The sequence below is a fragment of the Malaclemys terrapin genome, chromosome 1, assembly GCF_027887155.1.
Source record: "Malaclemys terrapin pileata isolate rMalTer1 chromosome 1, rMalTer1.hap1, whole genome shotgun sequence".
Classification (NCBI taxonomy): domain Eukaryota; kingdom Metazoa; phylum Chordata; order Testudines; family Emydidae; genus Malaclemys; species Malaclemys terrapin.
The window spans coordinates 354,373,474-354,445,016 of record NC_071505.1 but is presented as its reverse complement, the minus strand read 5'-3'; the positions used below and the strand labels follow the sequence as shown (position 1 = coordinate 354,445,016).

General features: G+C 48.3%; 3 protein-coding genes across 3 annotated transcripts; all 3 read left to right on the top strand.

Moving 5' to 3' along the window:
- The first annotated feature begins 13,591 nt into the window (after nt 1-13,591).
- LOC128848792 (olfactory receptor 52M1-like) lies at nt 13,592-14,671 on the top strand. Its single transcript, XM_054048995.1, has one exon. It carries the CDS (start codon nt 13,592-13,594, stop codon nt 14,669-14,671), a length of 1,080 nt encoding a protein of 359 aa, XP_053904970.1.
- A 14,427-nt stretch (nt 14,672-29,098) lies between these two features.
- Nucleotides 29,099-30,097, top strand: LOC128834118 (olfactory receptor 52M1-like). The gene has a single exon (XM_054022635.1). It carries the CDS (start codon nt 29,099-29,101, stop codon nt 30,095-30,097), a length of 999 nt encoding a protein of 332 aa, XP_053878610.1.
- Nucleotides 30,098-52,634: 22,537 nt separating this feature from the next.
- LOC128830278 (olfactory receptor 52R1-like) lies at nt 52,635-58,399 on the top strand. The gene is made up of 2 exons (XM_054016073.1): nt 52,635-52,660; nt 57,481-58,399. Exons 1-2 carry the CDS (start codon nt 52,635-52,637, stop codon nt 58,397-58,399), a joined length of 945 nt encoding a protein of 314 aa, XP_053872048.1.
- The last annotated feature ends 13,144 nt before the right edge of the window (nt 58,400-71,543 follow it).

The following is a 71,543-nucleotide window of genomic DNA, read 5'->3' as shown; positions in this document are numbered from 1 at the left end:
CTGGCTCTGTGGATGAGGGGAAAGCAGTGGATGTGTTATTCCTTGACTTTAGCAAAGCTTTTGATACGCTCGCCCACAGTATTCTTGCAAGCAAGTTAAAGAAGTATGGGCTGGATGAATGGACTGTAAGGTGGATAGAAAGCTGGCTAGATCGTCAGGCTCAATGGGTAGTGATCAACGGCTCCATGTCTAGTTGGCAGCCAGTTTCAAGCGGAGTACCCCAAGGGTCGGTCTTGGGGCCGGTTTTGTTTAATATCTTTATTAATGATCTGGAAGATGGTGTGGACTGCACTCTCAGCAAGTTTGCAGATGACACTAAACTAGGAGGCATGGTAGATACACTAGAGGGTAGGGATCGGATACAGATGGACCTAGACAAATTAGAGGATTGGGCCAAAAAAAACCTGATGGGGTTCAACAAGGACAAGTGCAGAGTCCTGCACTTAGGATTGAAGAATCCCATGCACTGCTACAGACTAGGGACCGAATGGCTAGGCAGCAGTTCTGCAGAAAAGGACCTAGGGGTCACAGTGGACGAGAAGCTGGATATGAGTCAACAGTGTGCTCTTGTTGCCAAGAAGGCTAACGACATTTTGTGTTGTATAAGTAGGGGCATTGCCAGGCGATCAAGGAACGTGATCGTTCCCCTTTATTCGACATTGGTGAGGCCTCATCTGGAGTACTGTGTCCAGTTTTGGGCCCAACACTAGACGAAGGATGTGGAAAAATTGAAAGAGTCCAGCGGAGGGCAACAAAAATGATTAGGTGTCTGGAGCACATGACTTATGAGGAGAGTCTGAGGGAACTGGGATTGTTTAGTTTCCAGAAGAGAAGAATGAGGGGGGATTTGATAGCAGCCTTCAACTACCTGAAGGGGGGTTCCAAAGAGGATGGATCTCGGCTGTTCTCAGTGGTGGCAGATGACAGAGCAAGGAGCATTGGTCTCAAGTTGCAGTGGGGGAGGTTTAGGTTGGATATTAAGAAACACTATTTCACTAGGAGGGTGGTGAAGCACTGGAATGTGTTACCTAGGGAGGTGGTGGAATCTCCTTCCTTCGAGGTTTTTAAGGCCCGGCTTGACAAAGCCCTGGCTGGGATGATTTAGTTAGGAATTGGTCCTGCTTTGAGCAGGGGGTTGGACTAGATGACCTCTTGAGGTCCCTTCCAACCCTGATATTCTATGATACTATGATTCTATGATGTCACCCAGAAGCATAGCATAAGTTTGCCATACAGACAGTATAGAGCCAATATTCATAACTTCAACTACAAAACTGATACACACATATAAACAGCATGATCATAATCAGTAAACCATAACCTTGTCCTAGACACCCTATTTGACCCCCTTTATAGAAGATTTGGGTGCCACTACAGGACCTGGGTTGCAACAATGATCTATATGGTCCCAGTTTATGTCAATAACGTCACAGCATCCAATTCGCGGTGATGGGAAACTGCACCTCCAGCACTAGAGCCATACCTGGTGGAGTCCCAAAAAGATCAGTTCTCCCTGTGGGGCTCTTCTACATCTCCATGCAGCCACTATGGGAACTGGTTACACAACATGGACTCAAACACCAGCAATATGCATGTAACATCGAGCTCCTCCTATCCTTTCCGTATGACCACACCACAAGTTGACCCAGTTCTTGGAAGGAACAGCTGGCTGAAGCTGAACCCAAGCAAGACAGAGGTGATGCTGGTCAGCAGAGCAAAGCATTTTGAAGAGTTATCAGCCATGGTGCAGTGTCCTTTGACTGAAGGGTCACACCCACAATAGGGCAATTTTCTCCATAGTCTAAAAGGCCTCTTGGATGCCTTGCTGACGCTGAGCTCTCTCTCATAGCAGTGTCTGTGAGTAGTGCTTTCTACTATGTTCGGTTGATTAGGAGACTCCATTGCATACTGGTGGATGATGGCCTGGCCTCAGTTATATAGACCTTAGCCACTCCTGTCTGGACTGTAGCAATGCAGTATACCTGGGCATGACGCCTTCACTGCTTACGAAGCTCCAACTAGTACTGAAGGCTGCAGAGAGTCTCCTTAGCAACACAGGCTACTGCGAGCACATTAGACCTGTCCTCCACGCTCTTAACGAGGACAAGGTTAGGGAGTAACACAATGACATTCTATCAAGAAGAAGAACATAATAGAAGAACATAAATTGTTGGGAAAAAGTCAACATGGTTTCTGTAAAGGGAAATTATGTCTTACTAATCTATTAGAGTTCTTTGAAGGAGTCAACAAACATGTGGACAAGGGGGATCCAGTGGACATAGTGTACTTAGATTTCCAGAAAGCCTTTGACAAGGTCCCTCACCAAAGGCTCTTACGTAAATTAAATTGTCATGGGATAAGAAGGAAGATCCTTTCATGGATTGAGAACTGGTTAAAAGCCAGGGAACAAAGGGTAGGAATAAATGGTAAATTTTCAGAATGGAGAGGGGTGACTAGTGGTGTTCCCCAAGTTCAGTCCTAGGATCAATCCTATTCAACTTATTAATAAATGATCTGGAGAAAGGGGTAAACAGTGAGGTTGCAAAGTGTGCAGATGATACTAAACTGCTCAAGATAGTTAAGACCAAAGCAGACTGTGAAGAACTTCAAAAATATCTCACAAAACTAAGTGATTGAGCAACAAAATGGCAAATTAAATGTAATGTGGATAATTGTAAAGTAATGCACATTGGGACAAATAACCCCAACTATACATGCAATATGATGGGGGCTAATTTAGCTACAACTAATCAGGAAAAAGATCTTGGAGTCATCGTGGATAGTTCTCTGAAGACGTCCACGCAGTGTGCAGCGGGAGTCAAAAAAGCAAACAGGATGTTAGGAATCATTGAAAAGGGGATAGACAATAAGATGGAGAATATCTTATTGCCCTTATATAAATCCATGGTATGCCCCCATTTTGAATACGGCATACAGATATGGTCTCCTCATCTCAAAAAGATATACTGGCATTAGAAAAGGTTCAGAGAAGGGCAACTAAAATGATTAGGGGTTTGGATTGGATCCCATATGATGAGAGATTAAAGAGGCTAGGACTTTTCAGCTTGGAAAAGAGGAGACTAAGGGGGGATATGCTAGAGGTATATAAAATCATGAGTGATGTGGAGAAAGTGAATAAGAAAAAGTTATTTACTTGTTCCCATAATATAAGACCTAGGGGCACCAAATGAAATTAATAGGCAGCAGGTTTAAAACAAATAAAAGGAAATTCTTCTTCACATAGCACACAGTCAACTTGTGAAACTCCTTGCCTGAGGAGGTTGTGAAGGCTAGGACTATAACAGCATTTATAAGAGAACTGGATAAATTAATGGAGGTTAAGTCCGTTAATGGCTATTAGCCAGGATGGAAAAGGAATGCTGTCCCTAGCCTCTGTTTATCAGGGGGTGGTGATGGACGGCAGGAGAAAGTTCACTTGATCATTACCTGTTAGGTTCACTGCCTCTAGGGCACATGGCATTGGCCACTGTCAGTAGACAGGATACTGGGCTGGATGGACCTTTGGTCTGATCCAGTATGGCCGTTCTTATGTTCTTATGTTATGTTCAACATTTATAATGGGGAACAGAAACTTGACAATAGAGGGCTCGTAAAGCTATCATGCAAAGGTTTAACAAGAGTTGCTGGCTAGACACTGAAGGTAGACAAATTGAGACTAGAGAGAAAGTGGAATTTTTAGCACTGAGTGTAATTGACCATTGGAACAATTTAGCAAGGATCATGTTGTGTCTCCATCACCGGCCATGTTTTAATCAAGATGGGATGTTTTTCTCAAACATCTGCTCTAGTTCAAACAGGAATTGATCCAGGGCAGTTCCAGGGCCTGTGGAATGCAGGAGGTCAGAGCAGATGATCACAATGGTCCCTCCTGGCCATATAATCTATAAATCTCTCTAGAGTCCCCTGCAAGGATAATATTTGTGTGGGCCTCATTCTGTGTCCTTGTCACACCTTGGGTGTCACATTTTGGTTCTGGGCAGGTTGAAAGGAACACAGTAAATTCAAAGCTCAATGATGCTTGTTATTCAATGCCGCTGATAGGAAATGAACCAGACTGCCTGTGATTCTTTGTGCACCCCTACGTCTCTCTATATAACACTCCCAGCATCCTTCAGTGCACAAACCAAACCATTGTGTGTATGGTCTTTTGTATCTATCATTCCAGGTGCACTGAATTTGGGCTGAACTCCAGTGTGTGACTGAAGAATGGGATGGGCCATCTCTTGCTCCGACCCCACCGTCCTGAGCTCTGAAGTCTTCTGTTAACTGTCAACAGCTGCAGGTTGGGCGCATTAGCTTCAGCTCTGTGTATGGGACCTGGAACAGGGCCTGGAGCTGAAGCTGGAGCAGTCCGGAGCCAGGTACAGTGAACAGCTGGGGCCAGGAAGTGCAGGGAGACGCCCCAGGTGAAGAGGCCTGATGGGTAGTGGCAATGCTGGGAAGAAGGGCCCTGCCATTCAGAGCATGAGGGCATGTGGCCACCACCAAAGCGAGTGTCCGACCTGCAGGATCCCTGCAGCAGAGCGAGGACCTGGGCAGGGCCTGGGCTGTGTGATGAACAGACTGTGAACTGCCCTGACATTTCAGCCACTGTTTGGGGTTCCCCCATGCCACAGAGCAGGGTGATGGGTTTTCCTTCCACCTTTCCCAGTTTCTCCTTATTTTTAATTGGTCTCCCGCTGACAAAACGCTGTCAACACCGGCGCTTTTCTCAGTTAGGAGGGGGTGGTTTTGTCACACCCCTAACCGGCAAAAGTTTTACTGACAAAAGTGCCAGTGTAGACAAAGCCTGAGTTGCATTATAATAAAGACTCAAGTGCTGCACTGTTTAAGAAGATTGCAGTTTTCTGCTGGTCTCTCTCACCAAACCCAGCTGCTAAGAATCATAGAATCATAGATATATCTCAAAACTCTTTCTGAATCGCTTCCCGGAATCTGCTGCATTGCCCGTGAGTTTCAACTCCTTGGAGGCTTTCAGGTGTTCCATCTCCAGGATGGCTTCTTTATTCCTTCACCACAGCTCTGTTACCTCTGCCCTCTCCTCTGGAATCCCCACTGGTACCAGGGGTTGTCCTGGGAATTCATGAGAAGGAGTCTCAGTCTGTACTAGAAGGAGAGACGCGTGATTAGAACTAAAGCAGAGTTACAAAAGCTAATGGAGAGCCACACGCTCCCAGCTGTGTGTCTGGTGCAGCCACCACTCAATGGCCCGTTCTCGCTAGCCCCAATCTATTTCCCAACCTGTGCTCTGGTCTTAACGGCCCAGGACACACTTCCGACAGCCAGGGCATGGCTGTGCATTTCCGCTGTCGCACACTGACCTAGCAGCCGATGTAACCCCCCATTCTTAGTGCTGTTACTCCCCCATCTCCCCATCTGCACCCTTGCTGGTTTGTTACACACAGTAGCTGTGTCTTGTCAGAATTTGATTTCTAAGCTCCTTGGGGCAGGAGCTGTTTCTCTTCTGTGTTTGCGAAGGATTCAGCACAGGACCCTGAACTGGAGTGGGATCTCTGGAGGTTTCTACAATTCAGATAATAAATTACAAACACAACAATCCAGCCAAATCAGGCCTTAGAACCCCCTTGCTTTTAGTGACAGAGGAAGGTCAAACCATGCTTGCCAGCTACAGAGTGTTAGTAACTTGAATACAGGTGGACATGGTGTCCCTGTTCAGTTTGGAGAGGAGAATTTGTTCAGCATCATTTCAGCGCTGAAAAACCCAGGTGCTCCGCACCAGAGAAATCCCCAATTAGCCAGAGGAGCATGCAGAGAGTTCAGCTGTGGGAATCCAAGTGCCCTCCAGCCAGGGCAGTGCTGGAAAGTCTGACTCACCCTGGAACATTCAATTTTAATTCCACCTGGGAGAGACTGGGAGTAAATGAATCGAGATTCATAGATTCTAGGACTGGAAGGGACCTCGAGAGGCCATCGTGTCCAGTCCCCTGCCCTCATGGCAGGACCAAATACTGTCTAGACCATCCCTGATAGACATTTATCTAACCTACCCTTAAATATCTCCAGAGATGGAGATTCCACAACCTCCTTAGCTAATTTATTCCAGTGTTTAACCACCCTGACAGTTAGGAACTTTTTCCTAATGTCCAACCTAAACCTCCCTTCTGCAGTTTAAGCCCATTGCTTCTTGTTCTATCCTTAGAGACTAAGGTGAACAAGTTTTCTCCCTCCTCCTTATGACACCCTTTTAGATACCTGAGTACTGCTATCATGTCCCCTCTCAGTCTTCTCTTTTCCAAACTAAACAAACCCAATTCTTTCAGCCTTCCTTCATAGGTCATGTTGTCAAGACCTTTAATCATTCTTGTTGCTCTTCTCTGGACCCTTTCCAATTTCTCCATTACTTTCTTGAAATGCGGTGCCCAGAACTGGACACAATACTCCAGTTGAGGCCTAACCAGCGCAGAGTAGAGCAGAAGAATGACTTCTGATGTCTTGCTCACAACACACCTGTTAATGCATTCCAGAATCACGTTTGCTTTTTTTGTAACAGCATCACACTGTTGACTCATATTTAGCTTGTGGTCCACTATAACCCCTAGATCCCTTTATGCCGTACTCCTTCCTAGACAGTCTCTTCCCATTCTGTATGTGTGAAACTGATTTTTCCTTCCTAAGTGGAGCACTTTGCATTTGTCTTTGTTAAACTTCATCCTGTTTACCTTAGACCATTTCTCCAATTTCTCCAGATCATTTTGAATTATGACCCTGTCCTCCAAAGCAGTTGCAATCCCTCCCAGTTTGGTATCATCCGCAAACTTAATAAGCGTACTTTCTATGCCAATATCTAAGTCGTTGATGAAGATATTGAACAGAGCTGGTCCCAAAACAGACCCCTGCGGTACCCCACTTGTTATGCCTTTCCAGCAGGATTGAGAACCATTAATAACAACTCTCTGAGTATGGTTATCCAGCCAGTTATGCACCCACCTTATAGTAGCCCCATCTAAGTTGTATTTGCCTAGTTTATCGATAAGAATATCATGCGAGACCGTATCAAATGTCTTACTAAATTCTAGGTATACCACATCCACAGCTTCTCCCTTATCCACAAGGCTCGTTATCCTATCAAAGAAAGCTATCAGATTGGTTTGACATGATTTGTTCTTTACAAATCCATGCTGGCTGTTCCCTATCACCTTACCACCTTAAAAGTGCTTGCAGATGATTTCCTTAATTCCTTGCTCCATTATCTTCCCTGGCACAGAAGTTAAACTAACTGGTCTGTAGTTTCCTGGGTTGTTTTTATTTCCCTTTTTATAGATGGGCACTATATTTGCCCTTTTCCAGTCTTCTGGAATCTCTCCCATCTCCTATGATTTTCCAAAGATAATAGCTAGAGGCTCAGATACCTCCTCTATTAGCTCCTTGAGAGGGAGAAAATAAATCCAATGCAAACACTAATTCAACCTCTATCCTGCCTATAGGGCCCACCTTGTTCCATAGCAGCTTTGGGGAACATTCTGTTGGTGTTGGTTTTATTAACTCTGTTCCCCTGAAGCGACCCCAGTGACTGTGATGTGTTGGCAGGTTTCTGAGTGGGAGCGGAAGTGGAGTCCAAGAGTTCACACCTCACAGGAGCGGGGAGCTCACAACTTCCAGCTAGGTCTGAAAATCTCAGATTCACCTTCAGAGGATGGTGAAGGCTCAGGCTCCCTCTACCAGATTTTCCTCTGCATTCCACCCAATGAACAGCCCCTGTCAGAGCTGGAGTCTATTTCCCTGTTGGTGTGATGGAGAGACTGTGCTCATGTCAGGGAAGTCAGGACTCCTGGGTTCTGTCTGTCATCCTGCCACACAATCTCTGTGAGACCTTGGCCACTTCACCTCTCCCCATGCCTTAGTTTACCTATCTCTATTGTGGGGATATGTTCATAGTGACTTTCCTTTGCTAGGTGTTTTGAACATCCTTCAGTGAAAGGTGCTGCCCAGTATGGTCATAGTTACAGATGAGAATTACTGATCTCTGACCCCTTAGCAGCAGCCCCATGTGCCTGCAGAGAGTGCTTGTGTCTCCCATCAGTCGTCAATATCCAGATCTCTCTGTCTACAATGTAGCCAGCTGTCCTGGGTATTTGCAGGGTATCAGACCCTTGGGCAATCTAGGCATTATCCCTGGTTTTCTTACTAATCAACTATAATTTTTAAAAATACACAAAAGCACAGAGCAGCCAATTCCTCTCTGACTCTGCGGAGAGCACAAGATTTCTCATGTCCCTTTGGGAAGGTGTCTTAATTGCTGTTTACTCCTAAAGCTGGATAAACAGCACAGAATTGCAGGCATGGAAAGAGAGACATTGGCTAGAGTGTCTCCGGGCTCCAGCCTGTTTATATCCAGATGCTGCTTCTCCCCTAGAGGCTGAGCAAACCCCACTGGGATTGCACAGAACTATATTATAAACAGCACGAACCCCTGTATCAGCTCTCGGCATGGGATGTTGCTGCAGATGCTGGGGTGAGAGAGGTGTGGGACACGGCTACCTGAGGGGGATTCCCAGGGAAGACGCTTCCATCTCAGAATTTACAGGTACCCATCTATTGCTGAGGAGCTCACCTGCTTGATGTGATAGGACAGAGAATAGGTCTGGGGTCCTTTCCATTTTGTGCAGCCATTAAACATCCCAGGACCCTTGCACAGGGGATGAGTTTGCTGCAGTATCATGGGCCAAAACATCCCTCTTTTCTGTGCCTCCCGGGCTGATGGCCTCCAGCCCCAAGGTGGCATTTTACTGGCATAGTGGATCCTTCAGGATGAAAGGTGTCAGTAGATGTACAGTACAAGGCCCGTACATTGCTCAGGCCCCACAGAGACAAAACCCCTTTGGAGTAAGAACTGAGTAAAGATCTCAGGAACCAGCTGTGTGTTAATACACAGACACTGTCAACTCCTCCTCTTGCATCTCAGGGTTCTGGCTGTTAACGGGTGGGACTGTACCTGACTTTTAATTTCCGGAAGCATGGAGGTGCTAGGGCGCCTCACTGGAACAACCATAACAATTTTTCAACACGGGCAAGACATCTTCTCTCGTAGCTTCATTCGAGAAGTCGGCTGAACTGTTATGTCTGAAACTTTCAAAAAGCAATTCAGCTGGAAGCAGACACCCAGTGTGAGAAATTTGAGTCCAGCACCACCTACAATGGCTAATCCATTTGTAAATCCCCTTCTACTAAACTCTTTGCTCCAGTAACATCAGTGGTAAGGAGTTCCAGAGGCCAACTATGAATTATGTAAACAACTTTCTTTCATCAGTGTTATACTTTAAGATTTTTGATGTAATTGAATGTTCCCTTGTTCGTATGTTGTGAGACAGAGTAAATATAAATGCCTGATCTACTTTTTTTATTCATAGATTCATAGGGTTTGTGGTCAGAAGGGACCATTAGATTATCCAGTCTGACCTTCTGTATAACAGAGGCCACTAAATTTCACCCTGTTACCCCTGAATTGAGCCCAATGACTTGTGTGTGACTAAGGCCTGGTCTACACTAGGATTTTACATCATAGAATCATAGAGCCACAGGGTGAGAAGGCACCACAAGGGTCAGCTAATCTAACCCCTGCTGAGATGCAGGATTTGTTATATCTAAACCATCCCAGGCACATGACTATCCAGCATCCTTTGGGAAACCTCCAGCAAAGGAATCTCCACAGCCTGTCTAGGTGACTGTTCCATTGTTCGCCTGATCTTACAGTTAGGGAGTTTTTCCTGAGATTTCATCTGAATCTACTATGCTGCAGTTTGAACCCATTGACTCTTGTCCTGCCTCTGTGGCAAGAGAGAACAACTTTTCCCCATCTTTTCTATGGCAGCCTTGCAAGGATCTGAAGATCGCTGGCATGTCCCCTCAATCTCCTCTTTTCCGAACTAAACATACCTGGTTCTTTCAGCTTGCTCATATGGCTTGAATTCCATCCCTTGGATCACCTTTATCACTTGCCTTTAGATCCTTTCCAGTATCTCTACATCCTTCCTAAACCTTAGTGACCTAAACTGGACACAGTACTTCAACTGAGGCCTAACCAGCACTGAGTAGAGCGGTGGTATCACCTACCATGACTTTCATGCTATGTCTCTGTTAATGCAACCCCAAAATTGCATTTGCTTTGTTTGCAACAGCAAAATAGTACATATGCCTGGAGGATGTCGTTATATCAACCTTACCCCGGTGTAGACAGCATCAACCTAGTTACCACCATCGGTGTAAGTCGTGTCTACACTGAAATGCTAAGGAAGCACTGCTGTAGCATTTTAAGTGTAGAAAAGCCCTCAAGCAGATCTTCCACGTAAGCATCCAGTCTGGATCTGCAGACATGCGGAGTTCGAAAATCCACCACTTCCCTTCGCAGTTTGTTCCAATGGTTAATCACCCTCAGTGCTAAACATTTGGCCCTTATTTCCAACTGGAATTTGTCTGGCTTCAGCTTCCAGCCATTGGGTCTTGCTCTGCCTTTCTCCGCTTCACCAATGCTTCTAACCCCAAGAAAGTCTCCGCTTGATCATTTTTTTGTAAGTTAAATATCTGATGCCCTTTAAGTCTCTCACTGTCCGGCATTTTCTCCATCCTCCAATCATTTCTGAGGCTTTTTTCTGCACCCTCTCCAATTTCTCAACAGCCTTTTAGAAATGTAGAGCCCGGCACTGGATGCGGTCCGTTTCACCAATGCCATGTGGAGATGTTTTTCCTTTTTAAATCAAATGCCTCAGAGAAATTGAAGGTTATTGCATCTGCCCAGTACCCTTGATCAACCAAATGTATCCTCTCATTAAAGGATGAAATCAGTTTTATTTGACAAGATCTGTTTTCCATAAACAACATTGTTGACTGGCATTAATAATATTCCTAGACTTTTTCTGAACTAATCCCATACCAGCTTTTTCATTGTTTCCTAAACTTGTCACATCTTTTTTCTTAAACTTTCCCTTCATTTTTTAAGAGTTTACGTTTAACCCAGAACGGTCCTTTATTTGTTTTTTTTTTTTGGCTCTACTCCTGACAAATGAGATGTGTGGTGGATAGGTCAGTTTGTAGCTCTGGTGTTCGTAACTCTACAGTTCTATTGTAGATGCTGCTTAACATTCTCCTTGGCAGCTAATGGACTGGAGACTATTTCATCACCTCATGATACGAGCACCTCATACTGCTTCTTTCCAAATGCAGAACAAAACTATTTCTGCAACACATCTACGTTTTCTGCAACATTAACAAGATTCCTTTCTCCCTCTAGGAATTGGCCTAAACCTTTTTTGTTTTTTGTTTTTTTTATTTTTTTTGTTCTTAATGTACTTAATAACCTCCTTTTTATTAATCTTAGCCCCGCGAAGCATGGAGTTTTCCCTGTTGTCTTTAACATCCCTTTTCAATTTTCATAACTTCCCATTTATATTGCTTGCTATCTATTTTCCCTTCTTTCCCATTTGTATATATTGTTTTTTTGACACATAATTCCTGCCTTCACTTTGCCACTGAACCAGGTTTTTAGCCAAAGTTCTCCACTTCCTTGACTGTGGAATCATGACTTTTTAGCTATCCAACAAACTCTTCTTAACGAATTCCCAATTTTCATTCCCGTTTTCCTGTCTAATATTTTCCTCCTAATCAGTTTTGCTATTAACGGTTGGGAACTGTTCTCTGTTTGTCTATTTGAATGTAATCAGTTCCATTCTTTCATTTTGTTCTCCTCTGTCATATGCCCCCTTCTTTGTCTCTTCTCTAAACTAAACAGTCCCAGACTTTTCAGTCCGCATATAGTAACCTCCTCAATTCTCAGAGCCTGTCTCAGAAATCCCCTTTCTATCTGCTCTATCTGTTAGAGACTGGGTGACAAAAAACTGAGTGCACATCCTGAGCAGGTTATTCTCCATCCCTTTCCTTAGGAAACTGAGCATTGTCTTTGTTTTGGCCACTACAGCAAATAAGCAGGTGTTTCCATGGAGCTGTGTTCTAGTTGGGATGTTTTCCCCTGGCACATGTCTTGGCAAAGGTTTCAGTTTTTTTCCACTCTCAGATTTTCAGTAACTAGGTGAATGGGAAACTCCCTACAGCATGGATTCTCTAGCCTGGTTTTCATTGCATCAAGGATAGCATCCGACTCCTTATAAAACCGGCAGGTCTGGGGCAACAGAGGAACCATTTGCCTCCCTTGCCTTCTGGTACACATGCCTCAGTGCCTTCACCTTTGCTCTGCAATGCAGTGAGTTCCAATCATAGCCCTTTTCCCACAAGCAGCGTGAAATCTTCCCGTACGTATCGAAATTCCAACAACTGGAGCACAGCTGGGACTGCACCGCCTCCTCTCCCCAAATAGTGAGTAGATCCAGCAGCTCTGAAGTGGTCCAAGTGGGAAGGCAATTGCTGCGTGGATTCACCGTGGTTACCTGGGAACATGTGATGTGAGCTCTCTACGCCAAGCAAACACAAAGAGGAATTTCAATATTCCGGGGACTTTACAGGGGGGTGTGGGTGGAAGGTGTTTGCCTGGATGCAGGGTAGCAGAGTTGAAACTACTAACCAGAATGGTCAGGATGGGCATTGTGAGATGCCTTCCAGAGACCTATTACTGGGATAAAATCAAGTGCAAGTGTCTACACTGGCACTTTGGCAACAAAACTTTTGATTAAAAAGCCTTACAACTTTTGTCAAGGTGGTTTTATAATCTCACTGAAACTGGGGAGTTCCGTCATTGAAAATGGCTTTGCAGAGTATACACCTCCACTGTTTCTTCACCAAAAGCTGCCTTTTGGTGAAAAAACAAAGCAGTGTAGACAAGCCCTAAGGAACAATGTATCCACACTCACGTTTCCTGCTGGTTCCTGTTAAGGTTTTACACACCGTGATGTGTAGGAATTATTGAGGCAAGGAGCACAATAAAATATGGAATAGACATTAGTAGGGACAGTTGTTCATAATTCATTTATCTGAGTAGTGAAAATGTCATTTTCCATTGTGTGAAGAGCTACCAATTTGCTTCACCTATGAGAACAGCCTCCAGTACTGCATGTAGTGTCTCATAGACTCATAGACTTTAAGGTCATCTAGGCTGACCTCCTGCACACCACAGGCCACAGAATCTCACCCACCCACTCCTGTAACAAACCCCTAACCTATGCCTGAGTTATTGAAGTCCTCAAATCGTGGTTTAAAGACCTCAAGGTGCAGAGAATCCTCCAGCAAGTGACCTGTGACCCACGCTGCAGAGGAAGGTGAAAAACCTCCAGGGCCTCTGCCAATCTGCCCTGGAGGAAAATTCCTTCCCGACCCCAAATATGGCAATCAGTTAAACCCTGAGCATGTGGGCAAGACTCACCAGCCAGCACCCAGGAAACAATTCTCTGTAGTAACTCAGATCCCACCCCATCTAACAGCCCATCACAGACCATTGGGCATATTTACCTGCTAATAATCAAAGATCAATTAATTGCCAAAATTAGGCTATCCCATCATACCATCCCCTCTACAAACTTATCTTATATTAATATTGTCTCTCCATCAGGCATTTGTACTGCTACCATCACCCTAGACACATACAGGAAGCCATGTGAAAATTCGGTACATGCAGGATTCACCGTTGTGCCTCAGCGTTGGACACCTTCTCCCCTACTCCATGTCAGAATCCAACACAACCGACTTCACCAACCCCTCCACCTTCATCCTGCTGGGCATTCCTGGCTTGGAGGTGGCCCATGTCTGGATCTCCATCCCCTTTTCTGCCATGTATGCTGTAGCTGTCCTGGGAAACTTCACCATCCTGTTCATCGTGAGTATGGAGCTGAGCCTCCATGTTCCCATGTACTATTTCCTCTGCATGCTTGCCGTCACTGACCTGGTCCTGTCTATGTCCATCCTGCCCAAAATGCTGATCATCTTCTGGTTCAATTCCAGGGAGATCGATTTCAGTGCCTGCCTCACCCAGATGTACTTCATTCACTGTGTTGCAGTGATGGAGTCTGGGATCTTCGCGGCCATGGCTTTTGATCGCTACGTGGCCATCTGCAATCCCCTGAGGCATTCCACCATCCTGACAAACCCTGTGGTGGCCAAGATCGGCCTGGCCGTGGTGTTGCGTGGCGGCATGCTTGCACTGCCCCATCCCTTCCTGGCAAGGCAGTGGCCATATTGCAGAACCAACATCATCTCCCACTCATACTGTGAGCACATGGCCGTGGTGAAACTGGCCTGCGCAGACATCCGTGTCAGTAGTTACTACAGCCTCTCTATGGCATTGTTGGTAACTGGTATGGATGTGTCTTTTATCGCCATGTCCTATACCCAGATCCTCAGGACCATCTTCAGCCTCCCCACAAAGGACGCCCGGCTCAAGACTTTTGGAACCTGCAGCTCCCACCTCTGCGCCATCTTAGCATTTTACATCCCAGCTCTCTTCTCCTTCCTCACACACCGGTTTGGCCACAATGTGCCCCTGCATTTCCACGTTCTCATGGCCAACATGTATCTCCTGGTGCCCCCTATGCTAAACCCTATCATTTACGGGGTGAGAACCAAACAGATCCGAGACAGGCTGCTCCGGCTCTTTACTTATAAAGGAACTAACATTTTCTCCTGGTGCTCTGGCTCTCAGACCGAGCTCCGTGCAGAGATGACTGGTGACATGGTGCTGGGCCCTCGTCCCTGAATCACTGACTGAGCAGTCAAAGAGACATTAGACCCTTTCCTGGCCTTACTGTGCTGTGTAATAGTGATAAACTGCCGATCGGTTTGTGTACAACTCAGTAATTCATAGAGTTGCCACATTTCTATTTGCTGATAACTGGACACTAGACACCCCCTTGCCCAGCCTCTTTTCTCAAGACCTTTCCCCCTTCTGTGCCTATTCCCCAAACATCTCACCCCTGCTGCTCACTCGTCCCCTCCCACCATCACTCACTGGATCATTTCCATCTCCCTCCCCCACCAGCTGGGTTCCCTCGGCTCTGGGGCTAAGCAACCTGCAGTGAGTGCAGTGAGGACACAGTGTTGGGGCAGACAGGCAAATCAGGAGTGGACAGGGAAGCCATATAAAAGCAGCTGAGGGTTGGGAGCAGGGTTGTGCTGCAGGCGGGTGTGGGCCCTAAAGCTCAGCTACAAAGTCTTGAGGGCAAAGATCCATTGTGTGGTTTATTTCTTTAGCTTTCAGCTCCCTTTTGTTTCTCCCGGCTGGGAGTCTGTAGCAGGCCGGGTCCCTGCAATGGTGATGGGCTGGGAGCTCTTTGCCCTAAGCCAGGCCTCGGGGGCAGGATAAGGGATCAGCTTTGAAGCTGGGTGGACAACAGCTGAGAGAGGTGGAAGGACAAGCTCCTGTGTTAGCTGGGAAGGCAGGATGCTCGGCAGAGGCAGGGGTGGCTGCGATAGCTCACAGGGAGGAATATAAATGGCACAGCTACCATTAGCCGGCTATTTACACACCTACAGGGCACCGTATCTGGAACTACAGGGCCCCTGTTGCCCAGGGGCTGAAGCTGAACAGTGAAGCTGAGTCCGACATACGCGCTGCATGACGCTTTTGATCACTACATAGAGGAGCACCCATGGGAAAAATGAGCCGTTGCTTAGCCCCTTTGGCAGCCAAGCTCCCCTCCCTCCCTTCAGCACCTCTCTCTCACCGGTGGCCCCGGGTGTGATGTTGTGCAGTCTATATGATTTTATGAAAATATGCTAATGAGTGAATATAATGTCACTGGAATATGCTTCATGCAAAAGGTGTCTTGTAAGATATCATTAAAAAGTTTATAATCTACTGAGTGTGTTAATCCTATTTGTATGCATGTATCATTTTTGTATTCAAAAGTATGAATATTGGCTGTGTACTTGTTTGATTTTAAGTATCCTCAGTAAGGCGTTTGGGCAGCTTTTTAAGAAAGGAATTTGCAAGTTAAGTGCCCAGTCAAGAAACACTGAATGGACAATGGAACCCTGGAATGCTCCGATCCACATACGAAGTCTCCCTGGGGACGTTCAAGGTAGCATGTGAGCCATGGCTGCCACCTGTAAAGTTCTGAGTCATGCATGAACATGTGACTTGCCCATGTGTTTCCAAAATTCCAGCTTGCAGCTGGAATCTGCATAGGAGAGAGGAGGGGGGGTCTCCACCTACAAGAGAAAGTCTATTTAAGCCCCTGGGAGACTCCTTCATTTTGTCTTCAGCTGGTTTAAGAGAGAGCCTCTCCATCCCAAAGGATACCTGAAAGAAACTGGATCAAAGGGCAGTAACTACAGGGGTGTGAGTGATTGCTGGACCCAGCCTAGAGGGAGGTTAGTCTGTAAAAGGGGCTTATTGGAAAACATATTTGCGGGTGAGATTTTATCTGTATTCAGTTTTCTTACTGTATTAGGCTTGGACTTGTGTGTTTTATTTTATTTTGCTTGGCAATTCACTTTGTTCTGTCTGTTACTACTTGGAACCACTTAAATTCTACTTTCTGTATTTAATAAAATCACTTTTTACTTATTAATTAACCCAGACTATATATTAATACCTGGGGCGGAGGGGCAAACAGCTGTGCATATCTCTCTATCAGTGTTATAGAGGGCGAACGATTTATGAGTTTACCCTGTATAAGTTTTACACAGGGTAAAACTGATTTACTTGGGGTTTGGACCCCATTGGGAGCTGGGTACCTGAGTGTTGGAGACTGAAGCACTTCTTAAGCTGTTTTCAGTTAAGCCTGCAGTGTGTGGGATGTAGTTCAGACCTGGGTCTGTGCTTGTAGCAGGCTAGCGTGTCTGGCTCAAACCAGGCGCGGCACTGAAGTCCCAAGCTGCCAGGGAAAATGGGCTCAGAGGTAGTCTCAGCACGTCACTTGACAGTTCCCAAAGGGGTTACTGTGATCCAACCCTTTCCACTCTCTCCCTGTGCCTCCCAACCACCACAGATCAGCTGTTCTGCAGCATGCAGGAGGTGCTGGGAGGGAGGGGGAGGAGCGGAGATGGGGCATCCTCAAGGGAGGGGACAGAAGGATGCAGGGAAGAGGTGGGATGGGGGTAGGGCCTGGGGGAAACACTTACCCGGTGTTGTCAGAACCCCCAACCGGGCAACTTAATTATTTCACTCCAGGAGGTATAAGGAATAAATCAACAGGAACTCATCAATTCTCTTTGATCAAGGAGTAGTGCAAGTAAGCGTGCTCTTGTCTCACACTGCAGTTTATTTGATATTAGCACACACAAGCATAAGCAATAGGTTGAGAACATCCCAGGTATTGCCCTAACATCCCAGGTGTTGCCCTAACATCTGGAACGGTATTGAGTAACTAACAGCAGGTTCACAGTGGCCAGTTGCTCACTGCGAGGAGGCGATGGCAGAGCGGTGATGGGAGTGATGAGGACATGGACACAGACTTTTCTCAAAGCACAGGCCCTGGCGATTTGGACATCATGGTGATAATGGGGCAGATTCCTGCCGTGGAACGCCAATTCTGGGCCCGGGAAACAAGAACAGACTGGTGGGACCACATAGTGTTGCAGGTCTGGGATGATTCCCAGTGGCTGCAAAACTTTCCCATGCGTAAGGGCACTTTCATGGAACTTTGTGACTTGCTTTCCCCTGCTCTGAAGCACAAGAATACCAACATGAAAGCAGCCCTCACAGTTCACAAGCCAGTGGCGATAGCCCTATGGAAGCTTGCAATGCCAGGCAGCTACCGGTCAGTCGGGCATCAATTTGGAGTGGGCAAATCTACTGTGGGGGCTGCTGTGATCCAGGTAGCCAAAGCAATCACTGAGCTGCTGATATCAAGGGTAATGACTCTGGGAAATGTGCAGGTCATAGTGGATGGCTTTGCTGAAATGGGATTCCCTAAATGTGGTGGGGCCATAGACCAAACGCATATCCCTATCTTGGGACCGGACCACCAAGGCAGCCAATACATAAACCGCAAGGGGTACTTTTCAATGGTGCTGCAAGCACTGGTTGATCACAAGGGATGTTTCACCAATGTGGCATGGCCAGGAAAGGTACATGACGCTCGCATTTTTAGGAACTCTGGTCTGTGTGAATGGCTGCAGCAAGGGACTTACTTTCCAGACCAGAAAATAACCATTGGGGACGTTGAAATGCCTATCGTGATCCTTGGGGACCCAGCCTACCCCTTAATGCCATGGCTCATGAAGCCGTACACAGGCAGCCTGGACAGGAGTCAGGACCTGTTCAACTATAGGCTGAGCAAGTGCCGAATGGTGGTAGAATGTGCATTTGGACGTTTAAAAGCGTGCTAGCGCAGTTTATTGACTTGGATAGACCCCAGTGAAACCAATATTCCAATTGTTATTCCTGCTTGCTGTGAGCTCCACAATCTCTGTGAGAGTAAGGGGGAGACGTTTATGGCAGGGTGGGAAGTTGAGGCAAATCACCTGGCTGATGATTACGCACAGCCAGACACCAGGGTGGTTAGAAGAGCACAGCAGGGCGCACTGCATATCAGAGAAGTTTTGAAAAGCAGGTTCATGACTGGCCAAGCTACTGTTTGTTTCTCCTTGATGAAAACCCGCCCCCATAAGCCAACCTTCCCTCCCCACTTTGATCACTGCTTGCAGACGCAATAAAGTCATTGCTGTTTCAAATTCATGCATTCTTTATTAATTTGTCACACAAATGGGGGGATAACTGCCAAGGTAGCCTGGGAGGGGTGGGGGAGGAGGGAAGCACCGGGTGGGATGGTGGAGGAGGGAAGGACACTGCACTTCAAAACTTACTGAATGCCAGCTTTCTGTTGCTTGGGCAGTCCTCTGGGGTGGAGTGGTTGGGTGCCTGGAGGGACATGGTTCAGACCTGAGGCTGTGTTTGTAGCAGGCTAGCATGTCTGGCTCAACAAGGCAAGGTACGAAAGTCCCAAGCTGCCAGGGAAAATGGGCTCAGAGATAGTCTCAGCACATCAATCAAAAAGAGGTCTCTGTGACCCAACCTGACACAATCACATTCTGGGGTATACACACCCCTCAAATCCAGAGCGAGAGAAGGGATGGAGTGGGGGCGGGCCCTGGGGTGGAGCAGGGGTGGGAAGAGGCACAGCAAGGTTGGGGGCTTGGAGTTAAGGTTGGAGTGGGGGCAGGGATTCGTGTGGCGTGAGGATCAAGCACCCAGTGGTTTAGCACCCTCACCTGGAACGTGGGAGACCCAGATTCAAATCCTTGCTCCATTAAATGTTTATTTGTAGAAAGTGGAACAGCTGCAACTGGAGAGACTGAGCGCCCCACACAGAACAGCCATTTGCCTGGTGCTCAGGGCACTCAAGTGGGACGTGGGAGACCTGTGTTTAACACCCTGCTCCAAATCAAGTAGAGCAGATATTTTGGATCTGGGTCTCCCACATCTCTCTCGGGTCTCTCACGAGGCAGTGCTGACCTGTCCTAGGCACCTGGCTCCAGGAGAGGGCTCACAGCTGGCAATCCCAGGGGGAAATCGGCTCTTCTCTCCAGCCCATCAGCCGAGCTCCTAGGGGCCTAAATCAGTGGGACTTATGTGCTTAAGGACCATGTATGGACTTTTGAAGACCTTAGTGGCTGCACTGAAACTGGAGGGACCCTATATCTGATTAAACCTGTTTTCAGTAACCACTCATCATACACTCCAGTGCCCCAGAGGTGAGCCAAGAGCTGGGATGCCTAAGGAGACTGATTTTTTGGTTTCTGTTAACCAGTGTGGTAAGACAGAAGGTTACTTTTGTTACTGGCTTGGTATAATTTAATGATAGAATAACCACAGTTTGGGGTGAGTCTGCCCTATTTCTCAGCAGTTGGTCCTGAATTTGGCATCCTCAGCTGTGTCCAACTGAGGCATGGTGACACATGGACACAGAGTTGACTGTTGATTGGTGCTTCACAGACTATTGCTCATTACTCCCAAGAAGTATCCCCCTTTTACAGATGGGGAAACTGAGACAGCAGAAAGGGCTTAGTCTCTCTCAGACATGGCTCATACAGTCCATGCAGCAGCACAGACACCTGGTTCTTTCTCTCCATTGGTTTATATAGTGCACGGGATCTCCCCTGATTTCAGTGAGGTGGCACCCACTTACACTATATGAGGATTTGGCCCAAGTCATTTAACTAGAAATAAAGTGTCATCAGACATCAGGGAGCTCGGAGTGAAGAGACCCATCTCTGCCACGGATTCACTGGGTGACCCTGGGCACAGCCTCTCCATGCATTAAACAGAGATGATTATTTATTATTTCTCGTGTGTTGCTGTCAAAAGGTCCTAATTGTTAGAAGAAAAAGAGCAGGTCGACCCAGAGACGGATATGAGTACAAGCTGTTATATTGTGATACTTGTTCCCCGGATCCAATTGTCCGGTGAGCCCTGAATTAATTCCAACACACTCTTTTTGGTTAGGTTAGTATGTACACGCCTACATCCATTACAATACCCCCAAAACCCTTATTAGATTATAGAAACACTCACTGTTAGGAAACCCATCCCTATCTATTACTCATAGCATTACACATGATGCATTTCTCTGAACCAATTTGTTGCCATAAATTTCCCACATCAGCAGTTCTCATGGGAGGGGGGAAGGGGCCCTGAGCCACGGCTTGTTTATGTAGCTAGGGAAGGGAGGGAGGGGAAAATAACATTCATAGATTCATAGATTCTAGGACTGGAAGGGACCTCGAGAGGTCATCGAGTCCAGTCCCCTGCCCACATGGCAGGACCAAATACTGTCTAGACCATCCCTGATAGACATTTATCTAACCTACTCGTCAATATCTCCAGAGATGGAGATTCCACAACCTCCTTAGGCAATTTATTCCAGTGTTTAACCACCCTGACAGTTAGGAACTGTTTCCTAATGTCCAACCTAAACCTCCCTTGCTGCAGTTTAAGCCCTTTGCTTCTTGTTCTATCATTAGCGGCTAAGATGAACAAGTTTCCTCCTTCCTCCTTATGACACCCTTTTAGATACCTGAAAACTGCTATCATGTCCCCTCTCAATCTTCTCTTTTCCAAACTAAACAAACCCAATTCTTTCAGCCTTCCTTCATAGGTCATGTTCTCAAGACCTTTAATCATTCTTGTTGCTCTTCTCTGGACCCTCTCCAATTTCTCCACATCTTTCTTGAAATGCGGTGCCCAGAACTGGACACAATATTCCAGTTGAGGCCTAAGCAGCGCAGAGTAGAGTGGAAGAATGACTTCTCGTGTCTTGCTCACAACACATCTGTTAAAGCATCCCAGAATCATGTTTGCTTTTTTTTGCAACAGCATCCAGTCCCAAGAGATCAGCCGCACAGCCAGGCCAATATAGAACTCAGATCTTACCCTACGATCACACTGCTCCCAATCAGATACATCCAAGTGATTTTTCAGTGTTCAGAGATCAGGAACAGAGCAGTGATGGAATAAACTGCTGGCTTGCAAAAATCTCTCTGGAATCACCCAATCAGGTTGGGGGTCATCAGTCCTTGTTCTGAACTTCGTTGTTAGAAATCCAGTCCAGAGAAATCAAGCAGGAAATAAAGACAAGATGGAGATGTCTTGGGGGTCCTTCTATATCCTCTGCTCTGTGCATGGAATTTTACTGTCCCGAACAAAGCCCACAGACCCTGTTTGTGGAAAGTTACTGGCCCAAGTTGGAGTCCAGGGTCACATGAGCATGTCACATGTCCTTAAGTGCTTTGCTGACTCACAGGGGCAGCCATTGCCCATATTCTTGCTGTGTGTGTTTCTTCTATGGCCCATTGTGAGAGCTAAGTGTCCTGGAAGGGCCATCAACACAGAGCTGTCTGGGCTTCATGTAAATGCTACCTGTGTGGTGTTACCCAAGTATACAAAACAGGTATAAGATACAAGTCCATGGCCAATAATCATAACTTCAGATACAAAGATGATACTTGCACATAAACAGGATAATTGTACTTAGCAACTCGTAACTTTCCCATTGACACCTGACATGACATACTTTGTACAAGTTTTGTTGCAAATGAATAATAGTGGTAACAACAGTGATAAAAATGGTCATATTCAATCATACAGCATCCCACCATGTTCTCCTCCCACGATGGTGCTACAGCTGCTAGGCACTTAGCAAGGGGCATTGTCCGGGGTCTAGCAGGGCAAGCAGCTGGGACACTACAGCCACTGGAGGACAGGAAGAGCAGATAAAACCTTGTTTCCTCCAGGGAGCCTGATCCTTGTACAAAGAAAGGAGGAAAGAGTTATTTAAAAGTGAGAGGTGGACGTCTGTCAACTTGGCTGTTTCCTCCAAGCATCACCAGGCAGCCCCCCTGTCTTTCAACAACCTTAACTCAGACTCCCTCTTCCAACCTTTCCTCTGCATCCCACCAACGAACAGCCCCTGCCAGAGCGGGAGTCCATTTCCCTCTTGGTGTGATGGAGAGACCGTGGTTAAGGCAGGGCAGTCAGGTCTCCTGGGTTCTGTCTCTCATTCTGACACTCAATCTCTGTGTCAATTCATGTTGCCCTGGACAATTCATGTCACCCTGTGCCTCAGTTTACTTATATGTATAATGGGGATATGTTTATAGTCACTTTCCTTTGCTAGTGACTTTCATTGAAAGGTGCTGCACAGTATGATGATAGTTACGGAGGAGAATTACTGATCTCTGACCCCTTAGCAACAGCCCCATGTACCTGCAGAAAGTGCTCGTGTCTCCCCTCAGTCAAATTTCTCCAGATCTGTCTGTCTACAATCTACCTGGGCATTTACAGGGTATCAGACCCTATGGAGACCTAAGCATTATCTCTAGTTTTTTTTCCTAATAAACAAATGCACAGAGCAGCCAACTCCTGTCAGACGCAGCACAGAGCCCAAGAGATCTCATCTCCCTTTGGGAAGGTCCCTTAATTACTGTTTACTCCTAAAGCTGGGTAAAGAACACAGAAGCCCAGACAGGCTGGTCTGCAAACTGGTTACGTTCAGATGCTGCTTCTCCCCAGAGGCTGAGCGAACCCCACTGGGATTGCACAGAGCTCTGTTATAAATAGTGCGGACCTCTGTATCAGCATCGGATGCTGCTGCAGATGCTGGGTGGAGAGAGGTGTGGGACACGGCTACCTGAGGGGGATTCCCAGGGAAGACACTTCCACCTCAGGATTCACAGGTACCCATCTCTTGCTGAGGAGCTCACCTGCTTGACAAACCCAGTGCAATGTGGGTGTGATGGGATAGAGAATAGGTCTGGGGTCCTTTCCGCTCTGTGCAGCCATTAAACATCCCAGGGACCTTGCACAGGGGATGAGTTAACTCCAGTATCATGGGCCAAAATGTCCCTCTTTTCTGTGAATCTCTGCCCACTGCAACGCCAAGGTGGCTGCATTTCAGTGGCACAGTATTTCCTTCAGGAGGAAAGGTGTTAGTAGATGTACAATACAAGGCCAAATTTTGATGCCCTGGCCCATAGTTTGCTAAGGCCACATTGAGGCAAATCTCCACTTGGAGTAAGAAGTGAGTAAAGACCAGAGAATCCAGCTGTGTGTTAATGCACAGACACTGTCACATCCTCCTCTTGCATTTCAGGACTCTGGCTGTGAACTGGGGGGTGAGGGTGTTACCTGACTTTTATCTGGTGGAAATCACAGAGGTGGAAGGGCTCCTCATTTGAACAACAGGGGCAAGACATATGTTTTCCTAGCTTCATTGAAGAAATCGGCTGAACTGTTATGTTCAGTTCAGAAGTTACGTCTGCAACTTAAAAAAAAAAAAAAAATTCAGCCGGAAGCAGACACCCAATGTAGGAAATGTCACTCTGAATGCCTAAAGTTTGGAAAATTTGCAACTGTTAATGAGGGATGGGGGGTTGTTACCTGACTTTTATCAGCTGGAGAGCATGGAGGTGCTAGGGCTCCTCACTGGAACAATTCTAAGAATTTTTCAACATGGACAAGACAACTTCTCACCTAGCTTCATTCGAGAAGTTGAGTGAAATGTTACGTCTGAAACTTTCAAAAAACAATTCAGCCAGAAGCAGATACCCAGCATGGGAATTTTCAGTCCAAATGCTTAAAGTTTGGCAAATGTATAAAGAACTGAAAATGAAAATTGGGTCTCCTAATGGAAAGCATCAGACAGCCTTAACTAAAGGTGGTGCCTATAATGGCCAAACCATTTGTGAATCCCATTCAGCTAAGCTCTGTGCTCCAATAATGTCTGTGGCAAGGAGTTCCACAGACCAAATATGGATTATGTAAACGATTTTCTTTTCTCAGTGTTATAAGTTCAGACTTTCATTAGAATTGAATGTTCCCTTGTTTGTGTGTTGTGAGACACAGTAGATATAAATGTCTGTTCTACTTCCTTTATCGATGGGTGCACAGGGATAACATGAGAATGTTCCATTAGGCCATCCAGTCTGACCTCCTGTATAACATAGGCCATTACATTTCACCCAGTTACTCCTACATGGAGCCCCTTGACTTGCGTGTCTCCAAGGCCTGGTCCACACCAGGATTTTACATTGGAGAAGCATAGAGCCACAGGGTGAGAAGGGACCGAAGGTTAGCTAGTCTGCCCCCCTGCCAAGATGTAGGATGTGTTTGGTCTAAACCATCCCAGACAGATGGCTTTCCTGCCTCATTTAGAAAGCTTCCTGTGAAGGAGCTTCCAGAACCTCCCAAGTTGTCTGTTCCATTGTCCTGTTATTACAGTTAGGAAGTTCTTTCCTGAGAGTTCCTCTAAATCTGCTGTGCTGGAGTTTGACCCCACTGACTCTTTGTGACAGACCAGGGAGTGGGGCGGATTGACCTGGGGATGTCGCAGGGGAGTTTTACTGGGACTGCCTGCTTTGGGGATGGGAGAGCAGGGAGTGTCTTCATTGAGGCATGATACCTGAGCATGTAACCTGAGCCAGGTCTAAGCTCCCTGCCCCCCTAGAAGGACTTTATTGAGGCACAGTCGGTGCCTTCAGCTTTCACATATGGCTGCCACCATCCCTCATAACATCTTTTTAACTTGCATCTGGATCCGTTCCAATTTCCCTACATCCTTCCATACAAAATTTAACACAGTACTTCAACTGAGGCCTAACCATCGCCGAGTAGAGAGGTACTATCATATATTGTGACCTCCATGCTATGCCTCCAATAACACAACGTGACATTACATTTGCTTTTTTTAGAGACAGCAAATAAGAAAACCCACACCCCTGATAGATGTAGCTAATTCAACTTAACCCCGGTGTAGATGGTATGAGATCCACAAATTAATTCTTCAGCTGACCTAGCTACCGCCTCTCAGGGAGGTGGATTACCCACGCTGATAGGAGAACCCCTGCCATCGGTGTAAGTCGTGTCTACACTGAAGCGCTATGGCAGTGCTGCTGTGGCGTTTTGAGTGTAGACAAACCCTCAAGCAGATCTTAAAAAAAAGCATCCAGTCTGGGTCTGCAGATATGGGGAGTTGGAGAATCCACCACTTCCCTTTGCCGTTTGTTCCAACGATTAATCACCCTCAGTGCTAAACATTTGGCCCTTATTTGCTACTGGAATATGTCTGGCTTCAGCTTCCAGCCATTGGGCCTTGCTCTGCCTTTCTCCGCTGGATTACAGAGCCAGTTATTGCTATTTAAGATAAATAAACAAAGTTCTTTAAATCTCTGTCTCTGTCCGGCATTTTCTGCAGCCTCCAATTATTTTTGTGGCTCTTTTCTCCACCATCTCAAATTTTTCATCATCCCTTTTGAAATGTGGACCCCAGAACTGGACACAGTCAGTTTCACCAATGCCACATGCAGAGGTAATTTCTTTGCCTGCTTCAACTCCCCACTCCTGTGTTTATGCATCCACGGCAGGGCCGTCCTTAGGCATACGTGGGGCCCTAGACAGCTGCATGCTGTGTATGCGGCGCTGGCTCCAGCAGCTCACCCCATCCCCCAGCCAGCCCCCCTGCTCTGCCCCTGCCCTGCCCCCATTTGACCCCTTCCTCCCAAGCTCCTGCCATGGATCTGTCCCGCCCCATATCTTTCCACCCCTGCTCCGCCCCCACCCCGCCCCCATTCCACCCTTTCCCCCACGCCCTCTCCCCCGAGTGACATGGCTCGTGGGATTAGCAGAGGTACTGGAGAAGACAGAAGGGGTCGCGTCTGCCCCTGCACTCACCAGCTCGCAGCCGCATTGCTCCGCTTCCCGCCGCTGGTGAGTGCAGGGGTGGACCTGACTCCTTCCTCCAAGCAACAGGGCTGGGAGCTGTGGGAGTGGAGCGGGCTGGGGTCAGGTCACTCTGCTTCCCGCTGCCACCTGTGAGTGCGGGGGGGGGAGGGGGGCAGATCCAACTCCTGCTCCCGGTGCCAGGCCCCCCGCTAATCCCCTGCGGCCCTGATCCAAGGCTCACATCAGCACTTTTGGCCACAGCATCGCACTGGGAGCTCATGATGAGGTGATTGTCCACAGTGTTGCCCTAAATCCAATTCGGGGTCCCTGCGTTCCGTAATAAAGTGCCCTAGTCTGTGGGTCGGGCCTGCATTGCCTGTTCTGAGAGGATCACTTTTCATGTGACTGTATTAAAACATTTTGTTTGCACAGACCCAGCTCACCAAATGCTCCAGATCAATTGGTGTACCTGTGCTGGATGCCTCATTGTAACCAAGCTGCCAATCTTTGGGTCATCCACAAATTTTATCTGCAGTGATTTTCTATTTCCTTCCAGATCATTGATGAAAATATTGAAAAGCATCAGGCCTAGAACTGATTCCTGTAGAACCCCCACTAGAAACAGCCCCAATCACTGATAATGACCATTGACAATGGCTTTCTGAGATCTGCCAGGTTTTAGTCCATTTTACATGTGCTCCACTGGTATTGTACAGTGTTTTTTTATCTGAATGTTTTCCCCTACTAAATCAAATGTCTCAGAGAAATTGAAGTCTATTGCATCTGCACAGTTCCCAGGGCCGGCTCCAGGGTTTTTGCCGCCCCAAGCGGCACAAAAAAAAAAAGCCGTGATAGCGATCTGCGGCGGCAATTCGACAGAAGGTCCTTCGCTCCAAGTGGGAGTGAGGGACCGTCCACCGAATTGCCGCTGAATACCTGGATGTGCCGCCCCTCTCCAGAATGGCCGCCCCAAACACCTGCTTGGCAAGCTGGTGCCTGGAGCCGGCCCTGACAGTTCCCTTGATCAACCAAATGTGTACAGTCATTAAAGGATGAAATTGGGTTATACGGCAAGATCTGTTTTCCATAAACCATGTTGTTGACTGGCATTAATTATATTCCTAGAGGTTTTTTTTTTTTTTTTTGAATAATCCCATACCAGTTTTTCCATTGTTTCTTAACGTTATTAAGGTTGATCGGTCAGTTCGTAACTCTGGTGTTCGTAACTCTGAGGTTCTCCTGTTGCTACTGTTTAACATCCTCCTTGACTTCTAATGGACTGGAAAGTATTTCAACACTTCCTGTGATATCAGTACCTCATACCGCTTCTTTCCGAATGCAGAAAAAAATGATTTCTTGAACACACTACTTTTTTTGAAACATTCTGAAGCTTCCTTTTTCCCTCTCAGAATTGGCCTACATCTTTTCTATGATTTCTTTTATATTAATATACTTAATAAGATACTCCTTATTTAGATCCTTAGCCCTGCCAAGCATGGATTTTTCCCTGATGCTTTTAACATCCCTCATCAATTTTCATAGCTTCCAGTTTGTATTATTTGCTTTCTATTTTCCCTTTTTCCTGATTTGTTTGATATTGTTTTTCACCTCTAATTGCTGCCTCCACTTTGCCAATGAACCAGCATTTTCTCCAAAGTTGTCCACTTTCTTGACTGTGGATTTGTGGTTTTAAGCTATCTAATAATCTCTTCTTAAAGAATTCCTACATTTCATTCCCATTTTTCTGTCTAATTCTTTCCTCCGAATCAGTTAAGATGATAATTTTGCTCAACTTTGGGGAATTAGCTCTTTAAAGAAAAAAGTATCTATAGACATTACTGGTTGGGAACTGTTCTCTATCCATTTCAATATAATTAGTTCCATTCTTTATTTTGCTCTCCTATGTCATAGGCTCACTCTGTCTCTTCTCTAAATGAAACAGTCCCAGAGTTTTCAGTCTGTTTGCATATGGCAACCTTCCCCATTCTCGGAGCCTGTCTCAGAAATCCCTGTTCTATCTGCTGTATCCTTTAGAGAGACTGGGTGACCAAAACTGAGCGAATGTCCATCCCGTTCATTAGATATGTGAACACTGTTTTTCTTTTGGCCACAACTGCCAATGAGCAGGTGTTTCTCTGGAGCTGCTATCAGTGGACAGCCACATCTTTTCACTGAGTTGTATTCTAGTTGGGATGTTCCACCCATCAAAGATTTGCTTTTTTTCCAGGCTCAGATTTTGAACCACCAGGTGAATGGGGAATTCCCTACAGCATGGACTCTCTAGCCTGGCATTCATTGCATTAAGCAGCAATGAGGGATAACCAGTATCCACATGTGTGTTTCATCCTAGTGCTTTACCACACTACGACATGTAGGAATTACAGACACATGCCATCAAATATGGAATTGGCATTATTAGGGTCAGTTGTTTATAATTCATTTCTCTGAATAATGAAAATGTCAATTCTAAGTGTGTGAAGAGAAACCAAGCTGCTTCACCCATGAGAACAGCTCCCAGTAGTGCATGTGGTGTCTCATATTAACATTGTCTCTCTACCCAGGCATTTGTACGGCAACCATCACCCTAGACCCTGGGGACATACGGAAAGTCAGCATATGGCAGCCTCCCCCATTCGCATAGCCTGTCTTAGAAATCCCCTTTCTGTCTGCTATATCCTTAATAAAGACTGGATGACCAAAACTGAGCACATATCCAGAGCAGAGTATTCTCCATCGGATTCCTTCAGGCATCCGAACACTGTCTTCGGCCACTGCTGTGAATGAGCAGGTGTTTCTGTGGAGCTGCTATCAATGATGCCCGGATCCTTTCCCTGAGGTGTGTTCTAGTTGTGTTGTTTGCCCCGGCATGTCTTTGAAAATGTTTTTTTCCCACTCTCAGATCTCCCTAAGCATGTGCATGCAGTTTCTCATATTAACTTTGTCTCTCCATTCAGGCATTTGTCCTGCGACGAACACCCTAGACTCTGGGCACATACAGGAAGTCAGGGGAACGTACGGTACATGCAGGAGACACCGTTATGCCTCAGTGTTGGACACCTTCTCCCCTACTCCATGTCAGATTCGAACACAACCGACTTCACCAACCCCTCCACCTTCATCCTGCTGGGCATTCCTGGCCTGGAGACGGCCCATGTCTGGATCTCCATCCCCTTCTGCACCATGTACATCATAGCCATCTTGGGGAACTTCACCATCCTTTTCATTGTGAAGATGGAGCCGAGTCTCCATGGGCCCATGTACTATTTCCTCTGCATGCTGGCCATCACCGATCTGGTCATGTCTATGTCCATCGTTCCCAAAATGCTGAGCATCTTCTGGTTCAATTCCAGGGATATAGATTTCAGTGCCTGCTTAACCCAGATGTACTTCATTCACTGCTTCTTAGCGATGGAGTCTGGGATCTTCGTGGCCATGGCTTTGGATCGGTATGTGGCCATCTGCCATCCCCTGAGACATTCCACCATCCTCACAAACCCTTTGGTGGCCAAGATTGGCCTGGCTGTGGTGGTGCGCAGTGGCTTGCTTGCATTGCCCTTGCCCTTCCTGGTAAGGCAATGGCCATATTGCAGAACCAACATCATTCCTGAGCCGTTTTGCTCACACATAGCCGTGGTGAAGCTGGCCTGTGCCGATACACGCGTCAATAGTTACTACGGCCTTTTTGTGATATTCTGTGTGATGGGTCTGGATGTGATTTTTATTGCTGTGTCCTATATCCAGATCCTCAGGGCCATATTCAGCCTCCCCACAAAGGACGCCCGGCTCAAGACTTTTGGGACCTGTGGATCCCACCTCTGTGCCATCTTAGGCTTTTACATCCCAGGTCTCTTCTCCTCACTTATGTACCGGTTTGGGCAGAATGTGGCCATACATTTCCATGTTCTCATTGCCAACATATGCCTCTTGCTGCCCCCCATGCTGAACCCCATCATCTATGAGGTGAGGACCAGACAGATCCGGGACAGGCTGCTCCGGCTCTATACTCATAAAGGGACCTAAAGTTTTCTCCTGGTGCTCTGGCTCTCATAGAATCATAGAATATCAGGGTTGGAAGGGACTTCAGGAGGTCATCTAGTCCAACCCCCGTTTCAAAGCAGGACCAATTCCCAACAAAATCATCCCAGCCAGGGCTTTGTCAAGCCGGGCCTTAAAAACCTCTAAGGAAGGAGATTCCACCACCTCCCTAGGGAACCCATTCCAGTGCTTCACCACCCTCCTAGTGAAATAGTGTTTCCTAATATCCAACCTAGACCTCTCCCACTGCAACTTGAGCCCATTACTCCTTGTTCTGTCATCTACCACCACTGAGAACAGCCGAGCTCCATCCTCTTTGGAACCCCCCTCAGGTAGTTGAAAGCAGCTATCAAATCCCCCCTCATTCTTCTCTTCTGGAGACTAAACAAGCCCAGTTCCCTCAGCCTCTCCTCATAAGTCATGTGCTGCAGACCCCTAATCATTTTTGTTGCCCTCCACTGGACTCTTTCCAATTTTTCCACATCCTTCTTGTAGTGTGGGGACCAAAACTGGACACAGTACTGCAAATAAGGCCTCACCAATGTTGAATAAAGGGGGACGATCACGTTCCTCGATCTGCTGGCAATGCCCCTATTTATACAGCCCCAAATGCCGTTAGCCTTCTTGGCAACAAGGGCACACTGTTGACTCATATCCAGCTTTTTGTCCACTGTGACCCCTAGGTCCTTTTCTGCAGAACTGCTACCTAGCCATTCGGTCCCTAGCAGTCATGGGATTCTTCCGTCCTAAGTGCAGGACTATGCCCTTGTCCTAGTTGAACCTCATCAGGGTTTTTTTTGGCCCAATCCTCTAATTTGTCTAGGTCCCTCTGTATCCGATCCCTACCCTCTAGTGTATCTACCACGCCTCCTAGTTTAGTGTCATCTGCAAAGTTGCTGAGAGTGCAATCCACACCATCCTCCAGATCATTAATAAAGATATTAAAGAAAACCGGCCCCAGGACCAACCCTTGGGGCACTCCGCTTGATACCAGCTGCCAAGTAGACATGGAGCCATTGATCACTACCCGTTGAGCCCGACGATCTAGCCAGCTTTCTATCCACCTTACAGTCTACTCATCCAACCCGTACTTCTTTAACTTGTTTGCAAGAATACTGTGGGAGACCGTATCAAAAGCTTTGCTAAAGTCAAGGAATAACACATCCACTGCTTTCCCCTCATCCACAGACCCAGTTATCTCATCATAGAAGGCAATTAGGTTAGTTAGGCACGACTTCCCCTTGGTGAATCCATGCTGACTGTTCCTGATCACTTTCCTCTCCTCTAAATGTTTCATAATTGATTCCTTGAGGACCTGCTCCATGATTTTTCCAGGGACTGAAAAGTGAGGCTGACTGGCCTGTAGTTACTCGGATCCTCCTTCTTCCCTTTTTTAAAGATGGGCACTACATTAGCCTTTTTCCAGTTATCCGGGACCTCCCCTGATCGCCATGAGTTTTCAAAAATAATGGCTAATGGCTCTGCAATCTCATCCGCCAACTCCTTTAGCACCCTCGGATGCAGCGCATCCGGCCCCATGGACTTATGCACATCCAGTTTTTCTAAATAGTCCCGAACCACTTCTTTCTCCACAGAGGGCTGGTCACCTTCTTCCCATACTGTGCTGCCCAGTGCAGCAGTCTGGGAGCTGACCTTGTTCGTGAAGACAGAGGCAAAAAAAGTATTGAGTACGTTAGTTTTTTCCACATCCTCGGTCACTAGGTTGCCTCCCCCATTCAGTAAGGGTCCCACACTTTCCTTGACTTTCTTCTTGTTGCTAACATACTTGAAGAAACCCTTCTTGTTACTCTTAACATCTCTTGCTAGCTGCAACTCCAAGTGTGATTTGGCCTTCCTGATTTCACTCCTGCATGCCTGAGAGATATTTTTATACTCCTCCCTGGTCATTTGTCCAATCTTCCACTTCTTGTAAGCTTCTTTTTTGCGTTTAAGATCAGTAAGGATTTCACTGTTTAGCCAAGCTGGTCGCCTGCCATATTTACTATTCTTTGTACACATCGGGATGGTTTGTTCCTGCAATCGCAATAAGGATTCTTTAAAATACAGCTCTCAGACTGAGCTCCATGCACAGCTGGCTGGTGACATGGTGCTCGGCCCTCTTCCCTGAATCACTCACTGGGCAGTCAGAGAGACTTTATACCCTTCCCTTATATTACTGTGCTGTCAGTGTGAGAACTGGAGAATCTGTCTGTATACCACTCATTAAGTCATTGGACTGCCACCTTTCTAACTGCTGGTAATTGGACCTCACGACTCTCCCCTGCCCCCCCCCATTCCCTTAAGACCCTGACCTCTGCCCCATATATTTCCCCTAGGCCTCTTCCCATGCCCCACCTAGTCCATTGAGACCCAGCTCCATTCTCCATTTCTTCCACCATTTCCCTGCCCTTGTCCCTGGCTTCTCTACTCCCCTCCCCGCATCACTCACTGGATCTTCTCCACCTCCATCTCTGCCCCAGGTGGGCTACCTCTTCTCTGGGACTGGTTGGAGCTGCTGAAGCCTGACAAGGGGCCTCCCTGTTGGTATGATGTGGCCCTGGTTGAGGAGGGGCAGGCCTGGGTGAATGACCCAATACCTCCACCCTGCCCTGCAGGAAGCAGACACAGCCAGATGCTCTTCTTGGCTGAACTTTCTAGTTCAAAACCAGGCACCCGACAACCCTGCATGGCACCCAGACACAGAAGCCAAAAAACAGAGTGTCCAGATAAAACCTAGATGGGTGGAAACCCCATTAACTCACCCTTTGTTATAGAAACCATCTGTATCCACTATGTCTTTGGGCTTTTCCTGTACTTTTCTCTCACTCACCTTGTATGAAGGGGCAGAAGGCTGAGGTAGAGACATCTCTCTATAAATAGTTTGGTTATTGACTTTCAGCCCCAGCGAGAGCTCACCCAGTAGAAGGAGGGAATAACTGAATTCTAGATAAAAGCAGTTTTCTCCAGCTTCTCTGCAGAGGGGCGGGCATGGAAGAAATGGGACATCCCCAGAAAAGGGAACAGAGAGAGAAAGTGTTGTTCCAGCCCTTCAAAAACACAGAGACTGGATGAGTCAGAAGAAGCTGGGGCAGGAGAGAGGCACCAGGGTGTCAGAGGTGACTCTTTGGTTGCAGGGCTCTGGCTGCAGCAGAGAGAGGTTCCAGCTGGAGGAGAAGCCAGGAGTTCCAGGAGGTGGCCCCTGAACACCCTGGAGGGCTCTGACCAAATCCGAAAGCTGCTCCAGGATGATGTGCACAAAATAATGCACATTGGAAAATATCATCCCAACTATACATATAAAATGATGGGGTCTAAATTGTAGCCAATAATTTTAGTTCATTATTCATTTATTTTGTGATGTTATGATTAATCAATATGTTATACTATATTTTCACTGTATGTTAATTAGGGTTAAATTGTGGGATTATAGATGTGTGAGCTGATCAGTATTTAGAGGAACCAACTACTAGACATGAGTAAGACAAGCTGGAACGCAAGAACCTGTAGGTTGAGGCCTACAAGACTTTAGTTTAGCTATTGTAGGTGTTCGAGACAAGAAATGATGGCATAAGTTACTGGAAAATAAACCAATGCTCTAAGATTATGGGAAAAGAGGCACTCAGTGATAATATTGCACAAAATTACCCAGAAGTTTAATATTAGATCATAAAAATACTGTAAAAGCACACTTGGCTCAGACATGTGTTTTAATCACAGGATACAGGTTGTGCATCAATGGCAATGAGAATAAATGGAATTTACAATCATAGAATCATAGAATATAAGGGTTGGAAGGGACCTCAGGAGATCATCTAGTCCAAACCCCTGCTCAAAGCAGGACCAATTCCCAACTAAATCATCCCAGCCAGGGCTTTGTCAAGCCTGACCTTAAAAACCTCTAAGGAAGGAGATTCCACCAACTCCCTAGGTAACCCATTCTAGTGCTTCACCACCCTCCTAGTGAAAAAGTTTTTCCTAATATCCAACCTAAACCTCCCCAACTGCAACTTGAGACCATTACTCCTTGTTCTGTCATCAGGTACCACTGAGAACAGTCTAGATCCATCCTCTTTGGAATCCCCCTTCAGGTAGTTGAAAGCAGCTATGAAATCCCCCCCCCCCATTCTTCTCTTCTGCAGACTAAACAATCCCAGTTTCCTCAGCCTCTCCTCATAAGTCATGTGCTCCAGACCCCTAATCATTTTTGTTGCCCTCCTCTTTCCAATTTTTCCACATCCTTCTTGTAGTGTCGGGCCCAAAACTGGACACAGTACTGCAAATAAGGCCTCACCAATGTCGAATAGAGGGGAAGGATCACATCCCTTGATCTGCTGGCAATGCCCCTACTTATACAGCCCAAAATGCCGTTAGCCTTTTTGGCTACAAGGGCACACTGTTGACTCATATCCAGCTTCTCGTCCACTGTAACCCCTAGGTCCTTTTCTGCAGAACTGCTTCCTAGCCATTCGGTCCCTAGTCAGTAACAGTGCATGGGATTCTTCCATCCTAAGTGCAGGACTCTGCACTTGTCCTTGTTGAATCTCATCAGGTTTCTTTTGGCTCAATCCTCTAATTTGTCTAGGTCCCTCTGTATCCTATCCCTATCCTCCAGCGTATCTACCACTTGTCCCAGTTTAGTGACATCTGCAAACTTGCTGAGAGTGCAGTCCACGCTATCCTCCAGATCATTAATGAAGATATTGAACAAAACCAGCCCTAGGACCGACCCCTGGGGCACTCCACTTGAAACTGGCTGCCAACTAGACATGGAGCCATTGATCACTACCCATTGAGCCTGATGATCTAGCCAGCTTTCTATCCACCTTATAATCCATTCATCCAGCCCATTCTTCTTTAACTTGGCGGCAAGAATATTGTGGGAGACCATATCAAAAGCTTTTCTAAAGTCAACATAGATCACATCCACCACTTTCCCCATATCCACAGAGCTAGCTATGACATCACAGAAGGCAATCAGGTTGGTAAGGCATGACTTGCCCTGAGTGAATCCATGTTGGCTGCTCCTTCTCATCTTCCTCTCCTCCAAGTGCTTCAAAATGGATTCCTTGAGGACCTGGTCCATGATTTTTGCAGGGACTGACGGGTTGTTCACTGGTCTGTTGTTCCCTGGATTCTCCTTCTTCCCTTTCTCCAATCGTCTGGGATTTGCCCCTATCGTCATGAGATTTCAAAGATAATGGCCAATGGTTCTGCAATCACATTAGCCAACTGCCTAAGCACCCTTGGATACATTAGATTTGGACCCATGGAGTTGTGCATGTCCAGCTTTTCTAAATAGTTCTTACCAGTTCTTTCACCACTGAGGGATGCTTATCTCGTCCCCATACTGTGTTGCCTAGTGCAGCTGTCTGGGAGCTGACCTGAAGACCAAGGCAAAAAAGCGCTGAGTACTTCAGCTTTTTCCACATCCTCTGTCACTAGGTTGCTCCCCCATTCAGTAAGGGTCCCACACTCTCCCTGACATTCTTCTTGTTGCTAACTTTCAGAGTAACAGCCGTGTTAGTCTGTATCCGCAAAAAGAAGAACAGGAGTACTTGTGGCACCTTAGAGACTAACAAATTTATTAGAGCATAAGCTTTCGTGGACTACAGCCCACTTCTTCGGATGCATATAGAATGGAACATATAATGAGGAGATATATATACACACATACAGAGAGCACTCTGTATGTGTGTATATATATCTCCTCATTATATGTTCCATTCTATATGCATCCGAAGAAGTGGGCTGTAGTCCACGAAAGCTTATGCTCTAATAAATTTGTTAGTCTCTAAGGTGCCACAAGTACTCCTGTTCTTCTTCTTGTTGCTAACATATGTCAAAGTCAGACTCAAGACTCACGATTTATTAGCAAAAGCGCTCTGTTAATACACCCAGATAATGTGAGTGCCATCCTAGGCCCAAACTTCATTTAAACTCACTGAAGATTTCTCTTTTAAGCCAAGCTGGTCACCTGCCATAGTTGCTATTCTTTCTGCACATTGGGGTGGTTTGTTCCAGCACCCTCAATAAGGCTTCTTTAAAATACAGCCAGCTCTCCTGGACTCCTTCCCCCCTCATATTAGCCTCCCAGGGCATCCTGTCCATCAGTTCTCTAAGGGAGTCAAAGTTGGCTTTTCTGAAATCCAGGGTCTGTATTCTGCTGCTCTCCTTTCTTCCTTTTGTCAGGATCCTGAACTCAACCATCTCATGGTCACTGCTGCCCAGGTTGCCACCCACTTCTAGTTCCTCTACCAATTCTTTGTTGTTTGTGAGCAGCAGTTCAAGAGTTGTTTCCTCCAGCACTTACACCAGGAAGTTGTACCCAATTCTCTCCAAAACTTCCTGGATTGTCTGTTCCCTGCTGTATTGCTCTCCCAGCATATGTCATGGTGATTGAAGTCCCCCATGAGAACCAGGGGGTTATTTTCCTCTCCTCTATCATATACCCCTTCTTTGTCTCTTCTCTAAACAAAACAGTCCCAGATTTTCCATCTGTCCACATATGGTAGCCTCCCCCATTCTCATAGCCTGTCTCAGAAATCCCTTTTCCATCTGCTATATACTTTATAGAGACTATGTGACAAAAACTGCACGCATATCCAGAGCAGGTTATTCTCCATCCCTTTCCTTAGGCATCTGAACATTGTCTTTGTTTTGGCCACATCTGCGAATCAGCAGGTGTTTCCATGGAGCTGCAATCAATGATGCCCAAGAATTTTCCCTGAGGTGTGTTCTAGTTGGGATGTTTTCCCTTGGCACATGTCTTGGCAGAGGTTTTGTTTCTTTCCAGTCTAAGATTTTCAGTAACTAGGAGCATGGGAAACTCCCTACAGCATGGACTCTCATTAAGAAACAATGATGGATAACCAGTATCCATACTCGCTTTTCCTGCTGGTGCCTATTAAGGTTTCTTACACCATAGGAATCTCTCCCAACAGTCTTCCCCCAAGGGTTTTGTTATGCTGTGACCAGCAAGTTCCCTAAGCTTCTCTAAGGAGGGATCCTTCCACAGCTCGGCCTAGAATTCAGTGGCTGGGAAAATGGTGGGGACCTGCTCCCTCTCAGTGGCTGGGTCCGAGGCTGCAGCCCCACCAAGTCCTGTCCCCAGTGGCTCCCTTCCTGCTGGGGTATGGTCCCGTGCCCCCTGCAGGGTACCCCTCGCAGTGTAAGGGCAGAGTGCCCTTCACTGGTTCTGGCTATGGGTGAGGACTAGGGCACTCTGGGGGCCGCCCAGACAATCCACCAGGTCAGCACCTCGGTTGCAACTGATGGTGCACCCCCACATCTTTGGGGCCCTCCATGGCCCCCCATTTCAGATGTACCCTCACCACGGTTACTTTTAGCGGGGGCCTGCACATGCCTGTCAGGGTCAGGTTGGTGTTGGGCACCACCCGGTCTGGGGCCACCACCACAGGCTGGGCCAGTGTCACCTCAGTGCCCGTGTCCCAGTACCCAGTGAACTGGTTGCCATCCTCCTCCAGGGGAACGAGGCACTCACTCCTCAGGGGCCACCCCACCCCCACTCTGTATACTGAGACCTTTGAATCCCGAGCATCACGCCTCCCCGAGGACCTGGCCTGGGAGACTCCTCTCTCTTGGGCCATTGATAAATTGCTAGCCCCTCCTGCCTGGGGATCCAGCCCTCCTCCGGCTGGGCTCCCACCCAGTTAACCCTGTGAGGGCTCAGTTTGCTCATCCTGTCGCTGAGCTTTTGGCACCAGGCCCATCTATGGCACCTTGGCCCGCAGTAATAACACCTCAGGTCCGTTGATCCCCTGGGGCTGGTCAGTCAGCTCTTGTATTGACTGTGCCTCTCAGGATGGATTTATCTTAGTCTTCCTTCTGGGAATCCCCTGGGTATCTCCCCTTCTCCACCGATTTGGGCCTTTCCCCTTGGGATTCCATTCCATATCCCAACCTGCTGTCTACAAACTCGTCAGCCAGACGCCCTGCACAGCGCAGGTCCTTCGGACTCTTGTCTACCAGCCACATCCTCACGTCAGGGGGACAGAGTTCATATAGTTGCTCCAGCCCCACCAGTTCAATCACATCCTTTTTGGTGTGTGCCCCAGCTCTATTTACCTACTTGCGGGTGTATTCCCCCATCAGCATGACCAGTTCCAGATAGGTCATCCCCTGGATCTTCTGCATACCCCAGAACCTTTTCCTGTACGCCTCGGGGGTCAGCTCAAACTTGCACAGCAGGGTTTGTTTGAACAGCTCATAGTCCCCTGCTTCCACCCATCCATCTGGCTGAACATCCCTGTGGCCTTGGGACCCAGTAAGGGGGTGAGATGTTGAAGCCTGTCTGCAGGGTCAACCTGGTGCACATTGCAAGCCTTCTCAATGGCAGTGAGGCAGACATCAATATCATCCCCTTCTTTAAATGAAGGCAGCACTCCGCCCACCGCCCCCCTCCACACTAAACATGGTCTGCTTCCCTTCTCCTCCCAACCAAACCTGATCCTCCCAGTGACCGAACCCGGTCTGCTCCCCTTCCCTTCCCCAGCACTTTTATATCGGAGTTCCCTGTGGGCTTAGCCATGCACCCCAGCAGGGTTCTCCCCATGCACCCCAGCAGGGTTCTCTCAGCTTCTCCACTCCACCACCACCAGTTCATGCTGTCTCTGTCTCTCACGGTCCTGCCATTACTTCTCACATTCCTCCAGCTCTTTCAGTTTCAGTTCCATTTCCAACTCACCATGACAGGGAACTCGGTCGTGAAGATCGGTCGTGAAGATCTCCTGCTGGTCGGGTAGGTGGGTCCTGGGATCAGCTGGCTGCTTTCAGCTGGCTCACAAAATGGCTCCTTAAAGAGAGCCTCCTCTTCCAACTGAGCAATCAGCTGTGCCTTTGTGAGCTTTCCAATGTGAAGCCCTCTCTCTCTGCACAGCTCCACAATTTCCTTCTTAAGGAGATGGTTATAGGCCATCTCTTTGCTGTTCAAAAGTGATCATGGACTTACAGGCCTATGCTCTCTCAGCTCCCCATGGTCCCTGGGAGGAAACCCTTCAGTGCAACAGCCCTTCTCGGGGGTACACTCTCTCTCAGGTTTAAGCTGTAGGCTCCTCCACCTCCTAGAATGACACCTCTCTGAGCCTTCAGCATGCCTGCTAATCTTGCTTCATTCTACTGCTCCCCAGTCACTTACTGCAGGATGTTCTGTCCACAGGGTGCAGTTTATCCCACCGCTGGCACCAGTTGTCATGGAGTCAATGCTCTGGTACTACTCCATACAAAGCCAGTCAGAAGCAACAGAGGGTCCTGTGGCACCTTTGAGACTAACAGAAGTATTGGGAGCATAAGTTTTCATGGGTAAGAACCTCACTTCTTCAGATGCAAGTAATGGAAATCTCCAGAGGCAGGTATAAATCAGTGTGGAGATAACGAGGTTAGTTCAATCAGGGAGGGTGAGGTGCTCTGCTAGCAGTTGAGGTGTGAACACCAAGGGAGGAGAAACTGCTTCTGTAGTTGGATAGCCATTCACAGTCTTTGTTCAATGCTGATCTGATGGTGTCAAATTTGCAAATGAATTGGAGCTCAGCAGTTTCTCTTTGGAGTCTGGTCCTGAAGTTTTTTTTGCTGTAAGATGGCTACATTTACATCTGCTATTGTGTGGCCAGGGAGGTTGAAGTGTTCTCCTACAGGTTTTTGTATATTGCCATTCCTGATATCTGACTTGTGTCCATTTATCCTCTTGCGTAGTGACTGTCCAGTTTGGCCAATGTACATAGCAGAGGGGCATTGCTGGCACATGATGGCATATATAACATTGGTGGACGTGCAGGTGAATGAGCCGGTGATGTTGTAGCTGATCTGGTTAGGTCCTGTGATGGTGTTGCTGGTGTAGATATGTGGGCAGAGTTGGCATCGAGGTTTGTTGCATGGGTTGGTTCCTGAGTTAGAGTTGTTATGGTGCGGTGCATGGTTGCTGGTGAGAATATGCTTAAGGTTGGCAGGTTGTCTGTGGGCGAGGACTGGCCTGCCTCCCAAGGTCTGTGAAAGTGAGAGATCATTGTCCAGGATGGGTGATTCATAGATTCATAGATTATAGGACTGGAAGGGACCTCGAGAGGTCATCGAGTCCAGTCCCCTGCCCGCATGGCAGGACCAAATACTGCCTAGACCATCCCTAATAGACATTTATCTAACCTACTCTTAAATATCTCCAGAGACGGAGATTCCACAACCTCCCTAGGCAATTTGTTCCAGTGTTTAACCACCCTGACAGTTAGGAACTTTTTCCTAATGTCCAATCTAGACCTCCCTTGCTGCAGTTTAAACCCATTGTTTCTGGTTCTATCCTTAGAGGCTAAGGTGAACAAGTTCTCTCCCTCCTCCTTATGACACCCTTTTATATACCTGAAAACTGCTATCATGTCCCCTCTCAGTCTTCTCTTTTCCAAACTAAACAAACCCAATTCTTTCAGCCTTCCTTCATAGGTCATGTTCTCAAGACCTTTAATCATTCTTGTTGCTCTTCTTTGGACCCTTTCCAGTTTCTCCACATCTTTTTTAAAATGCGGCGCCCAGAACTGGACACAATACTCCAGCTGAGGCCTAACCAGAGCAGAGTAGAGCGGAAGAATGACTTCTCGTGTCTTGCTCACAACACACCTGTTAATGCATCCCAGAATCATGTTTGCTTTTTTTGCAACAGCATCACACTGTTGACTCATATTTAGCTTGTGGTCCACTATAACCCCTAGATCCCTTTCTGCCGTACTCCTTCCTAGACAGTCTTTTCCCATTCTGTATGTGTGAAATTGATTTTTCCTTCCTAAGTGGAGCACTTTGCATTTGTCTTTGTTAAACTTCATCCTGTTTAACTCAGACCATTTCTCCAATTTGTCCAGATCATTTTGAATTATGACCCTGTCCTCCAAAGTAGTTGCAATCCCTCTCAGTTTGGTATCATCCGCAAACTTAATAAGCGTACTTTCTATGCCAATATCTAAGTCGTTGATGAAGATATTGAACAGAGCCGGTCCCAAAACAGACCCCTGCGGTACCCCAGTCGTTACGCCTTTCCAGCAGGATTGGGAACCATTAATAACAACTCTCTGAGTACGATTATCCAGCCAGTTATGCACCCACCTTATAGTAGCCCCATCTAATTTGTATTTGCCTAGTTTATCGATAAGAATATCATGTGAGACCGTATCAAATGCCTTACTAAAGTCTAGGTATACCACATCCACCGCTTCAGCCTTATCCACAAGGCTCGTTATCCTATCAAAGAAAGCTATCAGATTGGTTTGACATGATTTGTTCTTCACAAATCCATGCTGACTATTCCCTATCACCTTACCACCTTCCAAGTGTTGGCAGATGATTTCCTTAATTACTTGCTCCATTATCTTCCCTGGCACAGAAGTTAAACTAACTGGTCTGTAGTTACCTGGGTTGTTTTTATTTCCCTTTTTATAGATGGGCACTATATTTGCCCTTTTCCAGTCTTCTGGAATCTCTCCTGTCTCCCATGACTTTCCAAAGATAATAGCTAGAGGCTCAGATACCTCCTCTATTAGCTCCTTGAGTATTCTAGGATGCATTTCATCAGGCCCGGGTGACTTGCAGGCATCTAACTTTTCTAAGTGATGTTTAACTTGTTCTTTTTTTATTTTATCCGCTAAACCTACCCCCTTCCCATTAGCATTCACCTGTTTGTTTGTTTTGGTTGTTTGAAGGACAGTGTGCTGTGGCTGGCAGTTGGAAGCTGTGAGCTTCAAAGGAAGGTTTGAAAGCTAGAAGCCTCTGGTAAGTGGCTGAGCCTTAATCAGTGGGTGGGGCATTCATACAGGCGAGGGCTTTATAAAGCAGCGCACAAGCGACCAGGGAGCTTTGCGAACAGGGGCTGCTAACAGGGAGTTTCGCAAGGGAGTTCTCCAGGTGAAGGAGGAGCAATACAGCAACCTTTTGGGGTAAGTGACTGTCTGTAGTGTGTGTTTGTTTGTGTTTGAGGGTTACTTGCTGTGTGCTGAGCTTGTGTTTGTCAGTCTGTTTGTTTGTTTTGGTTGTTTGAAGGACCGTGTGCTGTGGCTGGCAGTTGGAAGCTGTGAGCTTCAAAGGAAGGTTTGAAAGCTAGAAGCCTCTGGTAAGTGGCTGAGCCTTAATCAGTGGGCGGGGCATTCATACAGGCCAGGGCTTTATAAAGCAGCGCACAAGCGACCAGGGAGCAAACTACAATGCAGTCCTTTTCAGGACATGGATGAATGTTTTATATAAAATTACAAAATTAGATCTCAGAAATCTCTAGTCCTATACATATATTGCTTTGATGCTCTGTTCCCCAAACCAACATCCTGGCACCCCCATATTTAACACTGTTACATAATTGGAACAAATTTTGTACAAACTATGTCATGTGAGGTATCAATGGAAAAGGTATGGTTTGCTGAATATGATTATCCTATCTGTACACATGTCTCATTTTTGTATCTGAAGTTATGAATATTGACTATGTACCAGTATTTCAAATGCGTTTGTTCCTGTGGTAACTCCCACAAGGTACTTCACATCCAGTTGAGCCATTACATTGTGAATGGACGATTCAAGTTGATGGCACATCCATGAGCACAATTGGCCATGGAAAAATCTTATCCTCACCTGATGGAATTTCCTGTAGATGTTCTAGCCAGAATATGGGTAATGGCCTTGAAGCAGGCAAGGGCATGTGACCACCTCATGTGACACTGGACTCCATCCTGTGCCTGTTCTTTCCCACTAACTGCTGGGGGCTTCGTTTGTGACAATGACATTCTCTCCACATGGCAGCAGTTATAAGAGGGGAAGTGACATCATCACTTGGCCTCACTCCCCCCACAACTCAACACCTTAGGAACAAAGGAATGAACTGGGGCTGTGGTCCCAGGCTGAAGGGATTTCTAGCCTGTGTATGGAAGATTGGTGGATTGTTTGTCCCATCAGGGTGACACACTGTTTGATTCAAAGCCTGTCTAGTGTATAGAACTTAGATTGCAGTTTTGTTTATTTCTTAGATAACCAACTTTAATCTGTTCGCTATTAATTATAATCACTTCAAATCTCAATGTGCGGCGGCAGTCAAAAAAAGGGATGATTCCCTTTCTTGGGAATCATCAAGAAAGGGATAGACAATAAGACAGAAAATATCATACTGCCTCTATATAAATCCAGGGTACGCCCACATCTTGAATACTGTGTGCAGATGTGGTCGCCCCAACTCAAAAAGATACTGTGATTGGAAAAGGTTCAGAAAAGGACAACAAAAATTATTAAACTTTGTGATGATTTTTGATTGGCCGGCTCCCAGCACCAAAGGGAAGGGGGGGGGTCGATGGGAAACCAGGCCCCTGAGACTGACAGGCCCCAGGGGCAATGGGAGGTGGGGCTGGAGCTGGGGCTGGGGGCTGGGGTTAAAGCTGGGGCGGGAGGTGGAGCTGGGCCTGGTGCAGAGGTGGGGCTGGATCTTGGACTGGGGCTGGAGCTAGGGGCTGGGGGCTGGAGCTGGGGCTGGGGGCTGGGGTTAAAGCTGGGGCGGGAGGTGGGGCTGGGGCTGGAGCTGGGAGCTGGGCCTGGTGCAGAGGTGGGGCTGGATGTGGGACTGGGGCTGGAGCTAGGGGATGGGGGCTGGAGCTGGGGCTGGGGGCTGGGGTTAAAGCTGGGGCTGGAGGTGGGGCTGGGGCTGGGAGCTGGGGCTGGGGCTGGGAGCTGGGCCTGGTGCAGAGGTGGGGCTGGATCTTGGACTGGGGCTGGAGCTAGGGGCTGGGGGCTGGAGCTGGGGCTGGGGGCTGGGGTTAAAGCTGGGGCAGGAGGTGGGGCTGGGGCTGGAGCTGGGAGCTGGGCCTGGTGCAGAGGTGGGGCTGGATGTGGGACTGGGGCTGGAGCTAGGGGATGGGGGCTGGAGCTGGGAGCTGGGGCTGGAGTTCGAGCTGGGGCTGTTTGGAACCGGGTGCGGTGAGCAGCTTGGGAGAGCAAGAGGGACCTGGGCAGAGAGCCCAGCACAGGGAGCCACCCTCAGGCCAAGAGCCTGAGCCTTGCAGCCTAGACTGGGAGGGGGATCGTAACCTCCATGGGGGGAGGCGATGCTGGGGGGAAGGGCCCTGCCACCTATAGTTTGAGGGCATGTGGCCACTGCCGGAGCGAGTGTCCAACCCTCAACATCCCTGCAGCACAGCCAGGGCCTGGGCAGGGACTGGGCCGTGTGAGGAACAGACTGTGAACTGCCCTGCCATTCCAGAGATGGCTGTTTGTGATGCACTGCGGCAGCTGCACCACTGTAACGTCTCCTGGGTAGCCGCTCTATGCTGTTGGGACAGAGATCTCCTGCTGACATAATTAAACCACCGCCGACGAGTGTCTCCTGCTGAAAGCGCTGTCCACACCGGCGCCTTTGTCGGTCAGAGGGGTGCTTTTTTCACACCCCGACTGACAAAAGCACTAGTGAAGACAAAGCCTGAGTTGCATTATAGTAAAGACATCCACTGCAATTTTCTGCTGGTCTTTCTCTCCAAATCCAGCTGCTTGCACAGATATATCTCAAAACTCTGTCTGAATCTCTTCCCGGAGTCTGCTGCATTACCCAAGAGTTTCAACTCCTTGGCGGCTTTCAGTTGTTCCATCTCCAGAATGACTCCTTTGTTCCTTCACCACAACCCTGTTACCTCTGCCCTCTCCTCTGGTCTCCTCTCTGGTACCAGCGGTTGCCCTGAGAATTCACGAGAAGGAGGCTCAGTCTGCACTCAAAGAAGGGAGGTGTGATTAGAACTAAAGCAGGGTTACAAAAGCTAACGAAGAGCCACGCGCTCCCAGCTGTGTGTCTGGTGCAGCCACCACTCAATGGCCCGTTCTCACTAGCCCCAATCTAGTTCCCCTGAACACGTGCTCTGCTCTTAACGGCCCAGGACACACTTCTAACAGCCAGGAGAGGGCTGTGCATTTCCGCTGTCTCACACCCACCCAGCAGCCTATGTAACCACCCATTCTTAGTGCTGTTCCTCCCCCATCTCCTCACCTGCCCCCTTTCTGGTTTGTTATACAAAGTACCTGTGTCTCTTTATTATTTGATTTCTAAGCTCCTTGGGGCAGGGGCTGTTTCTCCTTCTGTGTTTGTGAAGGGCCCAGCACAAGGGGCCCTGAACTGGAGCGGGGCCTCTGGAGCCTTCCACAACTCAGATAATAATAATAAATTGCAAACACAACAATCCAGCCAAATCAGGACCTAGCCCCTCCCTCCCTTTGCCTTTAATTACAGACGAAGGTCAAACCATGCTTTATAGCTGCAGTGTTAGTAACTTGAATACAGGTAGACAGGACGTCCTTGTTGGGCTCAGACAGGAGAATTTATTCAGTCTCTTTCTAGTGCTTAAAAATGCAAATGCTCTGGACTGGTGAAATACATCTGATGAGCCACGGGAGCAGGCAGAGAGTTCACCTGTGGGAATCCAAGCGCCCTCCAGCCGGGGCAGTCCTGGAAAGTCTGACTCAGCCTGGAACATCAGATTGCAGTTCCACCTGGGAGAGACTGGGAGGAAATGAACCGAGAGGGAGAGAACAAATCCAATGCAAACATTGAACCAGTCTCTATCCTGCCAATAGAGCCCCCCCTTGTTCCACAGCAGTTTTCATGTGGTGGGAGAGGCCTCTGTCCCCAGGACAGGCCCCCGAAGTGTCCTCAGTGACTGTGATGCGTTGGCAGGTTTCTGAGTGGGAGCAGAAGTGGAGTCCTGGAGTTCACACCTCACAGGTGTGGGGAAATCACAAAGTCCAGCTAGTTCTGAAAACCTCAGATTCACCTTGAGAGGATGGTGAAGGCTCAGACTCCCTCTGCCAGCCTTTCCTCTGCATCCCACCCAATGAACAGCCCCTGCCAGAGCTGGAGTCCATTTCCCTCTTGGTGTGACGGAGAGACCGTGGTTATGGCAGGGAAGTCAGGACTCCTGGGCTCAGTGTGTAAACCTGGCATTCAGTTTACAAAATTAGGTCGAATTTATAGAAGCCGATTATATATATAGAAGTCGATTGTGTGTATCCCCACATAAAATGCTCTAAGTGCATTAAGTCGGCGGACCGCGTCCATAGTAACGAGGCTAGTGTTGACTTCCGGAGCGTTGCACTATGGGTAGCTATCCCACAGTTCCCGCAGTCTCCGCCACCCATTGGAATTCTGGGTTGAGATCCCAATGCCTGATGATGCAAAAACAGTGTCGCGGGGGGTTCTGGGTACATGTCGTCAGGCCCCTCCCCCTCCGTCAGAGCAATGGCAGACAATCGATTTGCGCCTTTTTATCTGGGTTACCTGTGCAGACAACATACCACGGCAAGCATGGAGCCCGCTCAGCTCAGCTCAGCTCACCGTCACCATATGTCCTCTGGGTGCCGGCAGACGTGGTACTGCATTGCTATACAGCAGCAGCTAATTGCCTTTTGGGAGTAGACTGTGCAGTATGACTGGTAGCCGTCATCATCATATTCCTCAGTGAGTTCGGTCAGAGGCACCTGGGCAGACATGTTTTGTCTCCTGGAGACTCAGTCCTGCTGGCAGTCCTATTGAACCGTCTTGATGGTGATGGCTAGCAATCGTAATACAGGATCTTCTGTCAAGCACCCAGAAGATGCTGATGGCTATCAGTCATGCTGCACTGTTTGCAGACAGCCTAAGATGTAAAAGCTAGATGGACCAGATTTGTTCTGTATTCATTTGCTTCCCCCTCCCTCTGTGAAATCAACAGCCTGCTAAACCCAGGGGTTTGAGTTCAATCTTTGGGGGGGCCATTCTGTGTGACAGTTGTTTGTGTTTCTCCCTGATGCACAGCCACCTTTCTTGATTTTAATTCCCTGTAAGTCATGTCGTCACTCGCCCCTCCCTCAGACAATAGTTTCGCACCTTTTTTCAGACCAGATGCCATAGCACTGGGATCATGGAGCCCGCTCAGATCACCGCGGCAATTATGAGCACTATGAACACCACACGCACTGTCCTGGAGTATATGCAGAGCCAGAACACGCCAAAGCAAAACCAGGCAAGGAGGCGATTGCAGCACGGCGATGACAGTGATGAGGAAATTGACATGGACATAGACCTTTCACAAAGTACAGGCCCCAGCAATGTGCAAATCATGGTGTTACGGGGCAGGCTCATGCCGTGGAATGCCGATTCTGTGCCCGGGAAACATAGAATCATAGAATCATAGAATATCAGAGTTGGAAGGGACCTCAAGAGGTCATCTAGTCCAACCCCCTGCTCAAAGCAGGACCAATTCCCAGCTAAATCATCCCAGCCAGGGCTTTGTCAAGCCGGGCCTTAAAAACCTCCAAGGAAGGAGACTCCACCACCTCCCTAGGTAACGCATTCCAGTGTTTCACCACCCTCCTAGTGAAATAGTTTTTCCTGATATCCAACCTGGACCTCCCCCACTGCAACTTGAGACCATTGCTCCTGTTCTGTCGTCTGCCACCACTGAGAACAGCTGAGCTCCATCCTCTTTGGAACCCCCCTTCAGGTAGTTGAAGGCTGCTATCAAATCCCCCCTCATTCTTCTCTTCTGGAGACTAAACAATCCCAGTTCCCTCAGCCTCTCCTCATAAGTCATGTGCTCCAGACCCCTAATCATTTTTGTTGCCCTCCGCTGGACTCTTTCCAATTTTTCCACATCCTTCTTGTAGTGTGGGGCCCAAAACTGGACACAGTATTCCAGATGAGGCCTCACCAATGTCGAATAAAGGGGAACGATCACGTCCCTCGATCTGCTGGCAATGCCCCTACTTATACAGCCCAAAATGCCGTTAGCCTTCTTGGCAACAAGAGCACACTGTTGACTCATATCCAGCTTCTCATCCACTGTGACCCCTAGGTCCTTTTCTGCAGAACTGCTACCTAGCCATTCGGTCCCTAGTCTGTAGCAGTGCATGGGATTCTTCCGTCCTAAGTGCAGGACTCTGCACTTGTCCTTGTTGAACCTCATCAGGTTTTTTTCGGCCCAATCTTCTAATTTGTCTAGGTCCCTCTGTATCCGATCCCTACCCTCTAGTGTATCTACCACGCCTCCTAGTTTAGTGTCATCTGCAAACTTGCTGAGAGTGCAGTCCACACCATCCTCCAGATCATTAATAAAGATATTAAACAAAACCGGCCCCAGGACCGACCCTTGGGGCACTCCGCTTGAAACCGGCTGCCAACTAGACATGGAGCCATTGATCACTACCCGTTGAGCCCGACGATCTAGCCAGCTTTCTATCCACCTTACAGTCCATTCATCCAGTCCGTACTTCTTTAACTTGGCGGCAAGAATACTGTGGGAGACCGTATCAAACAAGCACAGACTGGTGGGACCACATAGTGTTGCAGGTGTGAGACGATTCCCAGTGGCTGCGAAACTTTTGCATGCATAAGGGCAGTTTCATGGAACTTTGTGATTTGCTTTCCCCTGCCCTGAAGCACCAGAATACCAGGATGAGAGCAGCCCTCACAGTGGAGAAGCGAGTGGCGATAGCCCTGTGGAAGCTTGCAATGCCAGACATCTATTGGTCAGTCGGGAATCAATTTGGAGTGGGCAAATCTACTGTGGGGGCTGCTGTGATCCAAGTAGCCAACGCAATCAAAGACCTGCTGATATCAAGGGTAGTGACTCTGGGAAACGTGAAGGTCATAGTGGATGGCTTTGCTGCAATGGGATTCCCAAACTGCGGTGGGGTGATAGACGGAACCCATATCCCTATCTTGTCACCGGAGCACCAAGCCACCGAGTACATAAACCGCAAGGGATACTTTTCAATGCTGCTGCAAGCCCTGGTGGATCACAAGGGACGTTTCACTAACATCAACGTGGGATGGCTGGGAAAGATACATGATGCTCGCGTCTTCAGGAACTCTGGTCTGTTTCAAAAGCTGGAGGAAGGGATTGGGGATGTTGAAATGCCTATCGTTATCCTTGGGGACCCAGCCTACCCCTTAATGTCATGGCTCATGAAGCCGTACACAGGCAGCCTGGACAGTAGTCAGGACCTGTTCAACTATAGTCTGAGCAAGTGCCGAATGGTGGTAGAATGTGCATTTGGACGTTTAAAAGTGCACTGGCGCAGTTTACTGATTCGGATAGACTCAACGAAGGCAGTATTCCAATGGTTATTGGTGTTTGCTGTGCACTCCACAATATCTGTGAGAGTAAGGGGGAGACATTTATGGCAGGGTGGGAGGTTGAGGCAAATCGCCTGGCCGCTGATTACGCGCAGTCAGACACCAGGACGGTTAGAAGAGTACAGCAGGGCACGGTGCGCATCAGAGAAGCTTTGAAAACCAGTTTTGTGACTGGCCAGGCTACGGTGTGAAACTTCTGTTTGTTTCTCCTTGATGGACCCTCCCCCGCCCGGTTCACTCTACTTCCCTGTAAACTAACCACCCTCTCCTCCCACCTTCCAGCACCACTTGCAAAGGCAATAAAGTCATTGTTACTTCACATTCATGCATTCTTTATTAATTCATCACAGAACTAGGGGGATAATTGCCAAGGTAGCCCGGGAGGGGTGGGGGAGGAGGGAAGGAAAAGGACACACTGCAGTTTAAAACTTTAAAGTTTTAACACTTATTGAAGGCCGGCCTTCTGATGCTTTGGCAATAATCTGGGGTGGAGTGACTGGGTGACTGGAGGCCCCCCCGCTGCGTTCTTGGGCGTCTGGGTGAGGAGGCTATGGAACTTGGGGAGGAGGGCTGTTGGTTACACAGGAGCTGTAGCGGCGGTCTCTGCTCCTGCTGCCTTTCCTGCAGCTCAACCATACGCTGGAGTATATCAGTTTGATGCTTCAGCAGCCGGAGCATCGACTCTTGCCTTCTGTCTGCAAGCTGATGCACCTATCCTCTTCAGTCCGCCACTTGCTCTCTTCAGCCCACGATTCAGCCCGCTACCTCTCCTCTCATTCTTATTGTGCTTTTTTGCACTCTGACATTGTCTGCCTCCACGCATTCTGCTGTGCTCTGTCAGTGTGGGAGGACATCTGGAGCTCCGAGAACATATCATCCTGAGTCCGCCATTTTCTTCTTCTAATCTTTGCTAGCCTCTGCGAAGGAGAAATATTTGCAGCTGGTGGAGGACAAGGGAGAGGTGGTTAAAAAAGACACATTTTAGAGAACAATGGGTACACTCTTTCACGTTAAATTTTGCTGTTCACATTACACAGCACATGTGCTTTCCTTACAAGGTCACATTTTTCCTCTTATATTGAGGGCCTGCCAGTTTGGTGCAAGAGATCACTCACGCAGTGCCAGGCAACAGATTTCGGCTTGCAGGCAGCCATGGTAAGCCACCTGTCTTTTGGCTTTTTTAACCTTCATAACATGTGGGAATGGTTTCAAACAGCAGCACCCTCATTTCCCATACCAAGCACCCGTTGGGTTGGCCATTTAAAATGGGTTTGCAATGTAAAAGGAGGGGCTGCGGTTTCCGGGTTAACATGCAGCACAAACCCAACTACCTCCCCCACACACAAACACACCCAATTCTCTGGGATGATCACTTCACCCCTCCCCCCACTGCGTGGCTAACAGCGGGGAACATTTCTGTTCAGCCAAGCAGGAACGGGCCCCGCTGAATGTCCCCTTAATAATATCACCCCATTTCAACCAGGTGACCGTGAATGATATCACTCTCCTGAGGATAACAAAGAGAGATAAGGAATGGATGTTGTCTGCATGCCAGCAAACACTGGGACCATACGCTGCCATGCTTTGTTATGCAATGATTCCAGACTACATGCTATTGGCCTGGCGTGGTAAAGTGTCCTACCATGGCAGACGGGATAAGGCAGCCCTCCCCAGAAACCTTTTGCAAAGGCTTTGGGAGTACATGAAGGAGAGCTTTCTGGAGATGTCCCTGGAGGATTTCCGCTCCATCCCCATACACGTTAACAGACTTTTCCAGTAGCTGTACTGGCCGTGATTGCCAGGGCAAATTAATCATTAATCATTAAACACGCTTGCTTTTAAACCATGTGTAATATTTACAAAGGTACACTCACCAGAGGTCCCTTGTGTGCCCTCAGGGTCTGGGAGCAGGCCTTGGGTGAGTTCGGGGGTTATTGGTTCCAGGTCCAGGGTGATAAACATATCCTGGCTGTTTGGGGAAACCGGTTTCTCCGCTTCCTTGCTGTGAGCTATCTTCATTGTCTTCATCATCATCTTCCTCGTACCCCGAACCCGCTTCCCTGTTGCGTGATTCTCCATTGATGGAGTCATAGCACAGGGTTGGGGTAGTGGTGGCTGCACCCCCTAGCATGGCATGCAGCTCCGCATAGAAGCGGCATGTTTGCGGCTCTGCCCCGGACCTTCCTTTTGCCTCTCTGGCTTTGTGGTAGGCTTGCCTTAGCTCCTTAATTTTCATGCGTCACTGCTGTGCGTCCCTGTTATGGCCTCTGTCCTTCATGGCCTTTGAGACTTTTTCTAATATTTTGCCATTTTGTTTACTGCTATGGAGTTCAGCTAGCACTGATTCATCTCCCCATATGGTGAGCAGATCCCGTACCTCCCATTCAGTCCATGCTGGAGCTCTTTTGCAATCCTGGGACTCCATCATGGTTACCTGTGCTGATGAGCTCTGCGTGGTCACCTGTGCTCTCCACGCTGGGCAAACAGGAAATGAAATTCAAAAGTTCGCGGGGCTTTTCCTGTCTACCTGGTCAGTGCATCTGAGTTGAGATTACTGTCCAGAGCGGTCACAATGAAGCACTGTGGGATAGCTCCTGGAGGCCAATTACGTCGAATTCCATCCACACTACCCCATAATCCGACCCGCAAAGGCCGATTTCAGAGCTAATCCCCTCGTCGGAGGTGGAGTAAAGAAACCGGTTTAAAGGGCCCTTTAAGTAAAAAAAAAGGGCTTCGTCGTGTGGACGTGTCCAGGCTTAATTCGATTTAATGCTGCTAAATTCGACCTAAACTCGTAGTGTAGACCAGGCGTCTGTGTGAAATTGGCCAATTCATGTTTTCTGGTGCCTGATTTTACCATCTGTATAATGGGGATATGTTCATAGTGACTTTCCTTTGCTAGGTGTTTTGAAGATCCTTCAATGAAAATGTCCATTCCTCTATTCAGTCATCTTTGTCCAGTTCTGTCTGTCTAGTATCTATCCATCCATACATCCTGGGCATTTACAGGGTATCAGACCCTGTGGAGATCTTGGCATTATCCCTAGTTTTCTTCCTAATCTACTATAATTTTTACATATACACAAATGCACAGAGCAGCCAATTCCTCTCTGACTCAGGGGAGCACCCAAGAGTTCTCATCTCCCTTTGGGAAGTTCCCTTAATTACTGTTTACTCCTAAAGCTGGATAAATAGCACATAAGCACAGACAGGCTTCACTCCAGCCTGTTTACATCCAGATGCGGTTTCTCTGGTAGACACTGATCGAACCCACTGGGATTCCACAGAGCTCTTTTACAAATGCTGCACACCTCTGTGTCGCTCTCGGCGTCGGATGCTGCTGCAGATGCTGGGCTGAGAGAGGTGTGGGACACGGCTACCTGAGGGGGATTCCCAGGGAAGATGCTTCCATCTCAGAATTCACAGGTATCTATCTCTTGCTGAGGAGCTCACCTGCTCGACAAAGCCAGTGCAAGGTGAGCATGATGGGATAGAGAATAGGTCTGGTGTCCTTTCTGCTTGGCACAACCACTAAACATCCCAGGGCCCTTTCCTCAGGGGATGGGTTTGCTCCAGTATCACTGGCCAAAATTGGCTTCTTTTCTGTGCGACCCCTGCCCACCCAGGTTAATGGGCTCCAGCCCCAAGGTGGCTGCATTTCAGTGGCACAGAGGATTCTTCAGGATGAAAGGTGTTAGTATGTGGACAAGACAAGGCCAAAGTATGAGTCCATCGCCCCTGATTTGCTTAGTCCCCACTGAGGCAAATCTCCTCTTGGAGTGAGAACCGAATAAAGACCTCAGGAGCCAGCTGTGTGTTAATGCACAGACAGTGTCCCCTCCTGCTCTTGCATCTCAGGGCTCTGGCTGTTAATTGGGGGTGTGGGGAGGAGGGAGCCATTATCTGACTTTTATCTGCTGGAAAGTAAGGAGGTGTTAGGGCTCCTCACCGGAATAATTCTAAGAATTTTTCAACATGGCCAAGGCATAGAATCAGAGGACCGGAAGGACCTTGAAATGTCAGCTAGGCAGGAGGGGCGTGGGGAGTGGGCACAGAATCACAGCAGTGTAGGACCAGAGGGACTCAAGAGGTCGTCTAGTTCAGTCCCCTGACAGGCCATTATCTAGACCATCCCTGACAAGTGTTTCTCTAACCTGCTCTAAAAAGTCTTCAATGATGGAGATTCCACAACCTCCCTGGGCAATTTATTCCTAGTGTCCAACCTAAACCTCCCTTGCTGCAATTTAAGCTCATTGCTTCTTGTCCTATCCTTAGAGGTTAAGAAAAACAATTCTTCTCCCTCCTGCTTGTAATGAACTTTTATATACTTGAAAACTGTTATCATGTCCCCTCTCAGCCTTATCTTTTCCAGACTACACAAAGCCAAATTTTTTAATCTTCCCTCATAGGTCATGTTTTCTAGAAATTTAATAATTTTTGTTGCTCCTCCCTGGACTTTGTCCAATTTGTCCACATATTTCCTGAAATGTGGCACCCAGAACCGGACACAGTACTCCAGCTGTGGCCTAACCAGCGCTGAGTAGAAGAACACTATCACCTCCTGTGACTTGCATGCTATGCCTCTCTTAAGGCAACACAAAACTGGATTTGCTTTTTTGCAATAGCAAAAAAATCCACACCCTGGAGAGATGTCAGTGTATCAACCTTAACCCAGTGTAGACAGCATGAGGTCAGTGGAATAACTCTTCCATCGACCGAGCTACCACCTTTCAAGGAGGTGGATTACCTATGCTGATCAGAGAACCCCTGCTGTCGGTGTAAGTAGTGTCTACACAGAAGTGCTATGGCAGCACTGTTGTAGCATTTGAAATGTAGACAAGCCCTCAAGCAGATCTTACAGTAAAGGATCCAGTCTGGATCTGCAGATATGAGGAGTTGGAGAATCCACCACTTCCCTTTGCAGTTTGTCCCAACGATTGATCAGCATCACTGCTAAATATTTGGCCCTTATTTCCAACTGGAATTTGTCCGGTTTCAACTTCCAGCCATTGGGTCTTGCTTTGTCTTTCTCCGCTAGATTACAGAGGCTATTACCCACGGTTTTCCCCCCATGAAAGTCTCTGCTTGATCATCTTTTTTATAAGATAAATAGATGAAGCTCTTTAAGTCTCTCTCTGTCAGACATTTTCTCCAGTCTCCAATCATTTTTGTGGCTCTTTTTTGCACCCTTTCAAATTTTTGTACATCCTTTTTGAAATGTGGACCCCAGAACTTGATGCAGTTGGTTTCACCAATGCCATGTGCAGAGGTAAAATCCTTCCCCTGCTCCAACTCACCACTCCCCTGTTTATGCATCCAAGGATCACATCAGCGCTTTTGGCCACAGCATCGCAATGGGAGCTCACAATTAGTTGAGTGTCCACAATGACCTCTGTTATAAACATACAGCATAAAATTCCTTCTTAATCCTTTACAAGTAAGTATTGTTAGTTTTTATATAATCAGTAGTATATCTAGAGGTGCATGTGTCTTATTAATTTTGTTTTCTCCTAAAGCTCCAGGAAGAAATCACAGCCAGTGGAGAGCAGGCTGTCCAGCACCGTATGTGATTTGTGGTGTGTGTCATAAACATACAGGTAAGGGTAGCATAAAATCCCTCCTTACCTGTAATGGGTTAAGAAGCTCAGATAACCTGGTTGACACCTGACCAAAAGGACCAATAAGGGGAGAAAATACTTTCAAATCTGTGGGGGAAGGTTTCTGTTTGTGTCTTTGTTTTTGTTCTCTCGCAGTCAGCAAGGAACCAGGGCAGGGAAAATACATCTCCCTAAGCCAGATCTGAACTAAGCATCTACTATTGCAGAAATAGTATGTAATAGCAAAGAAATGCATTAGATTATCTTTTGTTGTAGCTTGTAAATTTTCCCTGTGCTAAGAGGGAGGTTTATCCCTGTTTTTGTAACTTTAACATTTTGCCTAGAGGGGAAATCCTCTGTGTTTGGAATCTTTTTGTTACCCTATAAAGTTATTTTCCATCTTAATTTTACAGAGGTGATTCTTTTATCTTTTTCTAAATAAACTTCTTTTAAAAACCTAATTGTTTTCCAGTGTCCTAAAGACCCAGGGGTTTGATCTGTGCTCACTTTTTAACCAGTTGCTGAGGATATTATTCTCAAGCCTCCCCAGGAAACGGGGTGTAGGGGTTTGTGGGGATATTTGGGGAAGGTAGGGCTCCAAGTGGCCCTCCCTGAATGTTTGTTTAAATCACTTGGTGGTGGCAGCAATACTAAGGGCAAGAAAAAAATTTGTGCCTTGGGGAAGTTTTTAACCTAAGCTGGTAAAAATAAGCTTAGGGGGTCCTTCATGCAGGTCCCCACATCTTCACCCTAAAGTTTAGAGTGGGGAGGAAACCCTAACAACCCCTAAATCCTTTTGCTTTAGTCTGTGGGTTGGGTTTGCATTCCCTGTTCCAAAGCGATCACTTTGCATTTGACTATATTAAAACCATTTTGTTTGCATGGGCCCAGCTCACCAAATGCTCCAGATCAATCAGTATGCCTGCCCTCACCTCCTCATTCTAACCACTCTGCAGTCTTTTGGTCATTTGCAAATTTTATCTGCAGTGATTTTCTATTTCCTTCCACATCATTGATGAAAATATTGAATAGCATCGGGCCTAGAACTGATCCTTGCAGAACCCCACTAGGAACACTCCCATTCGCTGACAATGGTCCATTGACAACTGTTTTCTGACATCTATAAGTTAGCCAGTTTTTAGTCCTGTATGCCTGACTCATATTGAATAGTGTTCATTTATTATCTCACTGTTTTCCCCAACTAAATCAAATGCCACAGAGAAATCAAAGTCTATTACATCTGTGTGGTTCCCTTGATCAACCAAACGTGTTTTCTCATTACAGGATGAAATCATGTTTATTTGACAAGACCTGTTTTTCATAAATCATATTGTTGACTGGCATTAATTATATTCCTAGACATTTTTTTTGAACGAATCCCATACAGCTTTTCCATTGTTTCCTAACCTTGTCATATCATTTTTTAATCTTTCCCTTTATTTTTTTGAATATTTTCTGTTTAACACACAATTGTCCTTTATTTGTCTTTGTTTTTTGTCTCTCTTGCTGCCTGATTGCATACTTCCACTTCTGAAGGAGATGTGTGGTTGATCAGTCAATTTGTAGCTCTGGTGTTTGTAACTCTAAGGTTCTACTGTAGATGCTGTTTAACATCCTCCTTGACTGCTAATGGACTGTAAAGTATTCCATCACCTATATGATATGAGTACCTCATACTCCTTCTTTCTAAATGCAGAAAAAAAATATTTCATGAATGCATCTACCTTTTCTTCAACATTAACAAGTTTACTTTCTCCCTTAGGAATTGGCATAAACTTTTTCTAGAATTTCTTTTGTTCTTAATATACTTAAATTACCTCCTTCTTGTGATCCTTAGCCCTCCCAAGCATGGATTTACCCTGATATCTTTTACGTCCCTTATCAATTTTCATAACTTCCAATTTGTATTGCTTGATATCTACATTCCCTTTCTCCATTTGTTATATATTGCTATTCCCTCCCTAATTGCTGCCTTCACTTTGCCACTGAACCTGGCTTTGAGCCAAAATTGTCCACATTCTTAACTGTGAAATAGTGGGTTTTTAGCTATCTAATAATCTCTTCTTAAAGAACTCCCAATTTTCATTCCTATTTTTATGTCTAAATTTTTCCTCCCAATCAGTTTTGCTGATAATTTGCTTCAGCTTTGGGGAATTAGCCCTCTTGAAGCACTAAGTGTCTATAGATATTACTGGTTAGCAACTGTTCTCTCTTTGTCCATTTGAATGTAATCAGTTGCATTTTTTTATTTTGTTCTCCTCCATCATATGCCCCCTTCTTTTTCTCTTCTCTAAACTAAACAGTCCAGATATATAGAAATTATTGATGCATGAAGCACCATAAAATATCAAATTGGCATTAGTAGGATCAGTTGTTCATAATTCATTTCTCTGAATAATGAAAATGTCATTTTTCAGTTTCTGAAGAGCGACCAATCTGCTTCACCCATGTGAACTGCCTCCAGTAGTGCACGTAGTGTCTCATATTAACATTGTCTCTTGATCCAGGCATTTGTTCTGTGACCATCATCCTAGACCCTGGGCACATATACGAAGTAAGGGGAACGTATGGTACATGCAGGAGACACCGTTCTGCCTCAGAGTTTGATACCTCCCCTACTCCATGTCAGATTCCAACAAAACTGATTTCACCAACCCCTCCACCTTCATCCTGCTGGGCATTCCTGGCCTGGAGGCGGCCCATGTCTGGATCTCCATCCCCTTCTGCGCCATATACATCATAGCCGTCTTGGGGAACTTCACCATCCTCTTCATTGTGAAGATGGAGCCGAGCCTCCATGTGCCCATGTACTATTTCCTCTGCATGCTGGCCATCATTGACCCTGGCCTGTCAACATCTACCCTGCCCAAAATGCTGAGCATTTTCTGGTTCAGTTCCAGGGAGATCAATTTCAGTGCCTGCCTCACCCAGATGTACTTCATTCACTGTGTCTCAGTGATGGACTCTGGGATCTTAGTGGCCATGGCTTTGGATCGCTACATGGCTATCTGTGATCCCCTGAGACATTCCACCATCCTGACAAACCCTGTGGTGGCCAAGATCGGCCTGGTTGTGGTGCTGCGTGGGGCCTTGCTTATACTGCCCTATCCCTTCCTGGCCAGACAGTGGCCATATTGCAGAACCAACATCATCCCCCACACATACTGTGAGCACATGGCCGTGGTTCAACTTGCTTGTACCGACATCCGCATCAGTAGTTACTATGGCCTCTTTGTGATATTCTTGTTGACTGGTCTTGATGTGTTTTCTATTGCTGTATCCTATACCCAGATTCTCAGGGCCATCTTCAGCCTCCCCACAAAAGACGCCCGGCTCAAGACTTTTGGGACCTGCGGCTCACACCTCTGTGTCATCTTAGCCTCTTACATCCCAGGTCTCTTCTCCTTCCTCACACACCGGTTTGGTCACAAGGTGCCCCTGCACTTCCACATTCTCATGGCCAACATGTACCTCCTGGTGCCCCCCATGCTAAACCCTATCATCTACGGGGTGAGGACCAAACAGATCCGGGACAGGCTGCTCAGGTTCTTTGCTCATAAAGGGACCTAAATTTTTCTCCTCGTGCTCTGGGTCTCAGACCAGGCTCTGTGCAGAGCTGGCTGGTGATATAGTGCTGGGCCCTCTTCCCTGAGTCACTGACTGGACTATCAAAGTGACAGTAAAACCTTTCCTGGCCTTGCTGTGTGTGTCAGCATGACAAACAGGGGACTTGGTCTGTGTACAACCCAGAGGGTTGCCACCTTTCTAATTGCTGGTAACTGAACCCCTGGGGCCCTGAACTGTGCCCCACCTCTTCCCCCAAAACCCATCCCCCATCCCACCTATTTCCTTGAGGCCCAGCCCCCTTCTCCACTTCTTGTTCCACAGCCCTGCCCCTGTTGCTTGCTCCTCTGCTCCCCTCCCTGTCACTTGATGGATCATCTCCATGTTCCCCCCCCCCCAACCTGGGCTCCCTGTGCTCCGGGGATGGGATGGGAGCTGCTGTAGCCTGACAAGCAGCCTGCCTGCTGGTAGGAGGCAGCCTGGTTGAGCAGCGGCTGCCATGAGTTAATGACCAGATGCCTCCCCATGACCTGAAGTAACTTGGACACAGCCAGTCCCCTTTTAGACCAGACTTTCTGGTTGAAAACCGGGTACCTGGCAACTCTAAATGGCAGCTGGACACAGAAGCCAAAAACCCGACTGTCTGGGTAAAACCCAGATGCGTAGAAAGCCTATTAACTCCTGTTTGATTGTATGAACAATCTGTATCCTTATGTCTTTGGGCTTTTCCTGTACTCTTCACTCACTCTTTTCATTCTAAGGGGCAGGAGGCTGGGGTGGAGGCATCTGTCTATAAATACATTGGCCATTGAAGACTGTCAGAATCTATCGAGATCTTGCCAGGAGAGAAGAAAGGAATAACTGCATTCTAGATAAAACTGGTTTTCTTCAGCTTTTCTGCAGAGGGTTGGCCATGGAAGGAATGGAACCTCCCCAGAAGAGAGAATAGAGAGAGGAGGTGTTAGCCCAGATCTTCAAAAACACACAGAGAAGCTGGGGCACAAGGATGGCAGAGGGGACTCTTTGGTTGCAGGGCTATGGCTGCAGCAAAGAATCAGTCTCCAGCAGCAGGAGTAGCCATAAGCTGCAGGAGGTGGCCTCTGGACACCCTGGAGGGCTCTGACCAAATCCCAAAGATGCTTCAGGGCAATGAAGACACAGAGACAGGTGTGCAGGTGTTGTATTGTGTTTACTGGGATCTCGGGATCTCTTGTGCTGTCTAAAATAGAGGAATTGTTTTAGCAACCCCTTTTGCAAGGCCTGGGTCTGTTTGCTTTAATGATCCTGTGCCCTGAAAGACCGAAACTGGAAACTGAGCTGGAAGCTGTGGTAAGGTTGCGCTGAAGCAATAGGAGAGTCTGGAGGAGCCAGGCTGAAACTAGTCTCAGGGCCTTGGTGCCTAGCATGGAGGTCCTCAGTTGCAGAGGGAGGCATTAGAATGGAAGCAGCACCCTGAGAGTGGGCCTAAAAACCCAGAGCCAGAGGCAGGGACTGAATGCTGCTCCAACTCAAAAGCACATGGATCCAGTGTGTAGGACCCAAACACAGCCACCTGGTGGGTGTCCAGCCACGGGAGCTTGAGCGGGTCTGTGATAGCAAACTTGGAGCTGCTACATGGATGCTAGAGGATGGGGAGTGGAGCTGGGAGGTGTCGACAAGATGTTCTCCACCCAAATGTGGCTCCTCTCCCATCAGTGATTTCCTGAGAGCTCTAGTTCCTAGACTAATTCAGCTGGGCTGCCCTGCAGGAAATGTTTCCTGAACCAGGCAGTGGTGGTTTGGGGTCAGGGAGAGGATTTGTCTCCCTTAGAAAATGCTCCCCAGAGTGGAAGAGACAGGGAGTCCCTGTTCTAGTAGATTTCATCCCATCTCTCTCTCTCTTTCTCTATCTCCATGAATATTTTGGTTCCTTTTCTCTCCTTTCCTTTCTAACCCGCCCCCCCACACACCTCCCTCTCTCTGCCACTTCTAATGTGCATCTCACCATAGAGTTCAGTTACAAACACTCAAGGGGCTGTTATGCCATCGACTTCAGTGGCAATTGCAGTGTAGTACTGGGAACTGCTGCATCTGAGAGCTGATCTGACAGGCAATGAAGCAGGGCACATTAGTCTGGTTATTAATCCTGGTTAAACAAAGTCACTGGCCATCAGCATCGAGCAGTCTGCAGCTGCAAACTGCACCTAGCTGGTGGCAGTTTCATAGACAGGGTTGGAGGCTACTTGAAAGATGTGGAGCCGCAGAACCCGAGCATGGTGAGGGGTGAGCCGGGGGGTTCGCCTGTCCGGGCTGCAACCCACCTGGTGCCCCCCTGGGGGCTCTTGCAGTGGATGCATGCGGGGGGCAGTCCCTGTGCACCTCCCGGCTCCCCCTGCCATGCTCAGGCTCTGCGGCTCCTGGGAGTGTGAGCCACCACTGCCGCTGCCCCTCCCGGAGTAGGCTCAGGGTCCTGTGCTCACATGCCTGGGAGCCGCAGAGCCCGAGCATGGTGAGGGCGGAGCCAGGGGGCGCACGGGGGCCGCCGACCACGTGCAACTGCTGCAGCCTGCAGGAGCCCCTGGGGCCGCTCCGGGCCGCAGCCTGCCGGGGGGCACGCCAGGCCGCAGCCTGGGCAGGAGGGGCAGGGGGCGCGGCTGCTCCCCGCTAGCGGTGCTGCCGCCTTTGCAGGGCTGCTGCCCCCCTGTGCCACACCAGCTCCTCCATGTCTGGGGCTCGCCACCCCCGCAAGCCGATGCTCTGGTTCTCCGGTGCCTCCGGAAGGCGGCTCCTCCCTGCCGAACCAGGGCACTGCTTTTTTAGGGTTACCATATTTCAACAATCAAAAAAGAGGACGGGGAGAGCCCCACCCACATCCACACCTTCCCACTTCCTGCCCTCCTCAGAATGCCCAACCCCCCCTGCCAGTTGTCCCCTGGCTGCCCCCTCCTGGGACCCCTGCCCCTACCTGTCCCCCAGATCCCCACCTCCTACCTAAGCCTCCCTGCTCCTTGTCCCCTGACTGCCTCCTCCTGAGACTCCCCACCCTATCTGCCCACCTAGGACCCTACCCCCTACCTGTCCCCTGGCTGCCCCAACCCTTATCCACACCCCCGGCCCCAAACAGACCCCTGGGAATCCCACGCCCCATCCAACCACTCCCCACCCCCTGAGACACCCCCCTGAACTCCCAACCCATCCAACCCTCCCCCCGCCCCCTGACAGCCCCCCCAGAATCCCCTTACCACCATGCCGCTCCAGCCTCCCCACTCCCCTGCAGCATGCTGGCGACACGAAGCTGAGGCAAGGGGAGGTGGGAGCTGGGGAGGGACTCTGCCTGCTGGAGGCCAATGAGAAAGGCTAAATTTGGCCAGGCACCCAATCAGCCACGCCGCACTCTGTGTGAGGGGAAGGGAGGGGAGGGAGGAAACATCTCGGACGTCCCCAAGCACTTGGCGCTCTAGGCGACCGCCTAGTTTGCCTAGTGGTTGCATCAGCCCTGCCCACATTCCTTCTGCAGCTGCAATGCTTATCAATCCTTAACAAGGAGAAAGGAAGGGAGAGGGGTTGCACTTTATCTATCAAGCTCAGAAGCAGTGCCTGCTCATGACGCTACTCCCTAATACCATGTCTGCACACCAGCAGTTTCCCAGGTTTCTTCTTAATCCTTACATATCCCAACACTCCCCCACTCTCTTCAAAGAAGAGCCAAGCTGCCCTCCTTCCCACACACTGAATGGCAAGGCACTGGGGCTGAAGGCCCTGGCTCCAATTAGCCTGATACCTTGGTCCACTGGTCATGCTATGGGGAAAGAAAGAAGGTTGGCCACAAAATGGGTAAGCATCACCTCAGGAAGGGCAGAGGGTGGAGCAACTGTCAGTGAAACAACTGTCCAGGCTGTTACCTATGAGCCCTTTACGACTGATCAGGGGATAGATCCCATGTTAGAGAGCATAGTGGTATGTGTCCTAGAGGGGGCCACAGAGGAGGAAACTGGAGGAGGAATAGGAGGGATACGGGAATGTCTCTTCACTGGTCACATGTGGGTGGGCGGATTCCAAGGACAGAAAGTCATGTTCAGCATCTGTGCACTCAGGCACCCAACCTTTCTTCAGACTTTGAGAGGGAACTGACCTCTGGGAGGGGAGTATTCACACAACTGATCTCTCAGGGATAGAGATAGGTGTGACGGAGGGTACCCCATTCCAAATCCCAATTTTTCAGGATTTTGCTCCTGACACACTTGTGAAAACTAACATCCCTCTTTAACACAAGATGTAGATCCTACTGAAGAGATTGTGGTCTGTTGAAATGCTAATTTCCCAACTGACAAAGGGGAGTAGGAAATTACCTGGGCTGCTAAGACACAGAAAGCAGCTATGGAGAGGACACACCCCTGAACCAAGAGAGCACAGATCACAACCCTCTAGGAAAGGGGTGGGAAAAGTCTCAGTGCTGGGAGTGGAGCTCACAAGGAAATCCTCTGGGGGGGGAGGGTGTGATGTTCCCCTGGTGTTATCTTGACTGGTGATCTGCTAGGTCACTGCAATCCTCTTACCCTATTCCGCTGTGAGAACCCCCACTCCTGGGCTGTTCACACACAGCCTCTATCATGTAAGCTGCTCCCAGCTACATGAGTGAGCACTTTTGGCCAGCCACTCCTTGGACTGTGTAACTGTCACGGAGTATTGGGGGACTCAGGGCCCTGCACCCCCGGCCTCCTGCGATTCACCATGACTCTCAGCCAGCCAGTAAAGCAGAAGGTTTATTTGGATGACAGGAATACAGTCCAAGACAGGTCTTGCAGGCACAGACAACAGGGACCCCCTCAGTTAGGTCCATCTTGGGGTCCCAGGGCATCCCAGCCCCCCTTGGGAGGTCAGAGCAATCTCTGCCTCCCCACCATCTCACAACCCAGCTTCCAAGACCCTGCCTTCAGCGACCCCTCCCACTGCCTTTGTTCAGTTTCCCGGGCTAAGGTGTCCCCTGGCCTCCAACCCCTTCCTGGGTTCTCATGTTACACGCTCAGGTATTCTCCCCCCCGGGCAGTCTACCATCCCCCAGTGCAGACTATCCTAGCCACACCCCCCTGTCAGCATTCACAGACCACAGTAAGAACAGTCCCAGTTCGTCACATCTCCCCCCTTCGAGACTGAACGGAGCAGGGTCACTTTAGCCAGTGACCCGGGGAAGTTCGAACCTACCCCCGTTCCCATGGATGCCCCCGCATCCCTCCCATTCCTTGGTGAGAATTACACCAGGCCCCTCCAGTTTCACGCCCCCCCTTAGGAGGTCGGGGGTGCTCGATGGCACTCGCAGTTCACATGTGGGAAGGTTTATGCGGCCTGTGCCCTTTTCCCACCCCCATACCTCTGGGGTTCCAACTGGGCTGTGGTCTTCTCCCAGCGCTCCAGTCTGGAGGTCGGTGCTTTGGGCTCTCTTGGTTTAGAGCCGCCCTTTTAACCTCGGCCACGCTCCGGAAAGGCTCCTTTATGCTGGGCAAGGGTCCTAAAGCTGTTTTCCCCTGGTCCCAGGCCTTCCTCCCCCTCTGACAGGGGTCACAGGATCCGCAGTACTGTCGGACAGTAACAAAGACCCCAGGCCAGTAAAAGCTCCGTAGCAGCCTCTGCTGGGTACGCCAGGTTCCCTGGTGCCCTGAGAGGGGAATGTCATGGGCCCGGTACAGCAGCTGGCGGCGATACTTCTGGGGTACCACCAGCTGCCTCCTGATCCCCCCTGACTCCATTGTCCCTGGGGGAGCCCATTCTCGGTACAGGAACCCCTTTTCCCACAGGAACCTTTTCCGGCCACCTCGTCCCATGGTCTGTACCGCATCGAGGTCGGCCAGGTCCCTTATCTTCTGCAAGGAGGGATCTCTCTGCAACTCGGCCTGGAACTCAGCAGCTGGGACAGGGATGGCCACCTGCTCTTTCTCGCCGGCTGGGTCTGAAGCTGCAGCCTCCCTGAGCCGGGTCCCTGGGCGTTCCCTCCCCACCAGGTTAGGGTCCCGCGACCCAGGCAAGGCACCCTCCCCAAGGCCAGGGCGCAGTGCCAATCGCCGGCTCTGACTGCGGGTCACAACCAGTGCCCTTTGGGGGTTGCTTGGCCAGTTCTCCAGGTCCCCCCCATCAACACCTCAGTGGGCAAATACGGGTGTACCCCCACATCCTTGGGGCCCTCCTTGGCCCCCCACTTCAGGTGTACCCTTGCCACGGGCACTTTGACTGGTGTCCCGCCCACCCCCGTCAGGGTCAGGTAGGTGTTGGGCACCACCTGATCTGGGGCCACCACCTCGGGCCGGGCCAGCATCACCTCTGCACCCGTATCCCAGTATCCATTGACCTTAATCCCATCCACCTCCAGGGGAACAAGGTACTCTCTCCGGAGGGACAGCCCCGCGCCTACCGTATAAACCAAAAACCCTGAGTCTGGAGCATCCAGCCCCCCAGAGGAGCTGGCCTGGAGCTCTCCTCCCTCCTTAGCAGGTGGTACTCTGCCAGCCCCCCTTCCCTGGGAATGCTGCCTCTCGCCGGGCTGGGTCTCTACCCGGTCGACCCTCTGTGGGTTCGGTCTGCTCCGTCTGTCCCTGAGCCTGGGGCACTGGGCCCATATGTGGCCTTTCTGGCCACAGTGGTAGCAGCCCATGTCCCATGGGTCCCCTTGAGTGGGTCGGATGGTCCTGACGCCGGATGTTACCTTTTTATGGGGTTTTTCTGTATTTTCCCACGGGGAGGTCCCAGGGTGACTCTCTCTCTGCGTTGTGGTGGGACTGTTCCTTTGGGACTCCTTCCTGTTACCTCCTGACCGGCTCTTTACAAACTCATCGGCCAGCCGGCCTGCATGTCGCGGGTTCTCTGACTTTCTGTCCACCAACCACAGCCTCAGGTTGGATGGGCACCGCTCATACAGTTGCTCCAGTACCAGCAGTTTGACCAGGTCCTCCTTCGTCTGGGCCCCATCATCCCACTTGCTGGCATATCCTTCCATGCGGACGGCTAGTTGCAGATATGAGATCTCAGGGGTTTTATCCTGACTCCGGAACCTTTCCCGGTACATCTCAGGAGTCAGCCCAAACTCACGTAGCAGGGCCTTTTTGAATAGTTCGTAGTCCCCTTTCTCTGCCTCTTCCAGTTGGCGGTACAATGCCACGGCTTTGGGGTCCAGTAAGGGGGTAAGGACCCGGAGTCTGTCCGCGGGATCAACCCGGTGCAGCTCACAGGCCGTCTCAAAGGCCTCCAGGAAGTCATCCATGTCCTCCCCCTCCCTGCGTGGGGCCAGGATGCACTTATCAAAGCTCCGTGCAGTCCTGGGTCCCCCCTCACTCACCGCAGCCGGGGGTTCGCTGCCCTTCAATCTCGCCAGTTCCAGTTCATGCTGACGCTGTCTCTCTTCATGCTGTCTCTGTCTCTCTTTCTCCTCCCGTTCATGCTGATGCTGTCTCTCTTCATGCTGTCTCTGTTGTTCACGATCCTTCAGCTCTCTCAGTTTTAGCTCTTTCTCCCATTCCAGCCAATTCCGCTCCACGGATGCCGAACGTAGCCGGGAGGATCCTCTGCTGGCCGGCGAGCTTTGCCGGGAGGATCCCCTGCTGGCCAGGGGGGTCAGAGCGCCCTCGGTATTTGCTGGGCTCCTCCCCACCCTTCCCCTAGGCATAGGAAGGAGGGGTCTCGGGAAGCCCTCAGCAGCCGGCTGACCACTCCCAGCTGGGACAGACACTGGTGCCTGCGCTGCATTTGCCAGGCTGCTTCCCTGAGACACAGGGATCAGTTCATTCGCGCGATCTTCTGCCTCCAGCCGGGCAATGAGCTGTTCTTTGGTGAGCCTCCCACTGCGCAGCCCCCTCTGCTTGCACAGCTCCACCAGGTCGCTCTTAAGCCGCTTGGCATACATCTTCCTGCTGGCCACTCACCGGCCTGTGTGCTCACAGCTTCCCACAGTTCCCAGGGAGATCCCTAGTGTGCCAGCCCTTCTTGAGGTCACCACCTCTCTGCCAGGGTCGAGCTGCAGACTCCTCCGCCCCTGGGACCACTCGCTGAGATCCCCCTGGGGGACCCTGTTACTGCAAAAGTCCTTCTCGCTGGTCACACACTCCCAGGGGTAATAACCGTCTCTCTCTCACTCTTCAGCACGCCTGGTCCCCGTCAATCCCCCTTCGTTTTACTGCTCCCCAGTCACTTACTGCAGGAAGCACCGTCCACGGGGGTGCAGTAGATCCCGCCGCTGCCACCAGTTGTCATGGAGTATTGGGGGACTCAGGGCCCTGCACCCCCGGCCTCCTGCAATTCACCATGACTCTCAGCCAGCCAGTAAAGCAGAAGGTTTATTTGGATGACAGGAATACAGTCCAAGACAGGTCTTGCAGGCACAGACAACAGGGACCCCCTCAGTTAGGTCCATCTTGGGGTCCCAGGGCATCCCAGCCCCCCTTGGGAGGTCAGAGCAATCTCTGCCTCCCCACCATCTCACCACCCAGCTTGCAAGACTCTGCCTTCAGCGACCCCTCCCACAGCCTTTGTTCAGTTTCCCGGGCTAAGGTGTCCCCTGGCCTCCAACCCCTTCCTGGGTTCTCATGTTACACGCTCAGGTATTCTCCCCCGCGGGCAGTCTACCATCCCCCAGTGCAGACTATCCTAGCCGCACCCCCCTGTCAGCATTCACAGACCACAGTAAGAACAGTCCCAGTTCGTCACAGTAACCGAATGACACCAGCCAATATCTCTGGTCCCAGACACAACCTCCGTCTTGCAGTGTCCAGTTATGGCCGCTGGATGTTGAAAGCGTCTATGAGTTCATCAATTTAACAAAGAAATTGATATGTACCAGGCTTGTTATGCCAAGGGGAGCCTCTGACACACTTCAAACCAAATGCACTGCTTCAGGTAGAATAAACAAACAGATTGATTAACTATGACAGATAGATTTTAAGTGATTACCAGTCAAAGCACAAGTCAGATTTGGTCAAATGAAATAAAAGCAAAACACATTCTAAGCTGATCTTAACACTTTTAGTGGAAGAGAGCGAGCAAGGCAACCGTCTCTCCCTTTTATCACATTCTTTCTTTCCTGTTGGCTTTGCCCCCCCCCCCCCTTCAGAGTCAGGTGAGCATTACGTCATCACAGTCAAAAACTGACCAAAGGAAGGGGGGTGACTCATTCGAGAGTCCAACAGATCCTTTGTTGCTGCCTAGGCCATTGGATACCACACAATCATATTATAAGGATGGACATGGGTGTGCAGGGTGTTCCTCTGAGGTACAGAACATCACAGGGTGGGGGTGGATTTTTTGCGTGGCCATAACTCTGGGATTAGGAAGCAGCTCCACAGAGAGCTAGCCAACACAGAAAGTCTCCTTACATCCTTACCTCACCAGACTCTGGAATACCAAGACCCAAAAATGACCTTAGACTTGGATCCCTATGAAGTGGACCCTGAGGGGAAAGGCAAACCAGTAACCAAACACATGTTAAAGTTCAGGGAAATGTTGAAAGACACAATGGGTATTGAAGAAACCAAACTCTCTAAGCAGAAGGTGTGATATCATAAAAATACTTGGAAATGCCTACCTGTGATAAAAGATTTTGCGGTGGTGTTAAATCTCATAATGCAAAGTTTGTTACTAATGGTAAAGAGTATAACAAAGAATTTGGTACTGATGGTAAATCATATGAAAAAGTGTAATGTGCATGATTTTTAACAAAAGCTTTTGGACATCCTAGGACAGTGGTTCTCAAACTTTTGCACTGGTGACCCCTTTCACACAGCAAGCCTCTAAGTACGACCCCCTCTTATAAATTAAAAACACTTTTTTGTATACTTAACACCAGTATAAATGTAGGAGGCAAAGCAGGATTTGTGGTGGTGGCTGAGAGCTTGTGACTCCCCATGTAATAACCTCGCGACCCCCTGAGGGGTCCCGACCCCCAGTTTGAGAACTCCTGTGCTAGGAGTAGTAAACAAGAAACCCTGTGGGGATAGTGCTTGTCTCTTTGAAATATATAGCAACTCACCTGTTAATGGTGGAAAAACAGGCAATTGCCTGATGGTAATCTGTGTGAATAAATAATGAGGATGCTTAGGAAATGAGTGCCCGTTGTTCCCCGAGGGACTCCAACCTGTCAAAGAAGGCTTGACATCGTATAAAAGATCCATGGGTCCCAATCCTGTTTATCTCAGATTTGTTTAACTTTCATCAGGGGAAGTTTGAGTCACAAGATGAGATCCCAGTTAAGGTGGTACACCCTGAATGTGATATTGGACATTGGACTACAAAAGCTCACCATCTCTGCTATGTATCTGAATGTCAAGAATTGAACTTAAGTCTATATGTATGTTGATCTTTTAACCATACTCCTGCTTGTTTAGTTTAGTTAATAAGAGTTGGCTCTAGCATGTATTTGGTTAAGATCTGAAACATTCATTAACCTGGGGGGTAATGGGTCTGGTCCTTTGGGACTGATAGAACCTTTTCTTTTATATGATGAAATAAGGTTTTCATTAATCCTCATCATATCTGACTTGGGTATCAAGGTGGAGACCTGAGGCTGGGTTACTTTAAGGGACCTGTGTTGTTGGCTTCTGGGTAACCAGTGAGGTATAACAGAAGCTGTTTTGGGCTGGCTTGGTAAATCTAAGTATTGGAATATCCACCAGCTTGTTGGGGATTGCCTGCCCCATTCTTTGCAGTTCACCCGAATTGAGTGACCTCAGCTGGCTCCCCTGGGACCCCGGTCACAGCCCATTAAAAAACACAATAGGCCTTAGAAGAATATTATCCCTAACTGATGGACTTTCCTGTGAACATTCTAGCCAGAATATGGGTAATGGCCTCTGCTATGACTCATGGAAGCATGCAAGGGCATGTGACCAGCCCATGTGACACTGGACTCCATCTTGTGCCTGTTCTTTCCCACTAACTGTGCTGGGGGCTTTGTTTGGGACAATGACATTCCCTCCACCTGGCAGAAGCTATAACAGGAGTAAGAGACATCATCACTTGGTCTCACTCCCCCCCAACAGCTGAACACCTGGAAACACCTAATGAAAACGGACTGAACTGGGGCTGTGGTCCCAGGCTGAAGGGATTTCTAGCTTGTGTATGGAAGACGGTGGACTGTTTGTATCATCAGGGTGAGACATGGCTTGATTCAAGTCCTGTTTAGAAAATACAACTGAGATTGCATTTTTGTTTATTTCTTAAGTTATCAAGTTTGATCTGTATGCTATTACTTATAACCACTTAAAATCTATCTTTCTCTAGTTAATAGATCTGTTTTATATATTTTTTACCTAATACAGTGTGTTGTTTGAAATGTAAAGGGGAAATCTGCTCAGGAAGAGGGGCTGGTGGGTTGTCCTCTCCACATTGAGGGCGGGGTGGATTGGGTAATAAACTTACACTGCTCAGCCTTTTGACCAGGGCAAGACAGTACAGCTCTGCGGTTCTAGGCTGGGGACCTGGGGGGAACTGGCAGGAGCCTTTCTATTGCTGGTTCATGAGTGGTTATTGAAAGCATTCATGTAACTGCAGCTGAGTGTGTCCCTGTCTGTGTATGGCTACGTAAGTGGAAGACCTGGAGAGAATTGAATCTTGTCACAGCCTCACAGTGTGAAAGGGGGTGCAGATTGGTATGCCAGAGGGCTTAGTAGTATCCCAGTTCCAGGCTGCACCCTGAGGAAGTCTGTCACACCCACCCAACGAAGAGGCCCTGCTAGAGCATGAGTCAATTTCCCTCTTCTCATGCGCTCAGTTACTGACAAAGAGACCATGGTTACAGCAGGGAAGACAGGACTGATGGATTCTGTCTGTCATTCTCTGTGTGACCGTGGCAAAGTCATGTCTCCTTGTACCTCCATTTACCTATCTGTATAACGGGGATATGATTTTGCTTTTCTAGGTGTTTTGGACATTCTTCAATGAAAGTTGCTGCATGGTATTGTCAGGAAGGAGTTAAAATTTAGCCAACAGAAAAGACAGAAACTGCTAAGAAGCAAGGACATAATTTCTGTCAATACATGATAATTTAGCTAAGACAGAAACTGCAAATCAAGCAGGAATAGACTTATATGGTCAAATGCCCACCCAGTAAACCCTCCCTTCACAGCCCACCAGATATCTGTAAGCGTTCATCCCTACCCCCCCACCTCCCCTCCTTCCCCCGCAAGGTAGCCATAGATGCTTGATGTAATAGGATGACCTCTATATGTACGTACTGTTTTTATTTTTATCTTTGTTCAGGGTTTTCTTTTGACTTATAATAATGTCTGTCTCTGTATGTACAGATAAATGCATATTAATTGATAAGAGAATGTATATAACTGGCCACTATGGCACCATACTTTTGAAGCTGCTTATCAGTCTTCCCAGTACCGTGAATAAATCCCCTTCAGTATTGTCTGTGCTTGCCTGATCTTTGGGGAAAAGAATCTTTTTGTCTAACAGTTTGATGATAGTTACTAATGAGAATTACGGATTACTTATCCCTTTGCGAGAGCCCCGTGCTCATGCAAAAAGTGTTTGTATCTCCCCTGAGTCACCTTTCTCCAGATCTGTCTGTCTACTACCTACCCATCCATTCTGGGCATTTACAGGGTATCAGACCCTATGGAGATCTCGGCATTATTCCCAGTTTTCTTACTAATCAATTATCATTTTTAAATATACAAAAATACACAGAACAGCCAATTCCTTTCTGCCTCAGGAGAGCGCCCAAGACTTGTCACCTCCCTTTGGGAAGGTCCCTTAATTACTGTTTACTCCTAAAGCTGGATAAAGAGCACAGAAGCACAGACATGGAAAGAGGCATTGGCTAGAGTGTCTCCTGTCTCTAGCCTGTTTCCATCCAGATGCTGCTTCTGCTCTAGAGGCTGGACAAACCCACAGGGATTGCACAGAGCTAGATTATAAATGGTGCACAGCCCTCTGTCAGCTCTCAGCATGGGATGTTGTTGCAGATGCTGGGGTGAGAGAGGAATGGGACACGGCTATCTGAGGGAGACTCCTAGGGAAGACACTTCTTTCTCAGAATTCACAGGTACCCATCTTTTCCTGAGGAGCTCACCTGATCAACAAACCCAGTGCAATGTGGGTGTGATGGGACATAGAGTAAGTCTGTTGTCCTTTCTGCTTTGCAGAGCCATTAAACATGCCAAAGCCCTTGCCACAGGGCATGAGT

Coding starts and splice junctions, on each gene's coding strand:
- LOC128848792 (XM_054048995.1), top strand. CDS start 13,592: ATGCAGGATTCACCGTTGTGCCTCAGCGTTGGACACCTTCTCCCCTAC.
- LOC128830278 (XM_054016073.1), top strand. CDS start 52,635: ATGCTTCCATCTCAGAATTCACAGGT. Junction 52,661..57,480: donor CCATCTCAGAATTCACAGGT/ATCTATCTCTTG, acceptor AACTGATTTCAC/CAACCCCTCCACCTTCATCC.
- LOC128834118 (XM_054022635.1), top strand. CDS start 29,099: ATGCAGGAGACACCGTTATGCCTCAGTGTTGGACACCTTCTCCCCTAC.